The sequence below is a fragment of the Phragmites australis genome, chromosome 18 (assembly GCF_958298935.1).
Source record: "Phragmites australis chromosome 18, lpPhrAust1.1, whole genome shotgun sequence".
NCBI classification, from domain to species: domain Eukaryota; kingdom Viridiplantae; phylum Streptophyta; class Magnoliopsida; order Poales; family Poaceae; genus Phragmites; species Phragmites australis.
In genome coordinates, this window is record NC_084938.1 from 3,744,641 (window position 1) to 3,814,877 (window position 70,237).

A 70,237-nucleotide genomic window follows, 5' to 3' on the forward strand; every position below is an offset into this window, starting at 1 on the left:
CGACACTACTGCTCTTCAGTTGATCTGATTCATCAGGTATCTTAGGTGTGATCGGTTGTTTGTATGGGTCTATATTTAGATCGAGAGAATACAAGTTTGAATGAAATCATATTTATTAAAAAGAATAAGTATTTGGTTGATTGTATTTATCTAGACAAGTTAAGTTGAATTTTTGTTTTGTTTGATCGAATCTGAGATCGTATAAGTAGATACAAGAGTTGAGATTGTGATTGATTGTTTGTATAAAGATAATTTTATGACACTGATAAGTAGGTTCATATGTGTAGATGGATGCAAGCCGCATGGACCGTATATAAGCTGAGAGGATGCAGATTGAGCGGAGTCTTATTTGTTAAAAAGAAGAGTATTTAGTTGGTTGTATCTGTTTAGACAGAATGATATAAGTTTCTGTTTAGTTGACTGAATATGAGGTTGTATAAGCAGATGCAAGAGTTGAGATCGTGATTAGTTACTTGTATGAAGATGGTTTTATAACACTAACAAGTGAGTCTATATGTATAAGCGTATGCGGCCGCATTGATCGTATATGCAAACCAAGAGGATGCAGACTGAGCAGAGTCATATTTATTAAAAATAGCTTTTAATTGGTTGTGTCTATCTAGACAAGTTGAGTTATATTTTTATTTGGTTGATCAAATCTAAGCTCATATGAGCGGATACAGGAGTTAAGACTGTGATTGGTTGTTTGTATGAAGATGATTGTGTGACACTGATAAGTGGACTAGCCTGCATAAGCGAATACAGTAGCTAGCATCCGTTAGATCAGGCTGCGGGCGTACATTTGCATCCGTCGAGTCAAGCTGTAACAGTACATGCGACTAATTAAACGTGTTTCTCTTTGAGATTATACGTATATATCGAGCCAAATTGCTCTCATGCGGGTAACCAATCATAGTCTTAGGGACTGATTGGTTGCCTGTATGGGAGGATCTGGCTTGACGGATATGTATAATCTTAGAAAGAAACATATTTAATTATCTATATCTATTACTTTAGCCTGACCCAAGAAATGCATATATACACTTTCAGCCTAGATCAGCAGGAAAGCTCGAATAGAACTTTCCTCTCTTGTTTGGTCTAGTGGATACAGGCTCCTGCGATAAACCTACTTATTAATGTTATAAAATCATCTTCATATGAGTAACAAATCATAATTTCAACTCTTATATCCCCTTATATAACCTCAGATTTGATTTACTAAATAGAATTTCAGCTCAGCCCGTCTAAACAGATAGACCAAATCAAATATTTTTAACTTTTATAAATATAATGTCGCTCGACCTATTTCCCCTTAACTTATATATAGAATCTATAAAGATAAGACTATAGGGACAAACAATCACTATCTTAATTTAGACCCGTCAGTAACCATCAGAATGGTTGGTACACCACGGTAATAGGAAGTAATATGACAGTCGCAGTGTCACTCTCTCATAAGACGTGTTCGTCGTGTGGATGCACCTTTCCGTGACTTGTACCGAGCATAGCTGTGTGATGTGTGATGCTTCAGTCTTTGGTATCCGTTTCGGAGAAAGTCCACTTATTGTTCCTCCAACTCTTTCGAGTCTAATTTTAACCCTGAACTTCACAAACGTTTAGGGCCTGTTTGAGATGCAGAAATGCCATATCAAACCGTTCTGTAGGAATCCTGTAAATTTTCCGCGTTTGAAACGGAGCTTTAGAATACCTTGGTAGGGCTAAAAGAGTTGCAAAAAGGTCTGAATATTGGTAGGTCTATATTTATATATGTAATCAACGGCTGATCGCCCAAACAAAAAGGGAAATGGTGAAACATGACCTTGCTGTTTAATTAGGGCTGATTGTTATCTCCGGTCGTATCTCCTTAGCCTAATCCTTTTTTTATACGACCTGCAACATGCTTAGTTTGGTGTGTTACTGCGGTTGTGCTACAAATGTGATGATTGCAGCTGATGGTGGTGCGATTGTTAGAGTGCACCTTTCTTTGTGTTTTTGCATAAACAGCTAGCAAAGACTCGATTTGTCTATTTATATCGTGGTGCGCACGATTACCGAACAAATGCGAAAATCCCAGAGGAAGAAGTAAAACATCAAATGCATTACATTGTCATGCACACTAATAAATACAAAAACAGCGATCATGTAGCCACGTAAAAAGCGAAAACGCCAGATAAGGCACGAACTATTCGCCAGACCATAGACGTCGAAAATTTGTCCGCTTTTGTATCAACTTGATTCGTGCACGGTTGAAAAAAATGCAAATGCCACGCCAGCATAAAGTGTAAGACTAAAGCTAACATTTTACTTTGGGGACAAAATTCTTATTATGAAGTGATTTTTTTTTCCTTTCAGTGCCTTAATGATTTTCTTTTACGGTTTCCGTCAAAAAAGATTCCTAACTCATTCTCTTTAAGAAGGAATTCTCTCAATTTTTTCACGATTCCTCTTGAAGAAAAATTGTTGAAGATAAGAGAAAATAAAAAAATAAAAAATAAAATAAAATAAAATAAAATAAAATAAATATGGTTGGAGACGTCTAAAGCACCAATACAACTCTCTTTTACCTAACTGTAAGCTTCACTTGCATTTGCACGTGTCCGCTTATGCTGATTCGATGACGTGCAAGACATCATTCCATTCACAAACACGACTACGCCGTAAAAAGGTCAACACAGAACCCCAAATCTCAATCTACGCATCCCCATCCGCATCGAACTACAAGATACCCTCTCCGATTTATTTAAAAATACTAGACGGTTTGAATGAGATCTAGTTAAACTTATAAATTCTTTATCATTAATAAAATTTAAATATTTAGTTTTATAATATTAAAATTGCATGTGTAGAATTGTTTTTAAAATAATTTTATAATATAATAAATTTATTGAATTATATAAATACATTTTAGTTAAAAATAATGATTAAATGTACACACTGAAGACTGTGTGAGAAACTAAATTGAAATGTGTATTAATTTATATGTGATGAGTGATTTACAAGTTGTTGTTTTAGTTCGATGATTTGTTGGATTGCATTACATGTTTATACGTACTATGTAGCACCTAGATCTCTAAGTAAGTGGTAAGTGTTTCGCTGATTAATGACAATCATATCATTATGACTAATAAATTTATTTTAAAGGGTATTAAAAATTTAGTTCACAATGATGATTGAGTATTCTCGGTTCCTAAGTTGATTATACAGACGATCAAAGGAGACGTGCATTAAGATTAATGATCTTTTAGTTCTAAGTGTCACAATAGAGATAAAAGATATTTAGAGTAGTATATATCTTCTTCTTAGTATTTTGTCTGTATTATAAAGAGAGACTAATAGTAGTAGTTTGATCTAGTTGAGTCTAGACTTGGTTTGATGCATATTTGTAAATTTCTAGCACTATGTAGCTCATAGAAGCCTATAGTTGAGATGTTGTGAAATTAGAGCTCAATAAAAGATTGAATTGGATGCGCTTAGTGAAATTAGTCCCACTGGATAGTCCAATGATGTGACTCTTGTTCTCATCAGAGCACTTTTCTTGGTTCAGACAGAAATCACATGTTTTGATCGAATGGTCTCGTAGTTAACATGCAGGTACCACTGATATCTTTTCTTGGTGACACGTGTCCTGAATTTTTCAAAGTGTTACACCGGATGGTCCGGTGTTACCTCGGTGAGAGCATTAGAGCTTTTTCAGCAAAAACAATATTTTCCAGGTAAAATGAAGTTGAACTCACCGGATTACTTCGTGATTGAAAGGTGAGATCACTAAACTAATTTTTGCAGAGAGATTGCTTTGGATAGTTTAAAGTCGCTAAGTTCACCAGATGGTTTGGTGATGGACAAAATGAGCACCGAAGCAATTCTTGCAGAGAAAGTTACATTTGTTTGAAAATCAGAAGTCAACTGAACGGATGGTTCGGTGATAAAGGTATGCTCATTGGATGTCTACACTGGACTATTCTCAATAGTAACAGCTAATGACAACTGGCACGATGTGGTTTTAAAATTTGTACCCATCAGATTATCCGGTTTAAGTAAGAAGATGCTCACTGGATCATCCGGTGTTAACAGAAAAATTGGGTTGTTGAGCATCGGTTAAATTTGGATCTTTAGCCTATAAATACCCCTCACTTGGTCTTATATGGATCTCTTGTGACCCCATAAGAGCTTATACATTGTGTGTATCATTAAGTAGTAAGAGAGTGAATTCCAAAGTTCTTAATTGAAGGTTAATGGCATCTTTATTGCTTGGAGAGTAGCAAGTGTGTATATAGCTATAGTATAGACTTGATCTTGGTCAAGTGAAGCTATTGACTTGTTACTTTTGGTGGTTTACAACACCTAGCCTATCTCTGGTGATTAGAGGTGTCTCGGAGCTCTTGGAGTTTTTGTGGGAGCCATGAAAAGAGCTATGTTATTGGTTTGATTCCTGCCAATCTGGAGATAAAGAAGTGACAATAATGAATGAGCACTTGAGACTTCGTGATTCAAGGGGGAGCGATATCCTTTGTGGATACTCCAACGAGGACTAGGGGGAGTGCATCTCCTTATTTTTCTGTATTTATATTTGAGCATTTACTTATTTGCAAGCTTTACTTTTTGCATTTACTTTGTGTTCTGACTTGCTTGTTCTCTTGCTTCTGTTTAGTTTGATCGTGTAGTCGTATTTCAATTCATATAGGCTAAGGTTGCTATTTGTTCTAGAATTTGGTAGGAGCAATTCTTTTAATAGCCCAATTCACCCCCTCCTGAGCCTTTCGATCCTTTCATACTGGAATTATGATCATGACTAACCAAAATTGCAGAGAGAAATAGAGTTGGAGTATTTTTATCTCTGTGCCAGAAAAACTATACACACCGGATAATCCGGCGCTCGAAAAATGGAACACGTCGGATGGTCTGACGTTTAGAAGGATTTCACACCATAGCATTTTAACTCAGAAGAAAAAGTTGAAGTACACGCTAGATGGTCCAACGTTAGGTAGCGGTGCACACTAGAGCATTTGTTCCAAAGAGGTTGCAGATCGGCATTAGTTGACTTGCACTCATGAGATGGTCCAACGATGGGGTGAAATGGATGCTAGACTAATATTTATAGAGAGTTTGTAAGATGTACGGTTTGGTGAGTTGAACACGCTGGATGATTTGGTGCTCAGGAGGAGTGAACATCGGAACATCTATCGCTCACGTTTTCTCTAAGTTGTGCTTTTGACTAAGGATTTTGATCGTGATTAATCTATAATGGAGTTAGAGATATATTTGCTTGTCTCATGCTTTTGTTCATCTCCTTCTAGTCTTTTTCTATTGGCTCCGTTGCTTCGTTATTAGTTTTTTAGTTTTCGTTGCAATTTTTTGTTTTTCTTAAGGGCTGAATTTTTGCCTCTTTCTTGTTGCTAAGACATAAAATTTACATACAAATATATACAAATGAGTCTTGAATTTTCTTACCTCTAAATCATCAATTTAGATAGTTTCTTATCTATTTATATCTAAGTGTTCGTTTTTCAAGTTGCAAGCTTTTGTGCGTGATAATGCATGAATTGAGTTTTAGTGAAATCTAGTGTTCAATTTCAACTATAAGAGCCATATTTTCTTGGTGATTTCTATAGTAATTTGTTTCTCTTCAATTTTGTTTCTACTTTAGTTTTGAGACGCGTTGGCTGACCGTAATAGGAGAAGACTATCAGTTTAAAAAAAAAATTATGAGATATTTATTCACTCCTTCTAGTCGTCATTCTCAATTCTATATTGTGCTATATCCAAAACGTTAAGTATTTATAACCGAATAGAGCAATACAAATATCATACCATGGGCCCACGCCACTTATTTCCAACAAGTAACCCAACCTAAAAAAAGCCCCAAAACAAAACACCCCAAAAAAACAAAAACTAGAAACAAAATCCTACTCATCACATCCAAATCTACATCTCCAAGCACTGGACTAAACAACTATTTAAGGTTCCAAATCACATCACGTCACACTGCAATGCTTCCATTAAACAAACCTGAGCTCCTCAACACGAATCAAACGACCAACCCACCTCGCCGTGGGGTCCACCAGTCAGCCTCAGCTCTCGCCGCCTCTAGGGACAGCAGCAGCTCTAGAGAGAGAAAGAGAGGCGACCAGAGGAGGAGAGGGATGGGGCAGGAGAAGAAGGGAGGGGAGGAGGAGGCGGCGGCGGCGCGAGCGGCGGAGCGAGCGCGAGAGCTGCAGGACGCGGCGTCGGGGCTGCTGTCGCGGACGCGGGCGGAGGAGGAGGTGCTGCGCCGCCGCGCCGCCGCGCTCGTGGAGGAGCTCCGGCGGCTCCGGAGGGCGGTGGCCGCGCACGCCGACAGCGAAAAGGTTCGTTGATCGCCGCTCTGCTTCCTCGCCGCGCTCGCGCTCGCGCTCTTTGAGTGTCCCTCGGCCCCGTGTGTGCGTGCCGGCGTGTCGGTGGGTGGAGAGCTGGAGGAGATCGCTCGCTGCGCTGGTGCCGGGTGCGCCTAGGGTTTCCTGTGCTGCTGGGTCGTTTCCGGTGCCGCGTCGGTGGGAGGTGGGTGGCGCGGCGCGGCGCGGCGGGGCGGCCCCGGATGGCTGGAGAGATCTGCTCGTGTGGAACTGCGATTTGGTCTGCTGTAAAAAATGCCAACTTTCATAGTGCCAATATTCATGTGGAGAGGGAACTTTTAAAGTCCTTGGATTCCTGAATCATTGTGTCATTTTGCGTGCCTGCCGTTGATTGATCGTCACAATGTGCATGCATTCGCTTGTGTTGATGTGGCTGTGATCTTGGGTGTGCTTGCGCAGGTTGAGGAGGACTTGGATCGAGCAATGTGCCTCTTAAGCGACGGCGACATTGCGTCACTGATCCCAAGCAAGGGACATGGTAATTAGTATGCTTTTGAACTTGATCTTGTTATTGGGTTTCAGCTTCTTTTTTGGGGGGTTGAATCCTTTATTTTATCTACAATATCCTGTACTTCTGTTGGGTTTCCAGGTTCCTTTCTCAAGATGTTCTTGGGCCCAGTGAATCTGCGGGCAACAAGGAAGGAGGTGCAGCTCAAGGTGAAGGAGGAGTACAATAGCTACAGGGTATGTGTGAAAGTGTACTATTGATGGTATTCTAGGTATCAAGTTGCATTTTGAAATGAGGTCTTTGGGTGAAGCATATAAGTGTGCTTGGGACAAGTTGCTTTTTGATCCAAGTATCTTAGGAACAATGGTATATTCCACTGGCTCAAAGCTTCAACTAAATGAGAGCGTGCATTCTTGCAATGTACAAGTTACTTTGATCATGAGTCTGAAATGATACCGGAGTCAATTTGAGTGGCACATGCAGTTGTTAGAGTGCAGGTCTATGCAGCTCACTGACTCAATAGCTACTTAACTATTCCATTTGTATCTGACACCATTCAGTTAACATAGTAGTCTAACTTATGGAAGTTTTGATTGATAATTAAATTTCAATTTTTCCAAGTAATTAGAGTCACATTAATCTACTCTGATTTGCCTATGAAACTATAGCATTGTAACTTGACTTTTCCAAATTTACAGAAATGACTAACATAAGAACCCTCTTGACCCTCACTCTTCCTAGTGGAACGAAATACCTGGCGAGTTTAGCGATGCAACTTTAGCTTGTCGTAGGGCTCTTGTACCTCCCTATGTTTTGATTTATCTTGTTAACATTCCAATCTATTTAGTGAAAAAACTCCTTTCCTAAGCTGTATATTTCAAAGAAAAAGTTGCGATGACGGTGATACTGAAATTAACATCCTTTATGTGCAAATGGAAAGGTCAACATTTTGGAGAATTTCAACTGATAATATTTTCCATCAATATTATGTGGATCATTCGATGTTTGATCATCTTTGAGTACACAAATCGGGAACTAAATGCGTGCTTCTCATCTGCATGTTCGAAGAAATTTTACTTCAGTTATCACTGCTACATCCATGGAGAACTGTGTAAAGATATAGATCCTGAGTAGCTAGAAATCTTATTCTGTTCATAATCACTTTTTTCCCCTATTTTCAGGATAGAACTGCGTTACTGTTTCTTGGTTTTCCAGTGATCCTATTGTGTCTTCGATCATGGTTATGGAATGGATGCTTTCCAACATTGCCAGTTCAGCTATACCAGGTACAGTCTAATGCTTGCTCATTGCAGTGCAGCAACATTTGAACTAATACTATGTTTCGTGCCATGCCAAAAGACACTGACGTCTGAACTTATGTTTTACAGGCTTGGTTGTTATTCCTGTATACAACTTTAGCTTTGCGTGAGAACATATTGCGAGTTAACGGAAGTGATATCCGTCCTTGGTAAGGAACACTGAAGCTCTGGCATTTAATCATATTTGAGAAAACTATGGGTGTTCATGCCTCTGGATTAAAGTTCGTCAGTTTTTGCATGTATTTCCTCTCGTTTGGAGGGGACACAGTGATGATCTGAAGTATTAAGTCCTGTTACACAGACAATAGATGAAAAAAAATTCTGTTTTTCCAAACTTAAGTGTCCACTATTCCACTTATAACTTGCTGTTTGCTTTTTTTTTTCTTATTGTAATTTCCCCTCACTTATATTCATGTAAGCACAACACCACTGCTTTCTTTGGTGGAACTTACAGAAGTTACTTTTGTTCTTAAGGTGGATACTCCATCACTATTGTGCCATGCTGATGGCTCTTATAAGTCTCACATGGGAGATAAAGGGACAGCCTGATTGTGCATGTAAACAGGTAGGCATTTTAGATCTTTTTCCATTATGTACTGTATAGAAATGCATGTGCTTAACCTGTTTCTTCTTTTCACAGAGAGGTGTAGAACTTTTTCTGTGCTGGGCCATAATGCAAGGATTTGTCATGATGTTGCAGAATAGATATCAGCGTCAAAGATTATATACTAGGATTGCTTTGGGAAAGGTAACATATTCTGACAAAAAAGGAGAGGAAAAGAGCTATTTCTTTAGATTGTAACTCTGATGATTCCAACTCTTATTGTCTTGATGAAATTTACACGATTGACATTACCTCTGCATCGTCTTTCTCGTTGCATGGCATTTGCCTGTGCAATCATATGCTGAAACTTCAGTCAGAGTAATCTTTTGTAACTGAAATGTTGCTTTTCCATCAGGCTAGAAGAATGGATGTCGTATGGGGAGAGACTGCTGGTGTTGAAGGTCAATTGTTGCTGTTGTGTCCTCTCCTTTTTCTCTTGCAGGTATACTTTATGCTCACGGTTCCATGGTGTTGAACATGGCAACATGCAATTATCTAGTTAAGCTCATCAAGGATTATAAGTTGCTGGTTTTTTTTAATTTGGTTTCTCTTATTTTACTCATGATACCTTTTCATATTTTTTTTAGTAGATAGACGATGTTTTTCCGAGAATTCTTTGATGATAGTGCCAGATCTTTTGTATCGGATATTATTATTCATACTATTGATTGGTTTATGATTGCATCATGTAACAGAAAGTTATAATTTCTCGTAAATGCATGGCCGCTTGAGTAACCATCTGTTATTCTTTCCTATTTGTCTAGGGATTTGAGGGTTATGTCGGGTTTCTACTTCTTCGTACAGCTCATACTGGTGTCATCCCTGAGTGGCAGGTCAGAGACTTTTTAGCTGTTGATGCAACCAGGATTCTGTCATATTTGATCCGTGTTGTAACCTTTGTGTTCTGTCACAGGTTGTGGTCTGTGGGATCCTGCTGATTGCAATGGCGATTGGAAACTTTGCAAACACAGTGGACACCTTGATGGCTAAGTCCAGGTTCAAAGCAAAGATGAAGAAATCAAAGAGCAAACGGGATCTTGACACATGCACCTCATCGACGGGTTCAGCGCCAACAGATTCAACAGCCAGAGCTTGAAAAGGACAAGGGGGAAAGTTCCTCATCCTATGAACATTATCCAGGGGTTATTGCCGTTGTAAAGAATTAGTTTTTTGGCCACCAGCTTCTCATCCTGACCTTCTCTGTCCAAGCTCACTCTTGTAACCATCAAACAACTAGGTTGCTGATGGTCTTAGGTTGAGGGTTATCAAGAATAAACTGTTGGTATTTGTTTATACTTTTATCTCGAACATCGAGTGGGCTAGATGAACTTAGGACTGTAAGATTTAGCGAAATTTTCCCGGTATAGCTCTTGTGAGACGTAAATTATTAGAAAAACATGTGAATTTGTATACAAGCTGTGATTTTGATCAGTCTTTCGTTGTAAGGTGCTTCCATTGCTGTGAAATATTCCTGATATAGGATTACCTTTTTCAGTGACACAAAATCTTTGCATGTTTTCGATGAAGATAGTAGTTTGATTATACACAATACAAGAGATTGACCATCTACCCTTACATAGTCGCAATTTAAGGCACACCCTAAATTGTAAACCTGAAGATAAAATACATGTTGAAAACAAACACCCAAAGAAACGCATGCCGTCAGAACCGGCTAGCAGCTGTTACTATCTGCTGCAGCTACAGTGCTGCAAAATACCTTTCACGAGTTGTGGAAGGAAAAATAAAAATGTAAATTAAAAGTCAAAAAAGGGACGAGAATCATAAAGTTAGAATTCACAACAAACTACTCACTTTCGTTTTTCCTGGTATAATGACAAGGAAAAAAATCTCGAATATTTTTTTATTGAATTTTGTATATTCATTTTTTTTGTCAAACCAAAATGGTTGATCTACAGAAATTGCATCAGGAGAATGAACCAAACTGAATGCACAATGATAAGCAAAATAATCTCCTAAAATAGTTTTTTTTTCAAAATATGTATATAGAAATATACTCATTTTACGTTAAAAGCAAAATGGTTGATTTGCGCAAATTGCATCAAGAGAACGAATCCAAATTGAGCCGGCTCATTTTCAATTGCTGCCTCTGCTCACATCATGCAAAAGAACTGAGCTGAAACCAGCCTAGTTCACTTGACTCAGCTCGTTCCCGTATCCCAACCCTACCAGGCTACAGCCAAGTCGAAATCTATGCATATCCGAAAGGAAAATTGAAAAATACAAGTGGCATTCAGACTGTACTCAGACTCACAACCCAAGTAATGGGAAAACTATAGATAAATTTTCATTCCCATTTTCATTTGCATTACAATGTAAGTCAAAAATAGACATTTAGTCAAAATATACACGTGGTCAACAAGAGGGAGACTACCAAGCCTGGAAGCTATCGACTGGTTTACAAGCTCACAATAAATAGGTGAAAACAAGCAGAAGATACATTTACTGTGTATCATTCTTTCGCTTTCCATTCAGTCAACAATGGCAGTATTGCTCGGAACAAGCATGACTGCTGGCTGGTTAGATGGCTACTTCTTAAGTTTTGGAATGCCGGCCGAGCAACCGCCCTTGGGCTGGAAGCAACGAGCACTGCCATTCAGCTTGGCCCTCTGCACGAAGAAGCTCCCCATCGACACCACACCCATTGTGGGTATTACCAATCGGCCTAATCTTTACTTGTTTTACCTGCAAACAATGGTTGCAAAACCGCAGACCGCGTATCAGTGAATGGTGATTTACAAGCGAGGCAACTGACTGAAGTTATGAGATGTCCGATGCTTTAGAAAACACAAGCCATGAAGTTCATGTTCAAGGATGTCTGGAACTAGGATTGTAAGCAAATGATAAGAGTTACCGCAAGGAGTAATGTAAAGAAATACTACCTCCACTCACAAATGAGTGTCGTTTTGGATATCGATATAGTCACCAAAATACATCTTTGACTACTACTTTTTGGTGTAATATGTTTATAGAATATAGTAAAGTAATACTATTATGAAACTATTTTTCGAGACAAATCTACCCGTGCCATTTTTGAATATACAAACTCAATACACAGAGTAATTTGTAGCCAAAGTTTAAAAATCTTGACTACACGCAATCGAAAATGATACTTATTTGTGACTGGAGGGAGTACGAGGAAGTCACAATACCTTGACATATTCCACAAAAGGGAGTAAAAGATGCCAGCAAAACTGATAGGCAACAAAGAAGCAAAATAGTCTGAGTCTACCCCTTCCATGGACAAGAATCAAGTCCAGGCTGCCATCATCATGCTGGGCTTTTGGTGCAATAACTGGAGAAAGTAACCCCTGAGCAGGCTTACAATAGTGATTGCAGACCAAAATGCCAAGAAACTCTCCTTTCTTGGTAATCCAATTATCTTCAATCCTATCATCAATTTGCATACCTCGCCTAACCTCGCCACCATCAGAAAGCTGCCCATGACATTTTTCAGCCAGTGGTTTCAATTCAGGATTTCTCTCTGGTGATAAAGGGATATAGTCCACCTCAAATCTGTATTGAGGTAATGACAGAAATTTCAGAAGGCCAGCGACGACATAACGGAAGGGGCCAAGCTGCAGGCGGAAGCTTTCAGACAGTTGTACAACTGGAAAGAAAAAGAACACATTTTAAGCTATATAAGTTGACTAAAAACATAGCATCTAGGAATGTGGGTATATAGAAGACAAGATGCGTCAGGATCAGAACATCTGGAATTGTGGCTTTGCAGGTAGTGTTATCAATCAATAAGAAGTAATTAAACGAGAACTACAAATAGCAATGGTAGCATGCTTGATATCTGTGTTGCAAATTTTTAAGTCATTTAGTCATATTCCTACTTCTCAAGAGTACGAACAGAAGTCATTGGAGAAGCATCTATATAACCCCAGATATGAACCAGCATATCCCTTTCTCTAATCCTAATTAGTTGCCAAGATCATGAGTGGAAGTTCTGTTATTTCTTCTTGTTCTTACCTTTAAGTTTTGCTATATTATAATGTTTCATATGTCTCATGTATAACCCCTTTTATTCTTACTAACAACTAAGCCACATAAGACCAAGATATCACTTTCTTGCTATAGGCCATACCTTACATATGGCTCTCTAGCTAGGCTATAATTCTAATTTCTAACCTAGATTGACAACATTGGAATCACTTCAATGATAAGAGTTAAGATATCAAACGCATCACATCAAAATCAGATGTGCAGAAAAATGAGAACTTACCATCAGCCACAAAACCGTAGTATGAAGCTGTCAGACCGAAATGAGTGATTCCAGCTTGGATCCATTTTACGGCAAATACATCTATTGGTGTGAAACCACCCTGCAGAAGAATGACCTTACAAATTAACATGTACATTCAAATTTGAAGATATGTCAAACCAGAGAGAGATTATTTCATGGTTGGACGAGGATCCCCGATTACCTTAGCTAAAGCAATTGCAGCAGAAACAGGATCCCTGATGCCAAGAACAGTCCACACCAATGAATTATCAGAACCAGCAGGTACTATCCCAATGGGAAGTCGCATCGCCACTTTAAAATCATCTCTACCAAGTAAACCATTCAAAACCTGTATTGACATACAGAAATATGTCATTACCATGATGGATAAATTTTAGACAAGAAAAAAAAAATCCAAAATGCCTCCATACGTGCCCGGGTTGCACTGGTTGTGGACACCACTCGAAGGTTCAGACAAGTGTCAGTGCTACTTACTAGTCGAAACTATAAACAGTAATTGCTAGAGATCAGCAGTAATTATAAGCCTAAAATAGTAGCTTTTATGAGAGCAGCGAGAAGAAGCCCATCCAACACATATATGCTTTATATGTACCAAATGCAAAGAACAAGTCCACTCAGGTGCAATAAAGCAAAATGGTATCCCAGTTCAGTTTCTATAAAGAAAGAAACATAGGAACAGAGTTGACCTCATTTACGATTCCATCGCCACCAACACATATAATACCTGTAAATAAGAAAAAATACAGTGCATTGAATAGTGAAATAGAAGGGAACATGATTGCAATTTGCAAACACAGACACATAATTGATATTACCATCAGGGCATTTGTTGATGTCAACAGTAGAAGCAAGAACCTTTGCATGACCAGCATACGCTGTTTCAACAACTTCCATCACGAAGCCTGAAAGCTGCACCAAATCAAAATTCAAACGCAAAAATATATAAATTACAGGCAAAGGTTCTAAAGAAGTGCATTTGTTATCTTTTTCTAAAACATATGATTTTTTTTCCATGGTCATGTGCATATTATGTATTTTACTTTACAAAACTAAATTGGTGATGATATGAATCTCATTGTAGTGACAGGAACTTATATGAATACACAATAAATAAGTGTAGTTGATAAATGGAAAGATTTTGACTGAAAAATTAGAAACATCTTACCTTCAAATTCGTTTGAACTTTCTTGTAGAAAACATCCCGAGAGCTTCGGAATCCAGAATTAGGATTCAAGATGACAAAAACTTTACGAATAGCTCCCTGTCTTGTATTTGATTGGTCTTGCAGAACATTGACTGCTAAATTGTTGGGCACTTCCGCTCTGCAGGAGGTACTAAGGTCTGATGAACATTGTGACACAATCTTCCTCTCGGTGAAAAAGGTTGTCTTCCACCGAGTAGATTTCCTTAATTTGCGAGTTAAAAGCGTCTGGCCTACTTGCAAACTTTGCAAATTAGTGGTACGAGAACACTGATAGTAGTTCCTTGTACGACAGGGAATGTCGGTAAAGCATCCATTTATAGCACTACAGGACACCTGCCACGATGATTACATAATATATGAGCAAAAGAGCAGAGATAATCCACATACTTTCCCTAGACTAATTAAGGTCAGAACTCAGAAGAATGTAAAGCAGATGCACAAAACAGAAATTTTGAAGGCAGTATATTTACACATTTGTTAATGATGAAGGCAAACAACAAGCATCATGGGCACAAGCCTATAAGGTATTACACTATGCTTTAGTAAGATGTTTGATGACTCACATTATAATATATATTGCAGAAATTTGTCATAATAATCCCAAAACTATTTAAGAAGCAAATATACATGTCACAAATATTCACAGTTAACCGTGACAAATTCACTTGCTGTATAAATATAACACTTGCAAAGCATTACTCCCTCACCATTCATAATTCATCCCAAAGTAAAATATTAGGCAACGTGCAAATTGAGAAAGAGAAAAGCTCTGTCGTCACTGGAAATCCCCATTTTTTTCACACCGCGAGGAAACTAGTAATTGCACAAGGATGCACAAGCGACGTATCTCAAAGCTAGCAGCTTCATCATCCTCTGCTATTCAAAGAGTAAAACTGAGCTGTTCCCCCCATCCCTCGCTCGAGCTCCAGACGGCAAGAACTTACCCTCCGGTGACTCGCGTTCTACTCGGCAGCAGCCGACAGCTACAGGATAAAGCAAAACGGGCAAAAAAAAAGGTCGGGGACGAGAACGGCAAGAAATAGACTCACCGGGGTTCGCGCCAGGCTTCTCGAGCTCATGATCAATCACGGGTTGGCGCGCGGCGACTCCACCAGATCCAGTGACAGCCCGTTCCTGCCCTTGCGCCTCCTCCTCTTCCTCCGGTCCTCGCCGCACAGCAGCGGAGTAGGCGAGCGCAGCGGCGAGCGGCGGTGACGGAGATTGATTGGGAGGGGAGGAGAAGCGTGGGGTTGGGGCGGCCTCTCAATCAATCAAGCCCTTGGTTTTTCTATGTGGGGGGAAAATTGCATTTTTCTCCGTTTATTGAAAGCTCAAAAAACCTGTCGTGGTTATGCTTAGGCGATTTCAATGAGATTCTCTTTAATTGTGAAAAAGTAGGTGGCCACCTTGAGTGGAGAAGTATATGGAATATTTCATGAGAGTATTAGAATATGCGAGTTAAGTGATTTTGGATTTTAGAAGATGTGTTTATATGGTGAAATAGTCATCACTTGGTAACAAGTTTTGTGAAGGAACGACTTAATCATACAGTGGTCTCGAATATACAGAGAATCTGTTTTCTTTTGATCAAGTCATTAATAGTGACCTAAGACATTCGGACCATAGGCTTGTTATTGTTGATTTTGGGGAGTAGGATATAACAGAAGGTTGGGACTGGTGGCTATATGTCCAAATTTTGAAGCCTCGTGGTTGGAGAAGGAGTGTTATCACTATGTAGAACATGCTTGGTGTCAAGCAATGGAGATGGGAGAGGCCACGGTAATGGAGTTGTAGAATAAGGTTTTGGGCGACTTGTTGGAGTGGGATGAGAATGTGTTGGGTGATCTGAAGAAACGTATTTGTAGAGTCAAGAGAGAGCTAGAGAAGTGTAGGTGAAAAAATATTTCTCAAGAGGATGTGTGTCTCAAGAACATGTTTTGCGGTATAAGTGGGAGTATTTACAGGACCAACTACATGTCTATTGGAAGCAACGAGTTCATACCACCTGGTTAACAAAGGGTGATTGAAACACTAATTTTTTTTTTTCACGCTTATACATTTAGTTACTTGATCTTCACAAGTAACTTAGTATTACTACTTATTTTTAATTTTATTGAGACCATCTTCAACCTCCGAGATCTCTTCCATTCTAGCTTCTCATCCATCATATGAGCATCACCTAGAACTCATTGATCTCGATGCAGCTCTCTTGATCTTCATAGCATTCCTTAATACTCAATCCTCCATGCATCACCTATGAAGCAATATACTAACAATTCAATTGCTAGTCTATAGGTATTATCATTAATTATCAAAACCGCACTTAGGGGCTAGATAAACCTTCAACGAGCGGAGATGCTCCGACGGAGCTAGGTTAGTGCGGTGGAAAATTTAGCGGCGAGAGCGCCGCCAACGACAAAGAGCGGAGCCGACGTCAGGAGGTTGAAGATGGCTGCGGTGTTGGATACCCATCTAACGGCTCGCAGCCATATCCGAAAAAATAAAAAAACCAGATGGTCAAAATATAGCTAAAACCACATTTTTCATAAAAATTGAAAAAAACAGTATCATGCCAATCATACCGCTAGGCCTCATCATGTTACTGTCGTCACATCATCGGTGCCTGCCTGCATTCGTTTGTTTATCCCATGTAGCTACGACTGAATCCGTCGTCGATCATAAATACACGTCGTTTTAGATATGATAGAATCTCCAATGTGTATTTTTTTACTACTATTTTCTATTAGAATATACTTATAAAATTCATTGAATATGCAATTTTATGAAATATTTTTTTAAAAAAACTTAAAATATGATTTTAATATTTTCAAACTATATATTTTAAAAGCTATTATTAACCAAAATTTTAAAAATTTAACTGAATTTTTTCTAAAATGATATGTATTTATGACTGAAAATAGTGGCATTCTCTTAGTGCACATCACAAAAGTATAAGATAATTCAACTTTTTATGTCCATTATTCACCGTTGTATCATTCGGTAGATTGAGGAAGAAGAATATCAGTCAGGTGTCTAAGAGCAACTCCAGCAGCTTCCCTGAATCTCATTCTCCATATCCCCTATAGAGAATGTCCTAAAAAGATTCCAGCCCTATATCTCTTCAGTCTCCAGCAACTTCCCTAAAACTAATCCCCTATATCTCATAATCCTCTATTTTTGTTGTATCCAATAGTTATAATTCAAACGACAAAAAATCAAACAGTAAAATTCAAACGGCAAAAATTCAAACAGCTATAATTCAAACGACTATTTGTCCAACGGCTACATTGCAAACGATACCTTTTCAAATGGCTTCTTTTTCAACGGCTATATTTTGAACTTCTATATATTGCCTATTCTTGGTGTCTCTCCTCCACCACACCATAATGAGTCGTCGTAGCTTCCTCATGTAATAGGCCTTGGAGTCGTTGTCATCTGATGATGACGATGAACTCATTATTGCTGCTGCACGCACAACACACAATCAATATAAGCTTTTAAATGCCCCACGTCATGGCGGTTCTGTGTCTAGCCATCAAGAAGTTAATCGCAACAGGAAAGCAGGGCATTCGAGACTACACAATAACTACTTTTCAAATGCTCCTACCGACAGTCCAACTATCTTCGGCTGAAGGTTTACAATTAGCTCGTACATTTTCTTCACCTTTATTGATGATCTTTATAAATCATTCTTGTTTTTCGCGCAGGTTTAGGATGTCGCGTTCTTTATTTTTGCGCATAGTGAATGCTTTAGAAGCCCATGATGGCTATTTTGTTCAGAAACAAAATGCTGCTAGACATCTTGGACTGTCTTCTATTCAGAAGATTACCGCAACATTTAGAATGATAGCTTATGGGGTACCAGCGGATGCTATTGATGATTATATTCGCATTGGAGAAAGCATTACCATAGAGAGTCTTAGAAGGTCAGTGAAAGTTGTTGTTGAAGTTTTTAGAGATGAATATTTGAGACAACCAAATAAGAATGATACTACTAGGTTACTTGCAATTGGGGAGGCAAAAGGGTTTTCAGGAATGCTAGGGTCCATAGATTGCATGCATTGGAAGTGAAAAAATTGTCCTGCGGCATGACAAGGTCAGTACAGTGGCCATGTGTATGAGCCCACAATCATTCTGGAAGCCGTTGCTTCACACGATCTTTGGATTTGGCATGCCTTCTTTGGTTTACCAGGGTCTCATAATGATATAAATGTTCTTCAACATTCCCAAGGCTTTACCAGACTTGCTGAAGGGCAAGCTCCACAAGTAAATTATACCATCACTGACCACAAATATACAATGAGTTATTACCTTACAGATGGCATATATCCATAATGTGCCACATTAGTGAAGACAATACAATCTCCACGAGGGAACAAGCAAAAATTGTTTGCACAGGCTCAAGAGGCAGCTAGAAAGGATGTTGAACGAGCTTTTGGTGTTCTCCAATCTCGTTTCTCCATTGTTCGTGGACCAACTAGATTTTGAGATAAGGACACACTGTGGAAAATCATGAATGCTTGTGTCATCGTGCACAACATGATAATTGAAGATGAGTGAGATGACGCTGAAGACTTCCAGTATGAAGCTGTGGGAGACACTGTCGGGCCCTCCCATGCTCCTACTCCTGAACTGGAAGAATTTATTCAAATTCATCATAGTATTGGAAACAAGCAGTCTCACTGTCAGCTACAAGATGATTTAGTCGAGCACTTATGGCAACATCATGATGGGATGTAGTTTATTGCCATATATGTAATAACGGAAACTATCCCTAATATGATTGTTTCTGTTGGTTTCACAAAAGCTAATATATGAGTGCCACACATAATAAACATTACAAGTTCGCAAAATATAATAAACATTACAACAACTACTCAACTAGAGGTATGGAGTCGTCAAGTCAGGATCTCATTCTGTAGGCTCATGTAGTATTATTTTTGTGCCTCAGTTATGCCACTAAGATCCATAAACATAATTCTCTCTTCCTCCTTAATTCCCTTGAGTTCTATCGCTTGACTTTTTACCTCAAGCTTTCTTGCCTCAATTGCAATCTTCTCTTTATCAAGTTCATAGGCTCTCCCCTTAATTGCCAATCTCTCTTGTTCTAGCGCATATGCTCGTTCATAGCGCTCTTCTTTTTTCTTCTCTTTCACGGCCTCTGCCTTTTTCTTATTTGCCCACAAATTATCTAGAGCTTCCTTGTACAAGTTATCACCATCTCGCCATAATTTTTCTTTCTCTGCTTTCCTGCCAGTTGGTCTTCTCATAGTCACAGACTCATTCTCAAGATCTAATGCATCATGATGGCTTTCACAGCTATTTGAGTTGGTACTAGGAGACGATGTACCAAGAGATGACTTGGCAGTTGTCTTTTATTTCTTTGCATTCATCTCAGATGCCCTACTAATCCACTTTTCATTGTGCTTCAACAAATTCCAACAATGCAGCATCTGGAAGGACCTATGTTGCTTGTCTTTTACCTTGTACGAAGCACATGCCTGCATAATCTGTACAATTGAATAAATTTTGTTAAACATATTTTCAGCATATAAAAATTTACAAGAAAATACAGAGGTATGGACTAACCTTATCTTGCAATGTCACCCCGCTTTATCTCCTATGGTCAATTTGCTCATAGCATCCAACGAACTTGTTAACACATTCTTGAATGGTAGACCAACGATGGATGAGAGAACTTACATTATGGTCAGACTCACACTCCTTGTGCTCATGGAAGTAAGCATGAATTCTCTTCCAATAAGTTACATGAGATTGCTCGTTGCCATGGACGGCATCTAGACTAATATTTTGCCATGCCAACACCAACGCTTTATCTTCCTTCACACTGTAATTGGCTGATCTTTTTTTGACTCTTTCTAACAAGGGGAAATGCATCTTCAATCGGGAACTCTTGCTCCCCAATTGGACTACACAATTCAAGGTCATCAACATTATTGCTCTCATTCATCAAGTTCACAAAATAGTTCTCCCTATTTTCCATTCTTCACAAACTACAATTAACTGCATTCAATAATTGAAGAATTCTGGTGTCAAATTAGGGACGAACTGCACGGGCTCAATCATAGCCTTATAGAGCACAAAGTCGCTGCTACCTTGGTTTGAAAATATAAAGGTAATCAACCATTGCATTGACTCTATTGCATCAAAGGCGTCAATTGATCTGTCAAAGGTTGAATGGTCATACACCTACAATAGGAAAAAAAACTCCCATCTGAGAATGGTATTGATTTGTGAGCTCGATGTGGATATGTACAAGCAGGTGATCATGATCATCAACGCCAAGGGAAGAACACCTGCCTGCTTGCCGAGCCGCTGACTGCCTTGCCTGCTAGCCCGCTGAGCCACTGCCCGCACACCGAGCTTCCTGTCCGCCCGTCGAGCCGCCCCGCCTATCGAGCTGCTCCGCCTCCAAGCCACTCGCCATGTCCTGCCACTGTGCATCGCTGATGGGGGAGGTAGGGGAGGCAGTGCGATACGCGGGAGCTCGAGGACGCATGATATGGAACTAGAAGGACTACCTTTGGGGAACGGGAGGAGGAGGATAGGGAAGGGGATATGATAGGGAAGGGGATGGGGGAAGCTGCTGGAGGGTTTTTTTTTCTATATTCTTTACTTTTAGCTATTGGGAAGGGATGAGAAAACTGTTGAAGTTGCTCTAAGTGCATCCTAATTCTTGTCCCTCAAACAAATTTCATTTAGGACCCCTTCAGTCATAACAAATTTCAAACGAGTTAAATATCATTCGAAGGGGAAAGATTCAAAAAGGAAAGGCCATAAATAATTTGAAAAGTAGTGGTACATGGTGTATTATATAGCTATTTATTTTTTTCACATCTCTTAAATTTTAGATGAGGCACCATCAGAGAATAGGGTTAGCGATGATGACTTCTCAGTGGGTGACAGGATAACCCAGCGGAGAAGGTGGGTGCAAAAGCGGAGATCGGTGCCGAGATAGGGTGAGTGAAGACGACCGGACAAAACTAGCTATTGGGAGCGGAGCCAATATTAAAAGGTTAAAGATGGCTGCAAGCCCGCCGTCTTCTGAAACAAACCAGGCGGTTGCAGCTATATTTTTGATAAAAATTGGAAAAAAATAATATCATGCCAATCATACCGCTAGGCGTCGTCGTCGCATCATCGGTGCCTGCCTGCATCCGTTTGTTTATCCCTCGCAGCTACGGCTACGCGAAGCTTTCCTTCCTTCGGACCAAGAAACCTTTCGAAGACGGCACAAATCCAAGCATAAGCCCCACGCAATCCAGGCATCATCAGATCCTCGCCTCCATTTCTCGCGGCGCTCGCTCGGCTCCGTAGTCGCAGAACCTCGTCCGGCTGGCTGTTGCCTGGGAGCAAGCGGCCGGGATCCATCCCCAACCCCAAGGTGAGCTTGCCGCCCCTCCGGTTCCTCTTCGGTTTGGTACTCCTTGTTGCTTCTTTGGGATCGCTTTTTTCGTTTGTCAAGCTGCTGCTTGTTCGTCGTAGTTGGGTGTGCAAGAACCGTAGTCTGCAGGCGTCTGCCCCTTTCAACTCTAGAACATGGTCCGAAGTTGAGTCCATCGGATTCAAGGAGCTAATTCGATTCTTCGGGAGCTCTTCGTGTGTGATCCCTCCTGCTTTGAGTTTGCCCTGGGCGAATTCTTGCGGATGCAGTAGTTTGGGCGGGCCGGGATTCTCTAGCACAGTGCAAAGGGGAAAGAAAGAATTTTGCGAGGTTATTTTTCTATCTGTCGAATTATTTCAGGTGCTGAGCTGATTTTCGATTGTGCCCTGCCCATCGGCATGTCTCTTTGCTTCAGCTCAAGAACACTACTCCTCCGGGTTTCCGCTTCTTTAGTTCGGTCGAAGAATTATAGGTTCGTGGTAATGGAAGAGTTAAATGAGGGAGATGTCTCTCGGACTTATGGGTGGGAAGTGTAACGGGTGTTGCAGGCAGCCTATTTGATCCTAGCGTTCCATTTGATTCCCTTGTTTTGCTTGCTGGGACATTATAATGCTTCAGTGTTCGATTGCATCCTATCCAATGGTGTTTATAGATGTACAGCTTAAAAATTTAGAGTGCTATACATACACCTAATTGTTGGAATGCTGATAGGACAAGGGGCTGCAGCACTGTAGGCCGGTTTTAGCACGGTACAATAACTATCGGAGATGTTGCATCTTCTTCCATTTCTTGTACGTATTTGCACTTGGTCATCATAAGTTTCGTGCACCAACTAGGTGACCCAAAAGGTTACGATTCTGAGGAAATGTGGGGAATTTACTTCAATATGCCCATAGTAAAAAGGCCACCACAATGGCTTGTGTTTCTCTGCATGTTCTTGCAAAATGCCACAAGCTATAACTGGGCTTCTTGCAAAATGCCACCTAGATTAAGAAGTGTGTGACGGAATGATTATTTGTCAATCTTAATATTGTGTTGAGGTGGTAGATCCTTGCACTCGAAGTTAAGACACAATTTTCGTCCTTCTTTTTTTTAAGAAAATCTACTAAAGTAACCAAGTTGGTGTTTATGTTGTTGCAGTGTAAATGGTCAACATTAACGTTGCTCTGCTTACATGTCAATTACCCTTTTGACCTATTTATCACATTCTGTTCTATTTGTGTAAGAACTCACTAAACTTGGCATTTTCTTGTAGATGACTTGTTCCGATGCTGTGGCTGAGCACCAATGGATAGAGTACGTAAAGTCAGGAGGAACAGTTCCTTGTCTAGCACCTGAAAACTGCCCTAATGGCTGGGCTACTCCTCCTAGTGACTCATTTATGGTCAGAGGCCCAGAATATCTTACAAATAAGGTAAAAATACCAGGTGGGGAATATCTTCTAAAGCCTCTTGGATTCGATTGGATCAGAGGCCCAGCAAAAATCTGTGAGATCATGAAAGACAAGAACCATCGTATTAGGAAAGCCATCGATGAGGAAGTATCACATGGTAATCAGCCTTTTGTCTGGGCCTTCAACTTGCAACTGCCCAAGGATAACTACAGCGCACTATTCTATTTTGTATCACTAGAACCTTCACCTGAAGGCTCGCTTATGGATCAATTCTTGAAAGGGGATGATGCTTTCCGGAACTCTAGGCTTAAGTTAATTGCTAACATAGTTAAGGGGCCGTGGATTGTCCGAACAGCTGTGGGTGAACAAGCCATCTGTATACTGGGGAGAGCTCTCTCATGCAAGTATATTCAAGGATCAAACTTCATTGAAGTTGATGTGGATATCGGATCTTCTATAGTTGCAAATGCAATTGTTCATTTGGCATTTGGCTATGTCACGACGCTAACTGTAGACTTGGCTTTCCTTATCGAGAGTCAAACTGAATCAGAGCTCCCTGAGAGACTTCTTGGAGCTGTAAGGTTCTCTGAGTTAAATCCGGGTTCAGCTGGTTTGTACGAAAGGCCATCTGAAGAGCGTCAAGAAAGCGTGCAGTTTCTGCCTGCAAGAATGTGGCAGGGTTTCTCTCAGCTGTTACGCAATCCAGGCAACCCGAGGGAGCCATCCCTTAGTTCACAAAGTACTAATGGAAATGTGCACATCGAATATGCAAATGAGAACGCTAAATGGTAAGTACTTATCTAGTGTCCTGTAAATGGCTTTTCATTTGAATGTTGTCTTGAGCCTTCAACAGATAAACGAAATATCTCTAGTGCACATATTAAAGAAAAAACTTGTCATATGACTTTGGAGCAGTATCAACAGATTGAGATCCATTGATAAGTTATTACTTGCCTCATGAGTCCTGAACAATCAACCACCTTTTACTTTCTTTCCAATTTTCTATATTATCTTGTTGTGGCTACTATATCAATTATTGTCTGCACCACTGTGCTGGTATCATTCTGTCATATTGTTGAGATCTGTCGACAAATTGTTGCCCATGTTTGATGAGGCTTTATCGTGTGAAATAATGAGATTTTGTGCTGCTCTCTTGCAGATATTCTTCAACTCCCTATTAGAAGAGATTGAAATTATATCTTCATTGATGGGGGATAAATCATTGCATCGTGATTCACTTGTAAAAATTATATATACTGGCCACAGACAAACTACATCAGTGCATCACTATGTACACAAACTGAATGTGTCTTAGATGAATTTATTCTCTTCTGGAAGAACTGTATAAAGTCCAGGAAAATGTTTCGTTCTCAGATCCTTTGTACAGATTATAACTGCACAAATGAAGAGAGAGAGAAATGTATCTGATGATGAAGTGTGATGAAAGCCACACCATTCTGATAGGCACCATGAAAGGATATATATAGTTTGCTTCGATGCAATTGTTTTAGACTTAGGATTCCCTAAATTCTTTTTGCGACTCTTAGGAACTCAGGAGTTTTTCCTTATTTCTAGAGGAATTACTGCTGTTTTGTGGAATTCACGCGCCTCAAACGGATCTTTAGGGATTTTTGGGACCAAGGATTATTCTAAGGTGCCGTTTGGATGTAGGTTGGAATGGTGTGGGTTTTGGATGGGAAATAAAAATCTTTTCCTATTCTCATGTTTGGCTGCATTAGATTGGGTTTGGGAAATGAATGCAAAAATGACTGAAGTACCCTTTCTTACTATGAGGAGTTTATTTTGTATAAGGACAGTTTCATAATTTACAAGTTATAATTCAAATCCTCCACCACAACCCACCCCGCTAGGATATGAACTGTGGGAAATAAGATTTCCATGATAACCCTATCCTAGACCTTATTCTTTTCCCAATCCTATGATCCAATGTTAGAAAAAACTTAACAACAATTTCCCATTCCCACCCCTCAAAATCCTCATGTATCCTTTGCAGAAAGAGGATAGTACCTCAATGTTATGTCAATTTAACGTAGGAAATTTGTAAGAATTTTTACATTCAAAATTTCTATTTTGCGAGCAAAGTTGCAAGTAGGGATGACAATTTTACCCGATTACCCATTTACCCGTGGTTAAATATCCTAATAGGACCAGATATGAGTAGCATTTGTTACCTGTGGGTATGTTCATGGAAGAAAAATACTACCCAACGGGTATATGGGTACGGGTAATAGTAAGATATACCTATATCCGTGACACCAGTCGTATAAATCTACGACAAGTGGACCTATTTCTCTAAACCCTAACATTCCACATCCAGACAGTATGAATCTATGCTCTCTCCCACTACCCAACTCTCTCCCCCTTGGTTCCCGTCGCATTGCACCGCCCCACGTCGCCGCCTCACGCTACCCCATGGGTAAATGGGTATATCCGTAGGTGACGGGTTTGATCCCCACTCTTCGCTCACGGGCCTTCGTGGGTATACCCGTGGACATGGTAAAAATTAGTGGATACAAATATGGATGAGCACTACCTGTATCCGTCATACCGATTGCCACCCCTAATTGTAGGGGAAATTAACCTTTGTTTGCCATTGTTAAGACTAGCACCTCTTCAAATGCCACCCTTTTCATTGTCCTTCATAATTTGCCATGGGAGATATATTACTTCTCATTCACGTGATTGTGAAAATGCCACTAGAGAGAGAGAAAACCTTTATGAAGACTCTTTTGCCCCTATCTTTCTTCTTCCTTGTCCATGCGCCATGGGTAGCTAGCCGCACTGTGTATTCCTCGGTGGTGTAGAGTTGGAGGTTGAGGAGTAGTGGTACATGCGTCTCCTCGACCTTGGTCGCGACCGTGACACATGCGACGGTAGCAAGGTGCGCCATCCACGACCGGTCGCTGAGCCAGAGCGCATCGCCAAGAAAGCACCAATCGAGGTTCGTGGTGGCAAGCGCAGAGAAGCCCAGCCTCGCCACGACCTGAGCCGCCCACCTGATCATCACCTCCCTCCCTGTTGGACCATCGTACCCATCCTCCTTCTCCTCACCCGTCGGTGGTAGCAACATCCCCTCATTTCCCCTGAGCACCTCGAACAGCGCTGACAACTCGTCATCAAGAACCGCTGCGCGTTGCGCCGCTCGAGCCACCACTTGGTTTATTCGTTGATTGAGCTTTTGTCCTGCTTGCTTGCACGGCTTGCTCTAACAAGTTGTAAATTTCAGATCTTGTACCTTTGATGTTCGGTGGATCTGCTCATCACCATACCCGAGGAGTGGGTGCTCACGGTCATATGAGCTATCGGTGATGGAGAAGAGAGTAGGAGAAGAAAAGACCTTGGTGCCCCTAACCTAGTGATGAAAGTGGCATAGGAATAGGAAGTTGTCAGGGTAAATTATGAAGGACCACGAAGAAGGTGGCGTTTGAAGAGCTGCAACTCTTAAGAGGGGTAAAAAGTTAATTTCCCCGTAGCTGCGAGGTTCAGTCGGACTCGTGCTTCGACAGAAGCAACCAAGAGTATCCTCTGTCACCTCCTTTCCTCCTCGGCATCGCATTGGAGGCGGCGATTTCCCAACCACGAGTCGATCTCCTCCTCTCGGAGCGGCAGCGAATCTGACAACTCCTAGCCGAGCGGAGGCGGCGAGTCCATGATGGTCGCCGCCGGCGGAGTCTGACATGCCCAACCGCTCCGCCGCTGCATCGTCGTCGCCCCTCTCCCCCGCCGACGGCTTCCTCCGCGGTAACCATCAGTCCCTCCTCTCGTTCGCGTTCTTGCTCCTCAGGGGAATTCCGTCTAGCACCTTGCTTACCTGCGCGATCTTTGCTTCTTTCTTTGGGGTTGGATTGAGCAGTGAAGGACGGCGTGGACGAGATGATCGAGTACGTCGCCAACGAGCCCTCCGTCGGACTCTACTTCGTCCAGCAGCACGCCCGGGCGTCCATGCCCCTCCTCCTCGACGTCAAGGTCCAGGGCCTCCATCCTTAGCTTGCCCCCTGTTTAGTACTAGCCTAACGACGATGCCTTTGTTCATGTCACATTGTTCGTTAGGGTTAAGATTCATGTCAGTTCATCGTGTGCCGATCTGGCTTGCGGCATCGCATATCGTCCTAAGAGCTGAATGGAAATCAAAGACTTGGCCTTTATTGAGAGAAATGTTGAACAAGATTGGGATTTCGATGTAATATGTGCTGCAGTAATAGCGAAGTAGTTAGGATGTATCTATTTAGCACGTGTTAGTTAGCTACATGTGGAATTGAGTTCATGTATATCCCTGCCCACTACCGTGATGATAACATGGAATTGTTTCTCCACTCTATTGCTTGATCTAATCTAATTCCTTGGTGTTAGATATCAACCTGATTCCTATAGTTTGGGTACACGTCAAGTTAAACTTGTGCTGAATGAGCTAATAGGATTCTAGCTGATGCAGGATATGGTTTGATCTAAGTTACTGCTTTTAATATATTTTTGCTTGGATGGAGCAAAAGCAATTTGATGCATGCTTGAGTAAGAAGTAGAATTATCTGAACTAATATCTAATGTGCCTTTATGAAACAACAAAGTAATACTGGGTACTGCTAATTTTCTGACCTGTATAGTGACTTGATCTTTTCTTGTTAGTGGGTACAACGAAACCAAGCTGAGGTATTTAACGACATTTTTTTTTGGGACAACAACATAGTAACATGAGCTTTGTTTCTACCATCAGGGTAAGGTCGTAGAAAAGACTCATGAGGTAACACTGCATACTGAAGACATGGAAGATTCTATTTGTGCTGTGAGATCCATGGCTGAGTTTGGACTTCCACTTGCTGATGATATGATCAAGGACATAAATAAATCTCTGCAAATAATGTCAAAGGCCCAACCAAAGAGAGGGTACAAATATACCAATCTTGGGAGCTTTCTTTTATTTTTCCTTGCTATGTCTTAAAAAATTGCATATTTTCATTTTGCCTGATACAATGGTGGAGTCCCCTAATATGCTCAATTTATTTCATCCATTTCACTTTTGTGGTTATAAAAGTCCGGCCTTTTTTCCTTATTCATTAAGAACAGTCCAACTTGATATGGCATATGTGTAGGCTGAAGTTGATTAAGGTCACTCTGCTTTTAATTGAGCTCTCCAGTTAGGTTTGAAACTCAAATCTTTGTGGCATCACTAAACCACTATAGAACTACGGCTCGACCAACCCATTAGCTCTCTTACTGTACAATATTATTTCTTTGCTGAACATCATCTTCTCTAGTTGGCTTTAAGAAGAGAATTATTGCATTCAGGTTGATCCAGAACCCCAGTTGGGGGTTCCAATTCGGCAAAAGCCCAGGAACATGGGATGATTTGAGTGCGGCCAATGGAGGAAGTAGCCAGAACTACCTTTCTTCCATGTTCAACACTGCCAAGCGAAAGGCATCTGGTCTCAGATGGCCACAGCCCGATTTTACAACAAAAGATGACAGTAGTGAGAATTCAGCATCATCTGTCGCGCCAGAATCATCACAAGCTGGTGGACAAGGTGCATCTATGCCAGATACAGAAAGGGATGAACTCCCCATTTCAAGCCAGTTGTCAGATGGTAGAACTGCTACAAACCAGAGCTTGCCTGCTACTGATATCTCCAAAATGGTGGAGACTTACAATAAGTTCAAAGAAGAACAAGAACTCAAACTGCAGGAATGGCTTAGAGAGTCTGAAGAAGCTGAAGACAATAAGGAGTGAGGAGGTTATAGCTGCTTCAGCTTTGCGCCAAAAAGAGTGCATCGGAACATACCATATATCCGACTGCATGCATTTCCAACTTAAAAACAGAACACGTTGTCTGTTCATGAAGCAGAGCGTGTAATTATGGAGTGTATAGATGGCGAGAAAACACTGTAATTTGTCATATTCTCTACGATATTGTTTTATTGATTTATGAGGCAGAGAGATCATCAGTGTGTACTGTAAAACAGTCTGAGAAAATAAAGCACGCATCTTCTTCAGCTTGTTTCGTCACAGTTCACACTCATTATCAGTGCTAACGGAGTTGTTACACACATGATCCATGCCTGAATATGAATGCCGTTCTTGGACACTATTTTATCCAGCAATGTTCAGAGCACGTGTCATGCGCAGATCTGCAACAAATCCTTCAGATCAAACACACTTACCACTGCAATTGGGTGATTAACTATTGCAGGTAGGTAACTTGATGCAGATAATAAAATGATGCAACCTGAAGCTACTCAGCTCCTTCCTATCTTCAGACTTCAGTCATGGAAGACTGGCTCTACTACTCCCTCGCCATCACTTTCTGCCTTGCCCTGTCCCTCCTCTCTGGCTCCTCTCTTGCCTCCGGCCGGCCAGCAGAAAGCCGCCACTCTCGCCCGGTCCACCACCGCTGTCGGTAATTGGCCCACTCCTCTTCACCGGCAGGACAAGCTTCGGCCTTGAGCTCATCATCCGTGCCGCCCGCTCCTGGTACGGCCTGGTGTTCACTAACTCTTCCCTCCTCGCCCGGCCATCTTCATCGCGGACCGTGCGGTGGCGCACCGCGTGCTGGTGCAGTGCGGCGCTGCGTTCGCTGACAGGCCGCCGGCCAACCTCCCCAACAGGATTTTCTCCAGCAACCAGCACAACATCTCGTCCGGCGCGTATGGCCCGCTCCGGCGCGTGCTCCGGCGCAACCTCACCGGTAAAGTCCTCCAGCCGTCATGCCTCCGCCGGTACGCGGGTGCTCGCTGGCGCGCCAAGGACATCATCATTGCGGGCATTACACGGCAAATGCGCGGAGACGACGAGGGTGGCGGTGGGCTAGTGCTCATCGAGGGGCTGTTGCGCTGCGCCATGCTCGAAGTGCTCGTCAGCATGTGCTTCGCGAGGGGCTCGATGACGGCGTCGTCGCGTCCGTCGAGGCTCCGCAGAGGGAGTTCTTGACATCGGCGATCAGCTTCCAGGTGTTCGACGTGTGGCCGGCGGTCACCAAGCTCGTGTTCCGGCGCCGGTGGAACAGGATGCTGTCTCTCCGGCGCCGGCAGGAGGATCTGCCCGGGCATGGCGCTGCTGCACCTCGAGTGGTTCGTCAGAGTTGACACGCGTACGGCTATGGATAGCTCGGACCACGGAAACTCCCGCGTGATTCGCGGACCGCCGGACCGGACCAGTATTTGACGGGATTCTCCTGCGTTCAAACAGAGCCCCGTTTGCATGCGATGGTCCATTTCGAACCGAGTGACTTTCTTGTCCGGTGAAAACAAATAGCCAGTGAATTATTTTAGCTAGTAAGTATCAGTACATTATAATTAAAATATAAATATTGAATACGATAATATGAAGAATAAACTTAAAATATAGAGACAGTTGATACGCTATGTGAGCGCCACTGAATAAATACGTCGAGAGCGATATCGTAGTTTGATTTTAGATGAAATCTGAAAAAGAAGAGAAAATTATCTACTAATTTTCTTTTAATTTTTATTTATTTTTATTACTCCATCCATTTTAATTTACTTATCATTATTTTTTACTGTAGCAAAGTTAACTAAACATTTTTTTAAAAAACCAATTTATAGATACATGAAAATATACAATACTAGTAATATTTATTTCATGATAAATCTAATAATATAAATTTTTTAAGTATCTTTAATTTTTTTAGAAAAAAACTCAAAGTCAAATTGCTACAGTAAAAGATAGTGATGAGTAAATTGAAACAGAGGTCGTATTAAATCGTAACGAGGTAGAGAGACTGGAGGACGAGGATAAATGATAAAAATAGATAAATTATTTAATTTTTAAAGATTTTTATTAGATATAAGAAGAGTAGAGAAAAAACTGACACGATAACTAACTCATGTTTTATATAGAGATAATCACCAAATTAATTAATAATCAGGTAATCAGCCCATTCCATCGTGCACCAGATTAATTAATTGCTACTAAGTGCCATTACTAATCGGTAATTATCACCCATACCTTCAATACTCACCACCGGCCGATGGAAAATATCCTCCGGGAACACGGTGCTTTCAATCCCAGCCACCCACTTCCCACCGGCACCCAAACACTCCAAGGAATTTTTCCGACCGTATAAATACCCTCCCCCGAATTATCCCCGGCGAGCACGAGCAGCAGCCCCGGCCTGGCCAGCCATGGAGGACTGGCTCTTCTACTCGCTCACCGCGCTCCTCTGCCTCCTCTGCTCGCTGCTGCTGCGCGCCCGGGCCCATGGGAGCACGTCGCCGCCGCTGCCGCCGGGTCCGACGCCGGTGCCGGTGGTGGGCCCGCTGCTCTTCTTGGCCCGCCGCGACTTCGACCTGGAGCCCCTGCTCCGGCGTCTCGCGCGGGAGTACGGCTCAGTCTTCACGTTCGCGCCGCTGGGGCCCGCGCGGCCCACCATCTTCGTGGCCGCCCGGGGCCCGGCGCACCGAGCCCTCGTGCAGCGCGGCGCCGCCTTCGCCTCCCGCCCGCGCGCCACCGCCTCGGGCGCCGTGCTCACCAGCGGGGGGCGCAACGTCAGCTCCTCCCCCTACGGCGCCACGTGGCGCGCGCTGCGGCGGAACCTGGCCGCCGGCGTGCTCAACCCGGTGCGCCTCCGCGCCTTCTCGCCCGCACGGCGGTGGGTGCTCGACGTCCTCTGTTCTCGTCTCCGCGGCGACGGCGGCGATGGAAAAACCCCGGTCGCCGTGATGGAGCCGTTCCAGTACGCCATGTTCTGCCTCCTCGTGTATATGTGCTTCGGCGACCGCCTCGGCGACGCGCGCGTCAAGGCCATCGAGGCTACACAGCGGGAGCTCCTCGGCAACTTCCTCAGCTTCCAGGTCTTCTCCTTCCTCCCAGCGGTCACCAAGATCGTGTTCCGCCGCCGGTGGGAGAAGCTCGTCTCGCTGCGGCGGCGACAGGAGAAGCTCTTCGTTCCGCTGATACAAGCTAGGATGGAGGCCGGCGCCGGCGGGGACTGCTACGTAGACTCCCTGGTAAAGCTGACCATCCCCGAGGACGGCGGGAGGGGGCTCACCGACGGTGAGATCGTGAGCCTCTGCTCCGAGTTCCTCAGCGCCGGCACCGACACCACGGCCACCGCGCTGCAGTGGATACTTGCGAACCTGGTAAAGAACCCGGCGATGCAGGACAGGCTGCGGGAGGAGGTGGCCGGCGCCGTTGGGGAAGACGGCGAGGTGCGGGAGGATGATCTGCAGGGGATGCCGTACCTGAAGGCCGTGGTGCTGGAGGGGCTCCGGCGCCACCCGCCGGGGCACTACGTGCTCCCGCACGCGGTGCCCGAGGACACGACGCTGGACGGGTACCGCGTCCCGGCCGGCGCTCCGGTGAACTTCGCGGTGGGGGACATCGGGCTGGACGAGGAGGTGTGGGACGCTCCCTCGGAGTTCCGTCCGGAGCGGTTCCTGCCCGGCGGCGAGGGGGAGGACGTGGACCTGACGGGGAGCAAGGAGATCAAGATGATGCCGTTCGGGGCCGGGCGGAGGATCTGCCCCGGCATGGCACTGGCGCTGCTGCACCTCGAGTACTTCGTGGCCAACCTCGTGAGGGAGTTCGAGTGGCGCGAGGCCGACGGCGAGGAGGTGGACCTCACCGAGAAGCTCGAGTTCACCGTCGTCATGAAGCGGCCGCTCAAGGCCAGGGCTGTGCCGCTGCGGTCGCCGCCCGCTCCCGCCGTCGCAGCTGCTTGATCAGGCTGGTTGATTGATGCAGTGTTCTCTTCTCCTTACCATGGCAATGATCTGGCAAGAGTGCTTCTCTTTGTTCATGCCATTCAATTACATATGATCCGCGATCAGGTCAATTGATTTTCTCTTCTTCTTTTGGGTACTTAGGTAAGCTAATGCTGCACTAGTGTGTATTTGTGTACAATAAGGCGCCAATTAGTAAATATTTAGTGAATTGAACTCAAATTAAGACTGAAGTATCAAGAACATTAGTGTCTATGACACTGTGCTTTGTGTGTATGATTTGAGAAGAGGACTTTATCACTATACGATGGGAGAGAGAGTGTATGATTTGAGAGATTTTTTGGGTTCTGATGCGCTGCACAATGGATTTGTACACTCTGCAGCTACAGAATGGGATGTGCTCCTCCTCTTGTTGAGGTTCCTCCTCTCTCAAATGGTGCTGCAATAACATTTGCTATCGTGTTAACTTAGTCCCTGCAGCGTACAAGCGTGTGCCATGAACTTGTTCTTCTTCAAGATAAAATGTTTAGGCCCCGTTTGGAACGCGGGATTTCTATAGTGCCTCAGTTGCTGGCCTCAGCGTACAAGCGTGCATGCCATGCCATGAACTTGTTCTTCTTCTGCAATAACATTTGCTGGCCTCAGTTGCTTGATGTCGATGAGACCTGGAAGACGGTGCCTAGCTCTATATAGTTGATACCCGCCCTCCAGGTTGCATGATCCTACTAGGTTACCGATTACAGTAATCAATCTCTGTTACAATAATTGATCTACTACTATATCTGTGACAGCACAAATTGATCTACTACTATATCTGTAACAAAACATATTGATCTACTACTATATCTGTAACAACACATATTAATCTACTACTATGTCTGTAACAACACAATCTATCCAAACCAACTATATCTCTTGACAATTAAAACTGAACGTTTTGATAAGCCACCAGCCTGGCAAGGATTAATCTTTCATGACCACATTTGTGCTATATATATCAACCATGGAGCAAGCAGCTGATACTCATCAGACACACTTAGACGAATACCACATATTACCTTATCGGTCAGGATGGCGACGTTCGGGAAGCACAGCAGCCAAGGGCTCTTGCTGCTTTCCTTGGTTCTTCTTGCATTCTCCGTCAGTCCTGAACGCGCCACCGGTAACTAACGAACCAGTTCTATTTTTTTTAGATAAATGCACTGTTCATTTTTATTTGTATGTCGTTTCATTGTTTCTTGACTTTCATTCTTTGGAAGAAAAGGAAAAATATCGCCTGCATATACATACATTATACATCTTTTTCTTTTTCTTTTGATCCTGAGAGGATATATGTATCTCGTGTGATGTTTAGGTCAAAACATAGACATCGGGAAGAGCAAGATGACTATAGGGGCGAAGAACGCAATCATCCATGCTGACAAGTTCAATGGATGTTATCAGAACCCGGCACCTCCTAATGAATCGATGATTTTCTGCTGTAGGAAGGACAACTTGTGTTGGCCATCGTTGCCGGAGTGCGTCCCGAACTGCCCCTGCACGGTGAATTGCGGCGGAAAGGACTGAGAGGCGAGGCATTATTCTCGGATCCGTTGTTGATCAGAGCCAATGTGCTTCCATGCAGATCATAAAGATGTTTTGATTGCAACGAGCACGGAGCTCGGCAGAATGTGGCCGAGTCCATTCGAATTCGATTCTCAGGTGTCGCACATTTCTGATTTGAGTTTTAAGATAGGCCTCAGGTAAGGGCCCGGTATAAAAAAAAAAGACTATATAACAAAAGAAGGATGGAACTATATGTCTTTAACTACATCACAAAAGTATGACCTCTGAGGGTCTGTTTGTTTGAGCTTCTGCTTTGGGATTTTCTGAAAAACTGTGCTTTTAGCTTTTCTGAAAAGCTGTTTTTGAAAGTAGGCTGTTGGCTTCTACAATAAATTTTTAGCTTCTCAGCATATAACTTCTCAGAAAAGCTACTCTCAGCGAGCTTCTCAGCTTCTAGTTCATTTTCCTCAGAAGCAGCTTCTGGCTTCTCCAGAAACCACTTCTCAGCAAACCCGTTTGTTCTAGTTTCTGGCTTCTGGGCTTCTGACAGAAGCAGAAGCCAGAAGCAGCTGGAAACAAACAAGCCCTGAGTAGTTATCTACTCCTGCCCACTACCACCCGGCAGACGTGAAGTAGTCAAAGACTAACTCTTACTTCTTGGTAGCAACTGAAATAACAGCGTGAGTACCAAGGTACTCGCAAGATTTAATCTATAATTGATACTTATAAATAGCCTGACTCCAAGTATTATACATTTAGATGTTAGCAAGGATACGACTACATGGTTAAGTAAATTTCATATGCGAAAGCAAATTTGATAAACACATATGTGAGCATCTGTACTTGATCAAAGTGACATACTAGCCTATAAACATCAAGTGAACATAATGTAAAAGAAACCATATGACTAATTTGTAAATCACATCTCAACCCATCAACAACATCAATCTACACTCGTAACTCTACGACTGCTGTAAATGGATAAAAGCATGCTCATGACCGAGAGTGCGATATTTCAAAATATTTTTACACCCTTTAGGGGTACTCTTTTACCTACACGACTTAAGGACCATACGACTGCATGACCACACATATCCATATAAGAGGTACTCATGTCAACCTTTTCAATAAGCATCGACTGTTTGATCATGCACCGATAGGTGCGGGGGTCATCCAGAATTTCTCCCGGAGCAAAATAGATACCCAATCGACCTCATGCCCGACACCATCGACCCGCACGCCAAAAAGCCACAACTACAAAGGTAATCATCTTGTCATTCCCATATACGACATGTAGTAAGTACAGAAAGTGTTAAAACCAACTGCAACAACAATTGGTGCTTAAACGATACAAACGGTCTATGGTGTCCGGGTCCCTCTCCCGACCTACTTAGGAGAAATCCAAATCTGGACAGGACAAACACCCCTAACACCGCTCACATCTCGTCTCATCCTCACCACTCATCCAACCAACATCATCAACCCATCATTATAATCACGAATGATGAAACATTTCACCGCTCGACTTCTACCGATGACCTAAGCACTTGCTAAGCATAATGAATGGAATTTTAAGTTAGATAACACCATATTAAACCCATGCTATAAAGATACAGATCAACAATTATTGGGGAAAGGTGGAAAAGCTTGGGAAGAGGAAGAACCCTGGTGCTCCTTTTGCTTCACCAAGAATACCAAAACGAGTCAAGAATAGCTCAAATTTTTCAGGAAAAATGAAGATGAATTGGATGGATGAGAAGCTTGTGAGCTAGGGAACGCGTGAGTACCACATGCATACCTCGATTCATTCTCTTGAGGTGGGATTTTGGGGAGAAGGAGAGAGTGCTTGAGAGAGGGAGAGGGGTTGCTGCCTTCCCTGGTTGGAGGGGGAGGAGAACGGGTGAGGGAGGGAGAGAGGGAGTGTACTGCTGCCCAAGTGGAGAGAAGGAGAGAGTGGTTGGCCCACTCCAGTGGGGCCCATGTGCTAGAGAAAGAAGTCTGTTTTAACTGCGAATTCTATTCATTTCTCTCTCGATTTTCTTTCTCTCATCCATTTGACTCAAAACGAAGTGCTCCAGCATTCCAAATGAAATTACACAAAATTAAGCATAATGCTTAAAAGCATGATTATGCTTAATTACATGATTACAGATTCAGGACGTGACAAACCTCCCCCTTAAAAGAATCTCGTTCTGAGATTCGGTACTAGTCAGGGAGAGTATGGAAAAGAATCTCGTTCTGAGATTCGGTACTAGTCAGGGAGAGTATGGTGACTCTAGGAACCTCATGACTTGCGCGGTAATGAAAAGATTCAGGGAATATCAACAAGCCACACTGTAAGGAACAATACCAAAGTAGCACTCACAGGTGGAAGAAGAACTCAGGACAATTGATATGAAGCCGATCTTCACGTTCCTACGTCGCTTCATCTTCAGAGTGGTTACTCCATTGAACCTTTATGAACTTAATAGCTTAACGTCGCATCTTCCATTCGGCTTCATCAAGAATACAAATTGGATACTCGCAATAAGAAAGATATAATTGCAATTCTTGATTTGCCACATCAATGACTTCGGTCGGGATGTTTCTCCCTCTCCTCCCTCTCTCAGCGCTCTTTCTCCCTCCCTTGGCTAGGCACGGAGCAAATGGCTATGCCGACATCAGTCAGGTTTGCATGACGCTATATATACCGAAAAGGTCTTGACCGTTCAACGAGCGACACCTTTTCGATGGGCCCACGGGGCGCGCTACGAGAAAGGTCTCGTCCGTTCAATGGGCGAGAGAAAAATCTTACCTGATGAACGGGCGACACCTTGACATGGTTGCCAGGTCACCGCCCTTATTAAATTCGGGCCGGTTTGACCATGGGACCTGCAAGGTGTTTCTCCCGCCGGTTGAATAGACGACGATAGCCTAATCTTGTAAATATTTGAAATGGGCATGTAATTTTAAAAATATTAAATAAAAAATATAAAATGACGGTAGCCTAATCTTGTAAATATTTTAAAATGACTGTTTAAAATTACTAAGAGTTTATTTTGTAAAGCTTCAGATTCTTTCATAAACATATCGGTTTCAGATTCTTTGAAAACGTTTTTATGATGAATCCTCTTAATTTTTCTTGAAAATGTTTGACAGGAATTATGAATTCAGATTCGGGAAGAAAAATGACTTTGTAAGTGAATCGAAACGGGTTAAACACTATTTTTGGTGATTCTCCTCGTAGTGATTCAAGGTGAAATATTTCACGTTTTGACGTGTTTGACAGGAATTCTGGAGAATCACTAAAAAAAAAAAATCTAAAACGTTCAAATAAACTTAAATTTTGAAAAAATACAAAATAAAAGATAAAAAATTTCTCCTGCCACCCTCGTGCCGCGCGGGATTTGCGCCGGCCTGCGAGCTGGCTGACGGCTTGTTGGCCGGCGGCGTGGATGAGCAGGATCAAATCGCGGCAGCGCCGCGGCTTCAAGCCACGGTGGTGCGGCGGCGGCCAACGTCCGTAACTGATCTCCATGCTGCTGGCTCCTAGCTTTATTTTTTGTCGATCGATGCATGCGTGTGATGTCAAGATCGGTCTTCAAGTTTGATCCATCTAACTATGCAAGCTTCGGTTGCTTTCGGTTTCCCTTCTCTTTCTTAATTTGCTTCCCGCGCGTTTGTGCGCGCGTGATGAACCACGGCGGGTGTGGCTACAGGCTCTAGCTAGTGACTCCTCCGCAGGGAGACTGGGCGGCCGTCGGGACCGCCGATACTCAGGAGCGACCGGCGGCGTCATCTGCTTGCGCAGCCGGCCGGCCGGGCTGGCCGAGTTCGGCGTTCTGCATGCAGGACTTATGCGATGGCTTCCAGCGACCAGCGACGGGTGTGGTGCGCACCTGCGTTGCCGAGACGCCGTTGATTTCATGCCCCCGCCACCTTAGCCTGCCCACCGGCCTTCCTCCACCACCCCGTCCGCCGCCCCGCCTAGCACCCGTCGCCTCTGCCTGTTTGGCCATCATCTCGACCATCCCTCTAAGTTTAGCCCTGATCCAAATCCCAGAGCCCTAACCATGCCGGTGCCTGAGACTATTTTCAAGGTTTTCCTTCGGGGTTCAAATTCTCTTCACAACGGGATTTTCGTTCCCTTTAACGCTCCAACGGTTTCCCTTCACAATTCTTGTCACGAAGGGATTCTCAAGATCATTTCCTCCAGGACGGGATTCTCTCTCTTTTCCCTTCGCGATTTCACTCGAAGGGAAGTTGTTGTAGATAAGAGAAAATAAAAGGAATAGGAATAGGAAAATGAATCAGGAAGGGAATGAAATGAAGGGAATATGATTGAAGATGATCTTATGCTGGCGCCGCAGCCCACTCACATGAACAGTGCCACAAACTCACCGTCCGTTCATTTAGGTCTGTTCGTAGAATTCAATACTTTAATATTTAAACAAAAAACTGAATTTGAAACAAAAGAAAGTTGAGAGATTGCTTCGTGACACTTGGTTGAAAAAAATTAAACCTGGCCTATATCCATATGTACGTGTTAGATATTTTGAGCCACTTCAAAACATTCAAAATTGCATGACTTCTAAAATTTTATTATATCAAGAGAAAAAAAATAATACCAAATGATAATATATTAAAATAATAAATAGACTATGCCCTCATGCACTGTATCATATTGCTACTTTTAAAACTGCCACATGATTGATTAATAAATAGATTTATAGAAATATCCTTTCTATTGCATAGTTTCTTGTTGTTTCTTAGGTACCTATGGCAATTCATTGCTCTATGGTTTGATAAAATATTTCATTCTATGATACAAACCAGCAGACCTAGCGAAATGGGCCGCCCGGCACGGCACGGCCAAGGCTTGTTTAGGCACTACCTTGTTGGCTCAGGTAACTAACCGGACCGTGATGTGCTGACCCGTGTGCCGGAGACATGACCCATAGCACGATCCGTGAAACATAGTGTCGTGCTAAGCAGACCCAGGTATGGTTGCGGTACGATGGACCGTGCCGGACGGGGTGGCCGGGCGGTTGCGCGACTGGGGCGAGGCGGGGTAGCTGAGCGGGGGAGGATGGGAGGAGGCGGGGCGACCGGGCGGGCCGAACCGTGCCGTACCGGCACGACGTGCTACACACTCGGCCCAGGCATGACCCGACGCGTCGTGCCATGCCAGCTCAGCCCGGCTAAGCTCAAGCCGTGTTGTGCCTTAGATCGTGCCTACAGTGATGTGCTTCGGACCGACTCAATAGACACGATTTACAAACCAATGCAACCTACCTGATTTCCTAGCCTTGGATTAGGTACCCAAGCCATATCTACTACCGATGCATAGTATCGTAGTTAACTTGTTACTATATCCAAGATCGTCACACTATATGGAGAGCAATAATGCATAGTATCATATTGTAATTTCTGTTCACAAGGGCAATTAATTGTTGCATATTTTTTAGCAATTATATCATATTATACAATCCAATATATTTTTACATGATTTTCTATTCTTGAATTCATGCCTGAGTATTTTAAGATACATCTTAATTTCTTCGTTCTTCTCATTAACTCCTTACAATGTCAGCAGAAAATCATATATGGCAGATAAATTAATGTGCATGATACAACCAATTGGATACAACCCATTAGGTGTAGTCTAAGGGCGTCTCCAACAATCCAGCTAGCTACAGATGTGTCCATGCTAGATTTTTTTTTATGTGGAGGAGAGAATAAATGAAGAAAGAGAAAATGCTAGCTAATCCCTCTATTTTTTTATAGAAAGAGAAAAATTCAAACTTTGTAAGTTTTGACGAATAATTAGTCAAATTATAGACATATTTAGTATATAAATGTTATATCAATCTATTCTTATTTCATAGATCTTTTAATACAATTTAAAATGTATAGCAATTGATAATATATTATAAGAGAAATTAATAGTCAAAGTATACTTTTAAAGGCTTTTTCAAATTCTAATACGCCATATAAAAATTAAAGGAGGGAGTACTAATTAGTGGATAGTCTACTCATTCAATACAATAAAGTATATTGCTTGTGGGCATATATTGATTTTGTAGACAATGATATAATTAAACTATTAGAGATGTTATCTGTAGTGTAATCTATTGATGACATATACAACTCTTATAAATAAGAGCTACTGTATTGTTAGAGATGCTCTTATACAGTTTTCTTCGATCTCCTATTTAATTCTCTGCCAGGGTAAGCCTCCACCCTGGCAAGCAATAATATTTCATGCTCATATTTGTGCTATATATATCAACCATGGAGCAAGCAGTTGATACCCACACACTCACCAGTCATACTTAGACGAATAGCACAGATTAAGTTATTAACTCATCGATCAGGATGGCGACGTTTGTGAAGCGCAGCAGACAAGGACTCTTGCTACTTTCACTGGTTCTTCTGGCATGTTCTGTCGTTCCTGCACGTATACGCGGTAATAACGAACCGATTTTACTTTTTTGGGAGTAATACAGTGTCCATTTTGATTTGTATGTCGTTTCATTCATGCTTGAAACGGAGAAGAAGAATCTTGCCTGCATAAACACATATGCATCATGCATGTACGATATTTTTCTTTCGATGTTGAGAGGATATATGTGTGCGTGTGCGTCTCCTGTGATGTTTAGGGCAAATCGTAGACAGCAGGAAGAGCAAGATGATGACGATGGGGGCAAGGAACATGATCATCAGTAATGGAGATTCTAACGGATGCTATGAAAACCCGTCCGGTCCTAGCAGAGCCTGGCAGTTCTGCTGCAGAAAGGATGAGCTGTGCTATCCATCGTGGCCGGAGTGCCGGTCCAATTGCGTGTGAAGACGAAGACGAGTCGCCAATAAACGGATTGGACTAATAAGCTTTCCCCAATCTGTGGTTGATTCCTCATCCATCGTGCGTAGATGCAGATCATAAAAAGATGTTTTTTAGTAGAGATCATGTACCGAGAATAAACTATACAAATTAAGGAATAGAAATTTGGGGCTCGCCTAGCCTTCACAAGATCGATGAATTCAGCAAGAAGAGGTAGAATCTGATGCGGGTAGCGAGAAAGAGAGAGAAATCTAGAGAGAGAGACCTGGCTGTCCAGGGAGTCATCGAGCTCATGTGGATGCCGCTAGGGATCGAAAATACGATAGTAACTGCTCAGTTATTGTGGTTACCGGTTAATTCGGTCCGCATCATATTTAGAAACCGAGCGATTACCGATCAAACTCAAATTTAAAATTAAAAAAAATAAAAAATTGACAAAATTTGATCGGTTTCTATCGAATTCTACCGAATTAATATGCGGATACCGACCCGTATGTTTTTCAAGAGTCTATCAAATTTGTCAACCCTGGATGCCACCGCCCTTGCGCAAGTTAGTTTTTTCTTTTCTTGGAGAGAGAGAATTGTGCACATAGTTTGGATGTTCGGTTAGGTTTAGGTCTATACTGCAAACTATACTGCTCTCTATGGGTCACAAAGACACGACTGTCCAAGGTGAAAGAGGCAACCTAAGAGAAGAGGAGACCGAGGACAGGGAGGATGGGAAAAATGCAAAACAGCAACCAAGAATAATTAAACAATTAATATATTTACCCTTGAATTTGCACTTTGTTGAAACATGTTAAGCACACATGCATGTTTTGCTATTCGGAAAATCATTAGCGTGGTGCTCATGCTCTAATTAGCAGATAGTAGAGGAGCTACACCTACACTAAAATCTGATCCTGTGACTAAATGGACACTCCGCTGTGAGCCGTTGAATTGTAAATAAATGGGCAAGAACTAGTGCCGTAGCATCATATACGGCAAAAATATGATTTTGTACGATATACGTGAGCGTATTTATTAAAATGGACAACTATTTTCTATATTTACGAATTTAGCATATGTCTTCAACGCACGGTGTTCCGAAAACGAATTTTCGGAGTATGGTGTACCGAAAAAGTCATGTTTGGCACACCGTGTGCCGAAATACGCTTTTGCGTCACGTCGCGTCGCGTTGCGCTTTATTTTTCCCTTTTCTTTTCACTTTTCCTTTTTCCTTTTCCTTTTCGTTTTTTCAGTTGTCTTTCCGCATGGCATGTCTGGTGGCCGGCTTCGTTTGCATGCGGGCAGTGCTGCTATAAATGGCAGCATGCGCTGCATTCTCTCCAAACGCAGCAGCTGCGAGCGCGACGGCGAGCAGAGCAGCAGGTTAGCGCGAGCGCGAGTAGTCGAACACGAAGAGCTACGGTGCAGCAAGACAACCTTCCTTAGTAGTAAGTACGTAGATGATATGATCAAGGACATAAATAAATCTCTGCAAATAATGTCAAAGGCCCAACCAAAGAGAGGGTACAAATATACCAATCTTGGGAGCTTTCTTTTATTTTTCCTTGCTATGTCTTAAAAAATTGCATATTTTCATTTTGCTTGATACAATGGTGGAGTCCCCTAATATGCTCAATTTATTTCATCCATTTCACTTTTGTGGTTATAAAAGTCCGGCCTTTTTTCCTTATTCATTAAGAACAGTCCAACTTGATATGGCATATGTGTAGCCTGAAGTTGATTAAGGTCACTCTGCTTTTAATTGAGCTCTCCAGTTAGGTTTGAAACTCAAATCTTTGTGGCATCACTAAACCACTATAGAACTACGGCTCGACCAACCCATTAGCTCTCTTACTGTACAATATTATTTCTTTGCTGAACATCATCTTCTCTAGTTGGCTTTAAGAAGAGAATTATTGCATTCAGGTTGATCCAGAACCCCAGTTGGGGGTTCCAATTGGGCAAAAGCCCAGGAACATGGGATGATTTGAGTGCGGCCAATGGAGGAAGTAGCCAGAACTACCTTTCTTCCATGTTCAACACTGCCAAGCGAAAGGCATCTGGTCTCAGATGGCCACAGCCCGATTTTACAACAAAAGATGACAGTAGTGAGAATTCAGCATCATCTGCCGCGCCAGAATCATCACAAGCTGGTGGACAAGGTGCATCTATGCCAGATACAGAAAGGGATGAACTCCCCATTTCAAGCCAGTTGTCAGATGGTAGAACTGCTACAAACCAGAGGTTGCCTGCTACTGATATCTCCAAAATGGTGGAGACTTACAATAAGTTCAAAGAAGAACAAGAACTCAAACTTCAGGAATGGCTTAGAGAGTCTGAAGAAGCTGAAGACAATAAGGAGTGAGGAGGTTATAGCTGCTTCAGCTTTGCGCCAAAAAGAGTGCATCGGAACATACCATATATCCGACTGCATGCATTTCCAACTTAAAAACAGAACACGTTGTCTGTTCATGAAGCAGAGCGTGTAATTATGGAGTGTATAGATGGCGAGAAAACACTGTAATTTGTCATATTCTCTACGATATTGTTTTATTGATTTATGAGGCAGAGAGATCATCAGTGTGTACTGTAAAACAGTCTGAGAAAATAAAGCACGCATCTTCTTCAGCTTGTTTCGTCACAGTTCACACTCATTATCAGTGCTAACGGAGTTGTTACACACATGATCCATGCCTGAATATGAATGCCGTTCTTGGACACTATTTTATCCAGCAATGTTCAGAGCACGTGTCATGCGCAGATCTGCAACAAATCCTTCAGATCAAACACACTTACCACTGCAATTGGGTGATTAACTATTGCAGGTAGGTAACTTGATGCAGATAATAAAATGATGCAACCTGAAGCTACTCAGCTCCTTCCTATCTTCAGACTTCAGTCATGGAAGACTGGCTCTACTACTCCCTCGCCATCACTTTCTGCCTTGCCCTGTCCCTCCTCTCTGGCTCCTCTCTTGCCTCCGGCCGGCCAGCAGAAAGCCGCCACTCTCGCCCGGTCCACCACCGCTGTCGGTAATTGGCCCACTCCTCTTCACCGGCAGGACAAGCTTCGGCCTTGAGCTCATCATCCGTGCCGCCCGCTCCTGGTACGGCCTGGTGTTCACTAACTCTTCCCTCCTCGCCCGGCCATCTTCATCGCGGACCGTGCGGTGGCGCACCGCGTGCTGGTGCAGTGCGGCGCTGCGTTCGCTGACAGGCCGCCGGCCAACCTCCCCAACAGGATTTTCTCCAGCAACCAGCACAACATCTCGTCCGGCGCGTATGGCCCGCTCCGGCGCGTGCTCCGGCGCAACCTCACCGGTAAAGTCCTCCAGCCGTCATGCCTCCGCCGGTACGCGGGTGCTCGCTGGCGCGCCAAGGACATCATCATTGCGGGCATTACACGGCAAATGCGCGGAGACGACGAGGGTGGCGGTGGGCTAGTGCTCATCGAGGGGCTGTTGCGCTGCGCCATGCTCGAAGTGCTCGTCAGCATGTGCTTCGCGAGGGGCTCGATGACGGCGTCGTCGCGTCCGTCGAGGCTCCGCAGAGGGAGTTCTTGACATCGGCGATCAGCTTCCAGGTGTTCGACGTGTGGCCGGCGGTCACCAAGCTCGTGTTCCGGCGCCGGTGGAACAGGATGCTGTCTCTCCGGCGCCGGCAGGAGGATCTGCCCGGGCATGGCGCTGCTGCACCTCGAGTGGTTCGTCAGAGTTGACACGCGTACGGCTATGGATAGCTCGGACCACGGAAACTCCCGCGTGATTCGCGGACCGCCGGACCGGACCAGTATTTGACGGGATTCTCCTGCGTTCAAACAGAGCCCCGTTTGCATGCGATGGTCCATTTCGAACCGAGTGACTTTCTTGTCCGGTGAAAACAAATAGCCAGTGAATTATTTTAGCTAGTAAGTATCAGTACATTATAATTAAAATATAAATATTGAATACGATAATATGAAGAATAAACTTAAAATATAGAGACAGTTGATACGCTATGTGAGCGCCACTGAATAAATACGTCGAGAGCGATATCGTAGTTTGATTTTAGATGAAATCTGAAAAAGAAGAGAAAATTATCTACTAATTTTCTTTTAATTTTTATTTATTTTTATTACTCCATCCATTTTAATTTACTTATCATTATTTTTTACTGTAGCAAAGTTAACTAAACATTTTTTTAAAAAACCAATTTATAGATACATGAAAATATACAATACTAGTAATATTTATTTCATGATAAATCTAATAATATAAATTTTTTAAGTATCTTTAATTTTTTTAGAAAAAAACTCAAAGTCAAATTGCTACAGTAAAAGATAGTGATGAGTAAATTGAAACAGAGGTCGTATTAAATCGTAACGAGGTAGAGAGACTGGAGGACGAGGATAAATGATAAAAATAGATAAATTATTTAATTTTTAAAGATTTTTATTAGATATAAGAAGAGTAGAGAAAAAACTGACACGATAACTAACTCATGTTTTATATAGAGATAATCACCAAATTAATTAATAATCAGGTAATCAGCCCATTCCATCGTGCACCAGATTAATTAATTGCTACTAAGTGCCATTACTAATCGGTAATTATCACCCATACCTTCAATACTCACCACCGGCCGATGGAAAATATCCTCCGGGAACACGGTGCTTTCAATCCCAGCCACCCACTTCCCACCGGCACCCAAACACTCCAAGGAATTTTTCCGACCGTATAAATACCCTCCCCCGAATTATCCCCGGCGAGCACGAGCAGCAGCCCCGGCCTGGCCAGCCATGGAGGACTGGCTCTTCTACTCGCTCACCGCGCTCCTCTGCCTCCTCTGCTCGCTGCTGCTGCGCGCCCGGGCCCATGGGAGCACGTCGCCGCCGCTGCCGCCGGGTCCGACGCCGGTGCCGGTGGTGGGCCCGCTGCTCTTCTTGGCCCGCCGCGACTTCGACCTGGAGCCCCTGCTCCGGCGTCTCGCGCGGGAGTACGGCTCAGTCTTCACGTTCGCGCCGCTGGGGCCCGCGCGGCCCACCATCTTCGTGGCCGCCCGGGGCCCGGCGCACCGAGCCCTCGTGCAGCGCGGCGCCGCCTTCGCCTCCCGCCCGCGCGCCACCGCCTCGGGCGCCGTGCTCACCAGCGGGGGGCGCAACGTCAGCTCCTCCCCCTACGGCGCCACGTGGCGCGCGCTGCGGCGGAACCTGGCCGCCGGCGTGCTCAACCCGGTGCGCCTCCGCGCCTTCTCGCCCGCACGGCGGTGGGTGCTCGACGTCCTCTGTTCTCGTCTCCGCGGCGACGGCGGCGATGGAAAAACCCCGGTCGCCGTGATGGAGCCGTTCCAGTACGCCATGTTCTGCCTCCTCGTGTATATGTGCTTCGGCGACCGCCTCGGCGACGCGCGCGTCAAGGCCATCGAGGCTACACAGCGGGAGCTCCTCGGCAACTTCCTCAGCTTCCAGGTCTTCTCCTTCCTCCCAGCGGTCACCAAGATCGTGTTCCACCGCCGGTGGGAGAAGCTCGTCTCGCTGCGGCGGCGACAGGAGAAGCTCTTCGTTCCGCTGATACAAGCTAGGATGGAGGCCGGCGCCGGCGGGGACTGCTACGTAGACTCCCTGGTAAAGCTGACCATCCCCGAGGACGGCGGGAGGGGGCTCACCGACGGTGAGATCGTGAGCCTCTGCTCCGAGTTCCTCAGCGCCGGCACCGACACCACGGCCACCGCGCTGCAGTGGATACTTGCGAACCTGGTAAAGAACCCGGCGATGCAGGACAGGCTGCGGGAGGAGGTGGCCGGCGCCGTTGGGGAAGACGGCGAGGTGCGGGAGGATGATCTGCAGGGGATGCCGTACCTGAAGGCCGTGGTGCTGGAGGGGCTCCGGCGCCACCCGCCGGGGCACTACGTGCTCCCGCACGCGGTGCCCGAGGACACGACGCTGGACGGGTACCGCGTCCCGGCCGGCGCTCCGGTGAACTTCGCGGTGGGGGACATCGGGCTGGACGAGGAGGTGTGGGACGCTCCCTCGGAGTTCCGTCCGGAGCGGTTCCTGCCCGGCGGCGAGGGGGAGGACGTGGACCTGACGGGGAGCAAGGAGATCAAGATGATGCCGTTCGGGGCCGGGCGGAGGATCTGCCCCGGCATGGCACTGGCGCTGCTGCACCTCGAGTACTTCGTGGCCAACCTCGTGAGGGAGTTCGAGTGGCGCGAGGCCGACGGCGAGGAGGTGGACCTCACCGAGAAGCTCGAGTTCACCGTCGTCATGAAGCGGCCGCTCAAGGCCAGGGCTGTGCCGCTGCGGTCGCCGCCCGCTCCCGCCGTCGCAGCTGCTTGATCAGGCTGGTTGATTGATGCAGTGTTCTCTTCTCCTTACCATGGCAATGATCTGGCAAGAGTGCTTCTCTTTGTTCATGCCATTCAATTACATATGATCCGCGATCAGGTCAATTGATTTTCTCTTCTTCTTTTGGGTACTTAGGTAAGCTAATGCTGCACTAGTGTGTATTTGTGTACAATAAGGCGCCAATTAGTAAATATTTAGTGAATTGAACTCAAATTAAGACTGAAGTATCAAGAACATTAGTGTCTATGACACTGTGCTTTGTGTGTATGATTTGAGAAGAGGACTTTATCACTATACGATGGGAGAGAGAGTGTATGATTTGAGAGATTTTTTGGGTTCTGATGCGCTGCACAATGGATTTGTACACTCTGCAGCTACAGAATGGGATGTGCTCCTCCTCTTGTTGAGGTTCCTCCTCTCTCAAATGGTGCTGCAATAACATTTGCTATCGTGTTAACTTAGTCCCTGCAGCGTACAAGCGTGTGCCATGAACTTGTTCTTCTTCAAGATAAAATGTTTAGGCCCCGTTTGGAACGCGGGATTTCTATAGTGCCTCAGTTGCTGGCCTCAGCGTACAAGCGTGCATGCCATGCCATGAACTTGTTCTTCTTCTGCAATAACATTTGCTGGCCTCAGTTGCTTGATGTCGATGAGACCTGGAAGACGGTGCCTAGCTCTATATAGTTGATACCCGCCCTCCAGGTTGCATGATCCTACTAGGTTACCGATTACAGTAATCAATCTCTGTTACAATAATTGATCTACTACTATATCTGTGACAGCACAAATTGATCTACTACTATATCTGTAACAAAACATATTGATCTACTACTATATCTGTAACAACACATATTAATCTACTACTATGTCTGTAACAACACAATCTATCCAAACCAACTATATCTCTTGACAATTAAAACTGAACGTTTTGATAAGCCACCAGCCTGGCAAGGATTAATCTTTCATGACCACATTTGTGCTATATATATCAACCATGGAGCAAGCAGCTGATACTCATCAGACACACTTAGACGAATACCACATATTACCTTATCGGTCAGGATGGCGACGTTCGGGAAGCACAGCAGCCAAGGGCTCTTGCTGCTTTCCTTGGTTCTTCTTGCATTCTCCGTCAGTCCTGAACGCGCCACCGGTAACTAACGAACCAGTTCTATTTTTTTTAGATAAATGCACTGTTCATTTTTATTTGTATGTCGTTTCATTGTTTCTTGACTTTCATTCTTTGGAAGAAAAGGAAAAATATCGCCTGCATATACATACATTATACATCTTTTTCTTTTTCTTTTGATCCTGAGAGGATATATGTATCTCGTGTGATGTTTAGGTCAAAACATAGACATCGGGAAGAGCAAGATGACTATAGGGGCGAAGAACGCAATCATCCATGCTGACAAGTTCAATGGATGTTATCAGAACCCGGCACCTCCTAATGAATCGATGATTTTCTGCTGTAGGAAGGACAACTTGTGTTGGCCATCGTTGCCGGAGTGCGTCCCGAACTGCCCCTGCACGGTGAATTGCGGCGGAAAGGACTGAGAGGCGAGGCATTATTCTCGGATCCGTTGTTGATCAGAGCCAATGTGCTTCCATGCAGATCATAAAGATGTTTTGATTGCAACGAGCACGGAGCTCGGCAGAATGTGGCCGAGTCCATTCGAATTCGATTCTCAGGTGTCGCACATTTCTGATTTGAGTTTTAAGATAGGCCTCAGGTAAGGGCCCGGTATAAAAAAAAAAGACTATATAACAAAAGAAGGATGGAACTATATGTCTTTAACTACATCACAAAAGTATGACCTCTGAGGGTCTGTTTGTTTGAGCTTCTGCTTTGGGATTTTCTGAAAAACTGTGCTTTTAGCTTTTCTGAAAAGCTGTTTTTGAAAGTAGGCTGTTGGCTTCTACAATAAATTTTTAGCTTCTCAGCATATAACTTCTCAGAAAAGCTACTCTCAGCGAGCTTCTCAGCTTCTAGTTCATTTTCCTCAGAAGCAGCTTCTGGCTTCTCCAGAAACCACTTCTCAGCAAACCCGTTTGTTCTAGTTTCTGGCTTCTGGGCTTCTGACAGAAGCAGAAGCCAGAAGCAGCTGGAAACAAACAAGCCCTGAGTAGTTATCTACTCCTGCCCACTACCACCCGGCAGACGTGAAGTAGTCAAAGACTAACTCTTACTTCTTGGTAGCAACTGAAATAACAGCGTGAGTACCAAGGTACTCGCAAGATTTAATCTATAATTGATACTTATAAATAGCCTGACTCCAAGTATTATACATTTAGATGTTAGCAAGGATACGACTACATGGTTAAGTAAATTTCATATGCGAAAGCAAATTTGATAAACACATATGTGAGCATCTGTACTTGATCAAAGTGACATACTAGCCTATAAACATCAAGTGAACATAATGTAAAAGAAACCATATGACTAATTTGTAAATCACATCTCAACCCATCAACAACATCAATCTACACTCGTAACTCTACGACTGCTGTAAATGGATAAAAGCATGCTCATGACCGAGAGTGCGATATTTCAAAATATTTTTACACCCTTTAGGGGTACTCTTTTACCTACACGACTTAAGGACCATACGACTGCATGACCACACATATCCATATAAGAGGTACTCATGTCAACCTTTTCAATAAGCATCGACTGTTTGATCATGCACCGATAGGTGCGGGGGTCATCCAGAATTTCTCCCGGAGCAAAATAGATACCCAATCGACCTCATGCCCGACACCATCGACCCGCACGCCAAAAAGCCACAACTACAAAGGTAATCATCTTGTCATTCCCATATACGACATGTAGTAAGTACAGAAAGTGTTAAAACCAACTGCAACAACAATTGGTGCTTAAACGATACAAACGGTCTATGGTGTCCGGGTCCCTCTCCCGACCTACTTAGGAGAAATCCAAATCTGGACAGGACAAACACCCCTAACACCGCTCACATCTCGTCTCATCCTCACCACTCATCCAACCAACATCATCAACCCATCATTATAATCACGAATGATGAAACATTTCACCGCTCGACTTCTACCGATGACCTAAGCACTTGCTAAGCATAATGAATGGAATTTTAAGTTAGATAACACCATATTAAACCCATGCTATAAAGATACAGATCAACAATTATTGGGGAAAGGTGGAAAAGCTTGGGAAGAGGAAGAACCCTGGTGCTCCTTTTGCTTCACCAAGAATACCAAAACGAGTCAAGAATAGCTCAAATTTTTCAGGAAAAATGAAGATGAATTGGATGGATGAGAAGCTTGTGAGCTAGGGAACGCGTGAGTACCACATGCATACCTCGATTCATTCTCTTGAGGTGGGATTTTGGGGAGAAGGAGAGAGTGCTTGAGAGAGGGAGAGGGGTTGCTGCCTTCCCTGGTTGGAGGGGGAGGAGAACGGGTGAGGGAGGGAGAGAGGGAGTGTACTGCTGCCCAAGTGGAGAGAAGGAGAGAGTGGTTGGCCCACTCCAGTGGGGCCCATGTGCTAGAGAAAGAAGTCTGTTTTAACTGCGAATTCTATTCATTTCTCTCTCGATTTTCTTTCTCTCATCCATTTGACTCAAAACGAAGTGCTCCAGCATTCCAAATGAAATTACACAAAATTAAGCATAATGCTTAAAAGCATGATTATGCTTAATTACATGATTACAGATTCAGGACGTGACAAACCTCCCCCTTAAAAGAATCTCGTTCTGAGATTCGGTACTAGTCAGGGAGAGTATGGAAAAGAATCTCGTTCTGAGATTCGGTACTAGTCAGGGAGAGTATGGTGACTCTAGGAACCTCATGACTTGCGCGGTAATGAAAAGATTCAGGGAATATCAACAAGCCACACTGTAAGGAACAATACCAAAGTAGCACTCACAGGTGGAAGAAGAACTCAGGACAATTGATATGAAGCCGATCTTCACGTTCCTACGTCGCTTCATCTTCAGAGTGGTTACTCCATTGAACCTTTATGAACTTAATAGCTTAACGTCGCATCTTCCATTCGGCTTCATCAAGAATACAAATTGGATACTCGCAATAAGAAAGATATAATTGCAATTCTTGATTTGCCACATCAATGACTTCGGTCGGGATGTTTCTCCCTCTCCTCCCTCTCTCAGCGCTCTTTCTCCCTCCCTTGGCTAGGCACGGAGCAAATGGCTATGCCGACATCAGTCAGGTTTGCATGACGCTATATATACCGAAAAGGTCTTGACCGTTCAACGAGCGACACCTTTTCGATGGGCCCACGGGGCGCGCTACGAGAAAGGTCTCGTCCGTTCAATGGGCGAGAGAAAAATCTTACCTGATGAACGGGCGACACCTTGACATGGTTGCCAGGTCACCGCCCTTATTAAATTCGGGCCGGTTTGACCATGGGACCTGCAAGGTGTTTCTCCCGCCGGTTGAATAGACGACGATAGCCTAATCTTGTAAATATTTGAAATGGGCATGTAATTTTAAAAATATTAAATAAAAAATATAAAATGACGGTAGCCTAATCTTGTAAATATTTTAAAATGACTGTTTAAAATTACTAAGAGTTTATTTTGTAAAGCTTCAGATTCTTTCATAAACATATCGGTTTCAGATTCTTTGAAAACGTTTTTATGATGAATCCTCTTAATTTTTCTTGAAAATGTTTGACAGGAATTATGAATTCAGATTCGGGAAGAAAAATGACTTTGTAAGTGAATCGAAACGGGTTAAACACTATTTTTGGTGATTCTCCTCGTAGTAATTCAAGGTGAAATATTTCACGTTTTGACGTGTTTGACAGGAATTCTGGAGAATCACTAAAAAAAAAAAATCTAAAACGTTCAAATAAACTTAAATTTTGAAAAAATACAAAATAAAAGATAAAAAATTTCTCCTGCCACCCTCGTGCCGCGCGGGATTTGCGCCGGCCTGCGAGCTGGCTGACGGCTTGTTGGCCGGCGGCGTGGATGAGCAGGATCAAATCGCGGCAGCGCCGCGGCTTCAAGCCACGGTGGTGCGGCGGCGGCCAACGTCCGTAACTGATCTCCATGCTGCTGGCTCCTAGCTTTATTTTTTGTCGATCGATGCATGCGTGTGATGTCAAGATCGGTCTTCAAGTTTGATCCATCTAACTATGCAAGCTTCGGTTGCTTTCGGTTTCCCTTCTCTTTCTTAATTTGCTTCCCGCGCGTTTGTGCGCGCGTGATGAACCACGGCGGGTGTGGCTACAGGCTCTAGCTAGTGACTCCTCCGCAGGGAGACTGGGCGGCCGTCGGGACCGCCGATACTCAGGAGCGACCGGCGGCGTCATCTGCTTGCGCAGCCGGCCGGCCGGGCTGGCCGAGTTCGGCGTTCTGCATGCAGGACTTATGCGATGGCTTCCAGCGACCAGCGACGGGTGTGGTGCGCACCTGCGTTGCCGAGACGCCGTTGATTTCATGCCCCCGCCACCTTAGCCTGCCCACCGGCCTTCCTCCACCACCCCGTCCGCCGCCCCGCCTAGCACCCGTCGCCTCTGCCTGTTTGGCCATCATCTCGACCATCCCTCTAAGTTTAGCCCTGATCCAAATCCCAGAGCCCTAACCATGCCGGTGCCTGAGACTATTTTCAAGGTTTTCCTTCGGGGTTCAAATTCTCTTCACAACGGGATTTTCGTTCCCTTTAACGCTCCAACGGTTTCCCTTCACAATTCTTGTCACGAAGGGATTCTCAAGATCATTTCCTCCAGGACGGGATTCTCTCTCTTTTCCCTTCGCGATTTCACTCGAAGGGAAGTTGTTGTAGATAAGAGAAAATAAAAGGAATAGGAATAGGAAAATGAATCAGGAAGGGAATGAAATGAAGGGAATATGATTGAAGATGATCTTATGCTGGCGCCGCAGCCCACTCACATGAACAGTGCCACAAACTCACCGTCCGTTCATTTAGGTCTGTTCGTAGAATTCAATACTTTAATATTTAAACAAAAAACTGAATTTGAAACAAAAGAAAGTTGAGAGATTGCTTCGTGACACTTGGTTGAAAAAAATTAAACCTGGCCTATATCCATATGTACGTGTTAGATATTTTGAGCCACTTCAAAACATTCAAAATTGCATGACTTCTAAAATTTTATTATATCAAGAGAAAAAAAATAATACCAAATGATAATATATTAAAATAATAAATAGACTATGCCCTCATGCACTGTATCATATTGCTACTTTTAAAACTGCCACATGATTGATTAATAAATAGATTTATAGAAATATCCTTTCTATTGCATAGTTTCTTGTTGTTTCTTAGGTACCTATGGCAATTCATTGCTCTATGGTTTGATAAAATATTTCATTCTATGATACAAACCAGCAGACCTAGCGAAATGGGCCGCCCGGCACGGCACGGCCAAGGCTTGTTTAGGCACTACCTTGTTGGCTCAGGTAACTAACCGGACCGTGATGTGCTGACCCGTGTGCCGGAGACATGACCCATAGCACGATCCGTGAAACATAGTGTCGTGCTAAGCAGACCCAGGTATGGTTGCGGTACGATGGACCGTGCCGGACGGGGTGGCCGGGCGGTTGCGCGACTGGGGCGAGGCGGGGTAGCTGAGCGGGGGAGGATGGGAGGAGGCGGGGCGACCGGGCGGGCCGAACCGTGCCGTACCGGCACGACGTGCTACACACTCGGCCCAGGCATGACCCGACGCGTCGTGCCATGCCAGCTCAGCCCGGCTAAGCTCAAGCCGTGTTGTGCCTTAGATCGTGCCTACAGTGATGTGCTTCGGACCGACTCAATAGACACGATTTACAAACCAATGCAACCTACCTGATTTCCTAGCCTTGGATTAGGTACCCAAGCCATATCTACTACCGATGCATAGTATCGTAGTTAACTTGTTACTATATCCAAGATCGTCACACTATATGGAGAGCAATAATGCATAGTATCATATTGTAATTTCTGTTCACAAGGGCAATTAATTGTTGCATATTTTTTAGCAATTATATCATATTATACAATCCAATATATTTTTACATGATTTTCTATTCTTGAATTCATGCCTGAGTATTTTAAGATACATCTTAATTTCTTCGTTCTTCTCATTAACTCCTTACAATGTCAGCAGAAAATCATATATGGCAGATAAATTAATGTGCATGATACAACCAATTGGATACAACCCATTAGGTGTAGTCTAAGGGCGTCTCCAACAATCCAGCTAGCTACAGATGTGTCCATGCTAGATTTTTTTTTATGTGGAGGAGAGAATAAATGAAGAAAGAGAAAATGCTAGCTAATCCCTCTATTTTTTTATAGAAAGAGAAAAATTCAAACTTTGTAAGTTTTGACGAATAATTAGTCAAATTATAGACATATTTAGTATATAAATGTTATATCAATCTATTCTTATTTCATAGATCTTTTAATACAATTTAAAATGTATAGCAATTGATAATATATTATAAGAGAAATTAATAGTCAAAGTATACTTTTAAAGGCTTTTTCAAATTCTAATACGCCATATAAAAATTAAAGGAGGGAGTACTAATTAGTGGATAGTCTACTCATTCAATACAATAAAGTATATTGCTTGTGGGCATATATTGATTTTGTAGACAATGATATAATTAAACTATTAGAGATGTTATCTGTAGTGTAATCTATTGATGACATATACAACTCTTATAAATAAGAGCTACTGTATTGTTAGAGATGCTCTTATACAGTTTTCTTCGATCTCCTATTTAATTCTCTGCCAGGGTAAGCCTCCACCCTGGCAAGCAATAATATTTCATGCTCATATTTGTGCTATATATATCAACCATGGAGCAAGCAGTTGATACCCACACACTCACCAGTCATACTTAGACGAATAGCACAGATTAAGTTATTAACTCATCGATCAGGATGGCGACGTTTGTGAAGCGCAGCAGACAAGGACTCTTGCTACTTTCACTGGTTCTTCTGGCATGTTCTGTCGTTCCTGCACGTATACGCGGTAATAACGAACCGATTTTACTTTTTTGGGAGTAATACAGTGTCCATTTTGATTTGTATGTCGTTTCATTCATGCTTGAAACGGAGAAGAAGAATCTTGCCTGCATAAACACATATGCATCATGCATGTACGATATTTTTCTTTCGATGTTGAGAGGATATATGTGTGCGTGTGCGTCTCCTGTGATGTTTAGGGCAAATCGTAGACAGCAGGAAGAGCAAGATGATGACGATGGGGGCAAGGAACATGATCATCAGTAATGGAGATTCTAACGGATGCTATGAAAACCCGTCCGGTCCTAGCAGAGCCTGGCAGTTCTGCTGCAGAAAGGATGAGCTGTGCTATCCATCGTGGCCGGAGTGCCGGTCCAATTGCGTGTGAAGACGAAGACGAGTCGCCAATAAACGGATTGGACTAATAAGCTTTCCCCAATCTGTGGTTGATTCCTCATCCATCGTGCGTAGATGCAGATCATAAAAAGATGTTTTTTAGTAGAGATCATGTACCGAGAATAAACTATACAAATTAAGGAATAGAAATTTGGGGCTCGCCTAGCCTTCACAAGATCGATGAATTCAGCAAGAAGAGGTAGAATCTGATGCGGGTAGCGAGAAAGAGAGAGAAATCTAGAGAGAGAGACCTGGCTGTCCAGGGAGTCATCGAGCTCATGTGGATGCCGCTAGGGATCGAAAATACGATAGTAACTGCTCAGTTATTGTGGTTACCGGTTAATTCGGTCCGCATCATATTTAGAAACCGAGCGATTACCGATCAAACTCAAATTTAAAATTAAAAAAAATAAAAAATTGACAAAATTTGATCGGTTTCTATCGAATTCTACCGAATTAATATGCGGATACCGACCCGTATGTTTTTCAAGAGTCTATCAAATTTGTCAACCCTGGATGCCACCGCCCTTGCGCAAGTTAGTTTTTTCTTTTCTTGGAGAGAGAGAATTGTGCACATAGTTTGGATGTTCGGTTAGGTTTAGGTCTATACTGCAAACTATACTGCTCTCTATGGGTCACAAAGACACGACTGTCCAAGGTGAAAGAGGCAACCTAAGAGAAGAGGAGACCGAGGACAGGGAGGATGGGAAAAATGCAAAACAGCAACCAAGAATAATTAAACAATTAATATATTTACCCTTGAATTTGCACTTTGTTGAAACATGTTAAGCACACATGCATGTTTTGCTATTCGGAAAATCATTAGCGTGGTGCTCATGCTCTAATTAGCAGATAGTAGAGGAGCTACACCTACACTAAAATCTGATCCTGTGACTAAATGGACACTCCGCTGTGAGCCGTTGAATTGTAAATAAATGGGCAAGAACTAGTGCCGTAGCATCATATACGGCAAAAATATGATTTTGTACGATATACGTGAGCGTATTTATTAAAATGGACAACTATTTTCTATATTTACGAATTTAGCATATGTCTTCAACGCACGGTGTTCCGAAAACGAATTTTCGGAGTATGGTGTACCGAAAAAGTCATGTTTGGCACACCGTGTGCCGAAATACGCTTTTGCGTCACGTCGCGTCGCGTTGCGCTTTATTTTTCCCTTTTCTTTTCACTTTTCCTTTTTCCTTTTCCTTTTCGTTTTTTCAGTTGTCTTTCCGCATGGCATGTCTGGTGGCCGGCTTCGTTTGCATGCGGGCAGTGCTGCTATAAATGGCAGCATGCGCTGCATTCTCTCCAAACGCAGCAGCTGCGAGCGCGACGGCGAGCAGAGCAGCAGGTTAGCGCGAGCGCGAGTAGTCGAACACGAAGAGCTACGGTGCAGCAGGACAACCTTCCTTAGTAGTAAGTACGTAGATTATGTATGTATGTAATATTTAGTTGTGTAGATGTAATTAGAGGATTAGAGGATTAGAGTATTTATTAAGTTGATAAAATATAGTAGGTATAATATTTACATATTTTATGATGTCGTAACAGAATCAGCTTAGTTATTTGGATCCTAGATTATGTATGTACTTATATTTAGGTTAGAAAATATAATTATAGCATGTAGATATTAAGTTGCTAAAATAGAGTAGGTGTAATATTTGTATATTGTATGATCTCGTAATAGATGGTACTATAGTGTAATACTAATCGTAATATTTAGATTAGAAAATATAATTAGAGCAAGTAGAGTATTTATTCCGTTCGAATACATTGGATAAATGATATTAAGTTGGTAAAATAGAGTAGGTATAATATTTGCATATTGTATAATCTCATAACAGAAGCAACTATAGTGTAACATTAATCGTAATATTAAGATTAGAAAATGTAATTAGAGCAAGTATAGTATTTATTCTGTTCGAATACATTGGATAAATGATATTAAGTTGGTAAAATAGAGTAGGTACAATATTTGCATATTGTATAATCTTGCAACAGAAGCAACTATAGTGTAATATTAATCATAATATTTAGATTAGAAAATATAATTAGAGCAAGTATAGTATTTATTCCGTGCTAATATATTGGCTAAAATAGAGTAGGTATGTAACATACATCTAATTAGTTATTTGGTCATTTACGTTTGTTTAGCAAAGACGCTATGACTATCCATATTTATTATGGAGAACGTCCTGCTGTTTTGCATAGGAGACTCATGTTAATTCAGAACTGCCAGCACGTAGAGAGTACGGTTGAGCTACCAATTGATTAGAAGGCTTACAAACACATGTTATGAGTCTTTTGCGTCTAAACCAGCAGTCCTACAATGTTGTCCTAGAGGGTGTCAGGCCACAGCCTGTACCAAACAGCTCGCTCATTGTCCATACGTTGTTCGATTTGAGAAGGAACAACGCATGGGCCTTATACTCACGCAAGGCATTAGAGGAGAATTTTGAAATGGGAGTGTACGTAAACATAGTATCACGATCGATGCATGGTGAAGTGGTGCCTACCGTGGAAGGATCAGACCATAATGTGATGCATGATGAGGCGGGAGGGAATGTCGGGGAGGGCACTTCCGGTACGGATGGACCCGAAGTGGACCATGGTGATGTTGTACTTATAACGATTTTCATTAGTTTCTTGTCCGTATTACTGACATAACCCTTAACAACAACAGAGCGAAGCGGTGTACAAAATGCATAGGCATGCAGAGCATGCATGTGGGGAAGCGAGTGGGTCAGCCACGTGAAGGGATCGACACCCTCTCTGGGACTACATGAGGACGAGAGGGTCTCGCCTTTTGTCCGCGATATGTGGACTAGGTGGTTGCGCCCCGCGTTCTAGGGGCTACGATGTACCCGCCATGGACCCATCCCGTGCCTCCCACAGTACGCGCTCATCCAGTGCGCATGAGGTACATTCACAGGAGGCCCCTTCGTCTGTGGCCCATCATGGGACACGTTCTTGTGCTGGAGCCGAGGAGGTGACCGAGGCTCCTGCTCCTGAGAAGTGCACACTGGGTTTCCAGCCCCCTCTGTTCACACAACCAACTCAGACTACGCAGACAACTCCACTAAGATTATCAACTCACCACGAGGACGTCATTGATTGCACACAGCACACGCCCACCTGGAGTGACACTCAAGATTTTGACTGGGCTGCTGCATTGCAAGCGAGCAGCTTCACCGAGCTACTGAGCGGCCAATACCCCCAATATCCCGATGCACCAGAGGGTTCACACTGGTACCAGGAAGCTGAGACTTCATCATTTCAGACTCCAACCGAGCACGTACTACCAGCAGGCACACTCCCGCATGACGATCCTACATCGTGGTATATGCAGGGACGAGTTAGCGGTTCTGGATATACATTCGGTGGAGTTGGAACACAGCATGACGACGAAGATGAGGACCAAGGGCACACATGGCAGGGGCCAGCTCAGGCCGCTGGGATGAGGGTCACACACCCGCTTGACGCTTACACTCCTAGGGATTGCTTGCGACGTCGGTGTCGTTAATGAGCTAGTGCAATATATTGTGTACTCATCTATTTTGTATACTCATCTGTACTAAGTGTTATTCACTATATTATGTACTCATTTGTACTATGCCATACACTTCAGTGTTCAAGTAATTACATTTAATTTACATAATCCTTTTCAATTAATCAGGACACATAACTTATTTATCAGTAACTTATTAAGCATTTGTATATATCATTTACGATATTTCATACATGTTTAATGTTTATTAAATAACCAGCGATTCGTGCTTTGGTGCAGAGCAAAAAAGTTACAGAAAAATCTCAATACCTATATGGCGAGAAATTCTAGTACTGGTTTTCCATGGACACATACAACGATCGATATAGCATTAACTGCCTGCTTGCAGGTTGTGCGTGGAGGGAAGGATGATCCCTTCAAAGAGAGTAACCTAATCCAAGCTGTGTCTAAATTGAATACAAGACCACCATGTTCTGCGTTCACCGTTCCACTTCTACATGTAACAACCGACGACCTTAGGGCTCTCTTACACGAGCGCTGCTGACTATACCTCAGGGTTTGCGAACTAGCCGACCATCCTTCTTTACTGGGTTTCTGTATGAGGCAAAGAAGGATGGCGATGTTACCCGACCAGTATGCATCCCACATACAGGTTCGTCATTTTCTATTTGATCACCATAGTTATCTTATTGCTATTGATTCGAATACCCCTCTTCTGCTTTAGGTGTTCCCAGAAGACGCAGAGTTAATCAACAAAGAAATCCCACACCTCTTGACAATGCAAATGCTCTTCGGCGGGGGTGTGCTGTCTGGTTTGTGTCGAAGACGACGAAGATCAGCGAACCCAAGGGGTACAAGAGCTGATGACAATTTCATGCCACTAATGCCTCGGCGTTCCACCAGCCACACAGGAGAAGGTTCAACGAACACTACAAGAGCACGTGCTAGTACCGTGATACCTCAAGACGACGACGACGACAATTTCATGCCACCAATGCCTCGGCTTTCCACCAGCCACATAGGAGAAGGTTCAACGAACAATACAAGAGCACGTGCTCGAACCGTGATACCTCAAGACAACGACGACGACGATTTCATGCCACCAATGCCTCAGCGTTCCACCAGCCACACAGGAAAAGGTTCAACGAACAATACAAGAGCACGTGCTCGAACCGTGATACCTCCAGACGATGACGACGACGATTTCATGCCACCAATGCCTTGACGATTTCGCTAATCTACATCATCACTTTCCGCCGCTATTTTAAGATGATCACTGATACAAGGGTTAATGTTGCGCATGTTCGAATATACCTAAGTGTTAAGACTGTCTGTCGCCTTAAAGACTGCTTTCTTACTCATGCATTTTGAAATGTACAGTTACATTAGCAACTAATTTTTAATTTGGTTACATAAAATACACAGTCAAATCACATGAAATAGCTTACATAAAATAAAGAGCCAAATCGGCACGAAGAAAACATGTATTTGGCACACAGTGTGCCAAATACACTTATTTTCGGCACACTGTGTGCCGAAATACGGTTATAGTATCAAAGTCGCCTCCCCGTCGGATGTCAGGACCTCGATATTGGCCTCGGGCATGTCTTTCTTGATGACCTTCACCGCCTCCTCTACGAGCAGGCTCACCACCTCCGGCCACGGGGTCTTCTTCTTGCCGGTGCTGCCGCCACTCGCGTCGCCAGCGGAGCTCGTCTTCGATTATTCCGTAAACCTGGAGAGAGAGGATTAAACAGGTGGATCCATTAGTGACTGAAGCTGGTGAGATCAAACAGACGGATCGGCGCGCTACGCTGCGCCAACTCATGATTTGCATGAAAAATATTTTTTAAGCTGAGCTAGAAATGCACATTGGAAGATAATATTTGTGAAATTGTGCTACCTAGGTTTTAGATAAAGTTCATGTAGTAAGTTTGAGATTACACATAGGTAAATTAAATTACTAGTTTGATAACACACAGCGAGTACTGATTTAGATAGAGTTAAGGGAGTAGCAAGCTTGAGATTACACATAGCTAAAATATAAGTTTGATAACACACAGCGGGTAGTATTTTGATTAAAAAAGGACTATGGCTATGTTGTAGATGGTTAAGTTTTTCTCTGATAATTGGTAGTATTAAGTCTCTCAGAGCCATTGTTGCTAAACATCCAGGTGAAGGCAAAGGTGTTTTAGCATTGTTTTCTTGCTCTGTAGTCTCCTGTAGTACAATGATTGTATTAATAATTTTGGCTTTTATGTTACTTGAAGTTTGGTATTTTTTGAGATGAAGATATGATGTTAAAGAATAAGTTACGGAACAGTACTTATGTAAATATGTTTGCTGGTAATTTAGATGTAAATATTTTGTTTAAAAAAGTTGAAACATAGTGATAAAGGAGTTAGTTTTTGGTAAGAAGATAAAAAAACCTATGCAGTTAGTTTTGTGTTTAGATGGTAATGCATAGTAAAAGAGTAATAAGTTTACTTGTCCTTGTGTCTAAGTTGTTACATCCGAAGATGAGCATGGTAAATTCGTTGTGATATATTGGATATGAGTGTTTTAATCATGTGGCTCTGTACAGTTGAATATTTCATTGGTGATTTTTTTAGCTCATGTGGCTCTGTACAGTTGTACAGTATAGGGTAGATAGTAATAACCTTAGTGTGTCAAAGCTTTGTAATGATTAATACGTCTTCTTTTAGCATAATTTTTGGAAGCAATGTATGGAGGCACTATAGGGCAGAAATGATCTCCTATATCAAGCAAAATTTCATAATTACTTTTCTGTCTTTTTTCTAATATACAATCTTAATCTTTAAATAAGAATTAGATGAGATATAGTTCTAACTTCCGTCAAGTCGATGTCTCTTCTGATGTCGTATATATGTCCATGATGGATTTTCTAGGAAAAAAAACAAAAGGGTGAATTGTTTTGTAATGAGGTTTTTAGGTAATTATACTATTACCATATGAATTACTGTTAATGAAGAGGGTGAAAAACATGACGTACCCTGTCGTGCCATAGATGGTTCTGTATTTTTGGCCGCAACATTATCTTGATTGTTGCCTAATGTATTTTGTAAACAGTAGATAGAAATGTTAGGATGCCATCATATAAGTATAATAATTTATACAATTCTAGAGATAGGGAACATCTCAAAGAAGATCAAGTGTTATTGTCATACCTAAAGGGAAAATGGAAGGCATGCCCGAGTTTGGTGACAAAGAACGTCTATGTGGACGACGTCGTGTTCGAGGGCGACCAACGTATGGCATGTTTGTAACTAATAGATGTAACAAACACAAATATGTATTTCATGTACATTTTAGTTTAATGAAGTGTGACTGCAACCTAGAATTTGGACAGGAATTGCCTGTACACGTCATCTAAGAGCAGCAGGAGAAGACAGGAGTGGGGGAAAAACAACAGTAGGAAAGGATTTAGTATATATACTTACAGTTTCTTCAACTGATGTGAATATCTGGTGTTTTCAGAGAAGTTTCTTGTTCATTTGTTGCTAGCAATGGTGCTGAAAATTGTAAAATAACAAGGAATTGTAATGTGCATTATGTACGTAATTGTAAACGTAATACGTTTTAGACATAGGTAATATGGTTTAAAATGAGTAAACTGTATCATTTATAAGAGATAAACATTAGGAGGGAAATTTGGAAAATGATAAAAATAGATTAAAGAACTCAGGAGACAACAATGAATGGTTCAAGTACAGTAGATGGAGTACTTGATATGTAAGGCCAAAGCAACGCAGTAGTGTTGGGTAGATCCCGGATCCTACGTCCGAAGAACATATGACTATTCTCGTGAGCTTAATCTTGCTGAGCATCAGATCAACACCGCCAATGTGGAGTAAATATTTTAATTGTAGACACCTTCCCTGATACGATGCTATGATATAAATTAAGTGAAAACTGTTGACTACAAATTCATACAGCTTAATAGAAAATCACTTCAGTGGAAACCAAGCAGGTTCTCTACAGATGTGGTGCTAAAAATAAATGTTCATATACATGGGGAATATTGCCATATCTAAATAATATGAATATACACGAAAGCAGCATTTTTTTAGGTTGTAATGTTTCTGAAGAGTGTCATATAAATGTAATGAGGAAAATTTTTAGGCAAAGGTAATATGGTTTAAAAAAGAGTAAACTTTATCATTTATGAGAGATACGTATTAGGAGGGAAAATTTGGAAAATGATAAGAATAGATTAAAGAACTCGGAAAACAACAATGAATGGTTCGAGTACAATAGATGGAGTACTTGATATGTAAGGGCCAAAGCAATGTAGTAGCTTTGGGTAGATCTCGGATCCTACGTCCGAAGAACATATGACTATTCCCGTGAGCTTAATCTACTGAGTTTCAGATCACCACTGTCAATATGGAGTGAATATTTTAATTGTAGAAACCTTCCTCGATATGGTGCTATGATATAAGTTAAGGAAAAACTGTTCACTACAAATTCATACAGTTTCATAGAAAATCACTTCAGTGGAAACCAAGCAGGTTCTCTACTGATGTGGTGCTAAAGATACATGTTCATATACATTGGGAATGTTGTCATATATAAATAATATGAGTATATAGGAAAGCAACAATTTTATTTTATTTTTTAGGTTGTAATGTTGAGTGTCATATAAACCTAATGAGGATTAGGAATGTACTATTTTTTTTAGGTTGTAATGTTTTGAAGAGTGTCATATAAACGTAATGAGGATCAGGAGTGTACTATTAAAAATTAGGAAGCTTAAGCATTCATCAGTGTTAGTTAACATTAACCCAAGAGCGTTTTTTAAATAAAATGATTCAACATAACATTATCATTGTTGACAGGGATACTCGAGGAGGAATTACGTGAATGATAAAACATAATAAAAATAGGAGCAGCGATTAATGTTTCAAGTAGATCAAATGAAGTACTTGATATCTGAGGGATGAAGCAACACAATAGCTTGTTTCTTTTTGGTTCATCCGGTTGGAAGCACAGAGGGGAAGCTCTACCTTAAATCGGTCGATGGAGAAGATCAGCTTGGAGAGGCGGCTTTTGTGGGGCGGATTGGCAGGGTTCGTTGGTAGAGGAGGAGCTTGGTGAGGACAGCGTCGCGATATGAGGCGTCCGAGGGGTCCGGTGGATGGTTGGCGAGGCTCGCTGGGAGAGGCGGAGGTTGGTGAGGGTCAACGCTGCAGGAGGAGGTGTCTGAGGGGTCCGGCGGCTCACAGGTGGCGGCGAAAAGGAGGGGGGGGGGAGGGTTCGTCAGTGGCGATGGAGAGGGGAGAGAATGGGAAATGGGAGTGCACGGAGGCAAGGATGTGGGAGTCGGGGAGTGCATGTGACCGGAGTTTCATCGGTTTCATTGGTCGGGAAGGTTCGGCCTCGAGGACACGCAGCACACATCAATGCCAGTGTTCGGATCCAACGGGAAGGAATGCGTGAACAGTAGCTACAGTTTGGGGACCTGGGAGGCCGGCGATTCTTGGCTCGATAATATATGTTATAGATTTAGTTGTGTCAAGTTTGGCCATGGTCCAGGTGCAGTTTAGTAGTTTTTAGTAATTTTTTAGTAATTATTTAATAATTATGTTAGTAGTTGTTCAGTAGTTTTAAGTTATAAAAAAAATTATTAAGTAGTTGTCAGTAGTTTTGTTTGGTAGTTATGTCAATAACTATTCAATAGTTTTAAGTTATAGAAAAATTATTCAGTAATGTTAGTAGTCGTCACTATTTAGCAGTGTCTCTATATCCAAGTCATAGTAATATTGTTCATTAGTTTGTGTTGATAGTGTTAGTAGGCGTTATTATTCAGTAGTTACCGGTAATATCAATAATTATTCAGTGACGTCAGTAGTATCAATTTGAGAGCAATGTTATTCTAGTTGTGAAGCAAGAGCACGTTCTTATTCTAACTTATGACGTTGAGTTGGCCAGTGTGTTCACATCCATGTATGATTTGTAATAAAGACTCACGAGCACCGGTAGGGGTTAAGCATCTGTTGCACATGCTTGCATGTGTGCAACATTTGTTTACACCCTCGCCAATGCAACAATTGGATGAAAGATTAAGCAATAGATAGATTAGAATAAATGGATTCGTATAGCAGCATATGCATGAACTGATCGAAGAGGGCTACCTCGGGAGCCAACGGCCATGCACGCACTCCCGGCGTGATCCGGACCAAGCTTAGCTAGTAGCTAGTCGTGTGACGAGCCGAAAGGCATGGATGATGACACGACGTGCGCATGCAGCAAGCGAATCAGACCTTTGGGTGCGGTGCGAGCGGGCGCGTGGAGTGTGAGTTGGGCTGCGTGGGGGCGAGTTGGGTATATATATATATAACACGCGTCGTTAATGTTTTATTAGGGACAGATCTTATAAAAATATGTAACTAATGTTCTTTCTAATCAGGACCAGATATAAACCCGTTACTAATGAGTGGTTATTAGTGACGGGTCGTAAAATGATCCGTCGCTGATGATAATAGTAACGGATCAAGTTATGATCCGTCATTAATGATTAGGTCATCAGTGACGGGTCGTTCTAGACCCGTCATTAATGACGGATCAAATTATGACCCGTCATTAATGATAAAGTCATCAGTGACAGGTCATTCTAGACCAATCATTAGTGATGGATCACAACTTGACCCGTCACTAACGATCCACTTATTAGTGATAGGTTATCCTATGCCAGTTATTAGTGACAGATTAATTTGTAATCAATCACTAATGACCAACTCCAATCACTAATGATGTCATTCGTAAATATTTTTTATTTTTATTTTATTTTTTGTTATTTTTCTTACTCGGTAGCACTAAAATAGGAAATATTGTATATTTCTGCTCAAGTTTGATATAAGGTGTGGCGGATATGGACACAAACGCGCGTTTCGAAAACAGTGTAGAAACTTTCAGGGATGAGAACTCAATCTTTCAAGTCATTTCTTCGAACTCGACGAAGTTAGGGAGAAACGGATGTAACTTTTTTTGATATCCATAGAGTCAAAAAACGTCAAAATCGGAGTCTGTATACAAAAATTATGCCCGTTTTATTGAATGCACTTCGGGTCACCTATCAAATTATAAACCTTGATGAAATTTAACAAAATTAGTTATTAGTGATGGATCATGGTTATAATGCGTCACTAATGGCCTTAAGCAAAGAAAGTTAAAAGGATAAAATATTCGATTTTTACCACAACTACGTGATAGCAGAGGTGGTAAGGTGGCTACACACACGAGGAGGAGGGCGCGGGTTCGATTCCCATGAAACGTAAACTTGAAAACAATGTGGAAAAAGCGTGGCTTGTAAGGCATATAGGATAAGCCTGTGTTGGGATAGCTCGGGTAAAAAAATATTTTTCATGATATTTTCGTGTCTAAAAAATACAAAAAATATTAATTAGTCATTAATGACAGGTCAATATTACAACCTGTAACACCCTGAGTTTTAGCATATAAAAATATAGCAAAATTCACTCTTAATTGGATTAGTGCCAAATCTAAATTCAGATATAAAATTCAAATACTCATATTTGAATTTAATTCCAAATATCTCAAATCTAGATTCGATCAAATCATTATCGAATTTGTACTTGAATGCAATTCAAATTATTCGAGTTATAATTCAATTCTTTTTCAGTTCAATTGCTTTGCAAAATCAATTCATTCTTTTCAAAATCAATTCGAATCAAGTTCCAAGCTCGAATCTAGTATTCAAATCATTGTTCCAGCACAATGTCCAATTCAAATTCAAATACAAATTGAATCACCAAATTCAATTCAAATACATTCATTAGAATCTTTCCAAATACAATTACCAATTCAAATTGTTCAATTTGAATTATTAACAAACCCATCTCAAATTAAATTACATTCGAGTTGAATCATACAAACCAGTTCAAATTCGGTAAGTTTGAATTTTGTTGTGCTTGTCATATTATCAATCTTATAGTAAAATCCGGTAAGTTTGTTATGGGTGTGTATCCACGTAAGTTTGCTGTGGATATACCGGTAAGATGGAACTCTACTTTCTTTATGCTCAAAAATATTATACCATATAAAAGCACATTTGGTGTATTTATTCATACGCATTATCATCAGCATGGGGTCAAACATTACTCACAGAAGCACATTGGTATGTTGCCAAAAAGATACTAAAGTTTCTTTAATTTTTTTATGATTCAACTGTGAGTTTATCAGGAGTTTACTATCCAACATCTTGTTTAGTATTGTATAATATTATTGAAATTGCTACTTATTTAAATAGATAAAAATTATAATATTCTAAGAGATTGTGTAGTTCCTATGAAATCTAAATTCTTAAAGTATTGGAAAGAAGTTCCTTTGTTGTCTGCCTTTGTCTTCATTTTAGATCCTAGAGCTAAAATTACATCTTTCTGTAGAGTTCTCGCAATTCTAGGCGATGCTCTTGGCCACGATTATTCTAATTATTATACTAATATTCGTTCTAAGTTATTCGAAGTTTATAGTAAATATGAAATAAAGTATGGCGGAGTTCACCTGCAATGACCTTCACTAGCATCCACAACAAGAAAGAAGATGACAACGTGGGAGAAAATATTTGGTGCAGGTTCTACATCAAGAAGTTCAGGCTCTTCGTCACGATCGTCTACGAGTGCCGAAATTCCAACATCCGGAGGGGAGCTAACTAACATCATCGACAACGATGTTATCAGCTACGAACAAGAAAACTTCAACATACTGCAATAGTGGCATGAGCACAAAATGAATTATCCAGTGCTTTCACTATTATCACGAGATTTATTAACGGTTCCTGTATGTACAATTTTTTTTAGGCTGCCTTAAGTCTTACTGGAAGGATAATCGAAGAGAGAAGAATAAATCTGTCAGGAGAGATAGTTGAAATACTCACCTTAGTAAAAGATTGAGAATAAGCTGAAGCACGAATGCAACACACTGCAGAGAACACTGAACTTGAAGATTAATTCCAAAATTTGTATCTAGATGTTGATGAGAACGTGTAATTTTTAATTTTCTGAGCTATGTTATACTCTTTTTTCCTTTGCTAGAAAGGTTTTTTATGAGACAGCATATCAATAAAGCTCATTTTTAGAATTAATTATGTGTCCTTATTATTTCTAAGTTTTTTTATTTTATTAATGATTTTTTTTATTTTTTCGAAAACGACCCGCCACCAACTCTCATCTTGACCTATAAATTCCATCTCAAACTCTCTATGATTCCATCGACCACTCACATCTCTTTTTCTACTTGCTAGCCAGTAGTTACTTGCGCACTTCAAGAAATCAATTCCATATTTCCATTCATAGATCAAGACGTCAAGAACTCGCGTGCATGGTCATGAGTGTGGCAACATTTTGAAAAGGTCTTTAGAGAAATTAACGGGGAACATATAAAATTTGCTAAGTGTAATATATGCAGCCATGAATTAGGTGTCAAATCTCCAAATAGAACAGGACACTTGAGGAAGTATATTAAATATTGCAAGCAAATCTTACATAGCCAGTTTCCAAAATTCTAGAGTTTCTAATAAAACCATATAATTTTCAAAGTATAGCCATAGGTTATACTTTTTTTTCGTTTTAGTAGAAAGTTTTTTTAATAAAACTCTTATTTATTTATTTTTTCAAAATTTATAGCTATTATTTTTTGTCGTCGTGCTACCGCACCCGACCTAGGTCATACCAGACGGAGAAAAATTTTATGAGACCCGATGGGAATAGACCTCTGTGAGACCCTCTCTTCCTCCGCTAGCTGCGCGACACGTCAGGTACTTCAACTCCTGTATATACTGTAGATGACACATGTCGAACACAGAGAAAGGGTCTCACGTGAGACCCGGTCTTACAAAATTTTTCTCCATACCAGACCAACCTGTAACGGGCCGAGCCGACCTAGGCTATACCAGACCGACCTGAATGGTCCATTTGTCATCTTCTACATGCATCCATGAAATTTGCTCCCCGGCATGTGTACAAGAGCACAATTTGAGGTAATGATGCGGTACAAAAGGCCACATAGAGCCTGGGCTCGATGCATGAAACATCGATCCTAATAAGCGGTACAAACAGCTCTTATTCAATGAACCGACTCGACTTACGTACATACATATAGCTGTGCATATATGTATATTTACTTGTGCATGCACGGGACGACCTTGGCACGGAGCGGCCGCCGCATTACGACGGACATCTCCTGCCTCTCGGCGAACTGCACCGGCTCGCCGGGCACCTCCGTCCACTCGAACTCCCTCACCAGATTGGCCACGAAGTACTCGAGGTGCAGCAGCCCCAGTGCCATGCCGGGGCAGATCCTCCGCCCGGCTCCGAACGGCATCATCTTGATCTCCTTGCTGCCGGTCAGGTCCACGTCCTCCGCCTCGCCGCCTGGAAGGAACCGCTCGGGCCGGAACCGCCTCGCGTCCGGCCACACCGCCTCGTCCATTGCAATGCTGGCAACCGTGAAGGTCACCGGCGCGTGCCTCGGAACACAGAAGCCGTCAAGCGTCGCGCCGCCCTCGGTCGCCGCGTGCGGCACCATGAGGTGGCCCGGTGGGTGCCGCCGGAGCCCCTCCAGCACCACGGCCCTGAGGTACGGCATCCGCGGCAGGTGCTCCTCCTGAATGCCAGCTCCCGCGCCAGCAACGTGGTGTATGTCGGCCCTGAGCTTCGCTTGGATCTCTGGCTGCGCCACGAGGTTCGCCATCGTCCACTGCATCGCCGCGACCGTCGAGTCCGTGCCGCCGGACAAGAACTCGGAGCACAAGCTCACCATCTCGCTCTCCATGAGGTCTCTGCCGCCATCTTCGGGGATTCGGAGGCCAAGGAGTGAGTCCACGTAGGAGTCCACTGCAAAGTTGTCGCCGGCGGCCTCGCGTCGCGCCTTGCGTGCTCGAATCAGAGGAGTGAATAGCTCCTCC

The 70,237-nt window shown here is 42.7% G+C and overlaps 8 protein-coding genes across 9 annotated transcripts in view; 6 read left to right on the top strand and 2 right to left on the bottom strand.

Annotated features, from left to right (window-relative positions):
* Window positions 1-6,039: 6,039 nt before the first annotated feature.
* On the top strand, window positions 6,040-10,191 carry LOC133899568 (uncharacterized). The gene is made up of 10 exons (XM_062340564.1): window positions 6,040-6,344; window positions 6,789-6,867; window positions 6,979-7,073; window positions 8,019-8,123; window positions 8,226-8,305; window positions 8,631-8,721; window positions 8,797-8,904; window positions 9,116-9,202; window positions 9,525-9,593; window positions 9,674-10,191. Exons 1-10 carry the CDS (start codon window positions 6,141-6,143, stop codon window positions 9,854-9,856), a joined length of 1,101 nt encoding a protein of 366 aa, XP_062196548.1. The 5' UTR covers window positions 6,040-6,140; the 3' UTR covers window positions 9,857-10,191.
* Window positions 10,192-11,040: 849 nt separating this feature from the next.
* On the bottom strand, window positions 11,041-15,599 carry LOC133899107 (sphingoid long-chain bases kinase 1-like). The gene is made up of 8 exons (XM_062340048.1): window positions 15,284-15,599; window positions 14,196-14,567; window positions 13,846-13,939; window positions 13,717-13,754; window positions 13,212-13,358; window positions 13,010-13,109; window positions 11,931-12,388; window positions 11,041-11,463 (listed from the first exon to the last, which is right to left on the bottom strand). Exons 1-8 carry the CDS (start codon window positions 15,311-15,313, stop codon window positions 11,314-11,316), a joined length of 1,389 nt encoding a protein of 462 aa, XP_062196032.1. The 5' UTR covers window positions 15,314-15,599; the 3' UTR covers window positions 11,041-11,313.
* A 5,751-nt stretch (window positions 15,600-21,350) lies between these two features.
* Window positions 21,351-24,527, top strand: LOC133899513 (protein ENHANCED DISEASE RESISTANCE 2-like). 2 transcript variants are annotated; one of them, XM_062340501.1, is made up of 4 exons: window positions 21,351-21,639; window positions 21,741-21,969; window positions 22,895-23,820; window positions 24,192-24,527. In XM_062340501.1, coding segments are annotated over exons 3-4 (927 nt in total). In that variant the 5' UTR covers window positions 21,351-21,639; window positions 21,741-21,969; the 3' UTR covers window positions 24,193-24,527. The 2 variants fall into 2 exon arrangements, with proteins under 2 accessions (XP_062196485.1, XP_062196484.1); XM_062340500.1 differs by lacking the exon at window positions 21,741-21,969 and having other exon boundaries at window positions 21,354-21,639.
* Window positions 24,528-26,516: 1,989 nt separating this feature from the next.
* Window positions 26,517-29,038, top strand: LOC133899687 (uncharacterized). The gene is made up of 4 exons (XM_062340727.1): window positions 26,517-26,794; window positions 26,907-27,019; window positions 27,765-27,934; window positions 28,337-29,038. The coding sequence occupies exons 1-4, from the start codon at window positions 26,731-26,733 to the stop codon at window positions 28,773-28,775; spliced, it is 786 nt and encodes a 261-aa protein (XP_062196711.1). The 5' UTR covers window positions 26,517-26,730; the 3' UTR covers window positions 28,776-29,038.
* Window positions 29,039-31,134: 2,096 nt separating this feature from the next.
* Window positions 31,135-33,378, top strand: LOC133899460 (cytochrome P450 89A2-like). Its single transcript, XM_062340445.1, has one exon. The coding sequence runs from the start codon at window positions 31,187-31,189 to the stop codon at window positions 32,723-32,725; it is 1,539 nt and encodes a 512-aa protein (XP_062196429.1). The 5' UTR covers window positions 31,135-31,186; the 3' UTR covers window positions 32,726-33,378.
* Window positions 33,379-33,796: 418 nt separating this feature from the next.
* Window positions 33,797-43,709, top strand: LOC133899448 (uncharacterized). The gene is made up of 3 exons (XM_062340437.1): window positions 33,797-33,887; window positions 42,335-42,605; window positions 43,008-43,709. Exons 1-3 carry the CDS (start codon window positions 33,797-33,799, stop codon window positions 43,444-43,446), a joined length of 801 nt encoding a protein of 266 aa, XP_062196421.1. The 3' UTR covers window positions 43,447-43,709.
* A 2,096-nt stretch (window positions 43,710-45,805) lies between these two features.
* On the top strand, window positions 45,806-48,049 carry LOC133899552 (cytochrome P450 89A2-like). Its single transcript, XM_062340549.1, has one exon. It carries the CDS (start codon window positions 45,858-45,860, stop codon window positions 47,394-47,396), a length of 1,539 nt encoding a protein of 512 aa, XP_062196533.1. The 5' UTR covers window positions 45,806-45,857; the 3' UTR covers window positions 47,397-48,049.
* A 21,134-nt stretch (window positions 48,050-69,183) lies between these two features.
* Window positions 69,184-70,237, bottom strand: part of LOC133899314 (cytochrome P450 89A2-like) — a 1,791-nt gene continuing 737 nt past the window's right edge. The window contains exon 1 of the mRNA XM_062340302.1: window positions 69,184-70,237. This exon is cut by the window's right edge and continues 737 nt beyond it. Within this exon, the coding sequence (XP_062196286.1) occupies window positions 69,451-70,237 (787 nt within the window). The 3' untranslated portion in view covers window positions 69,184-69,450.

What these genes read in the sequence shown, in the direction of transcription:
- LOC133899568 (XM_062340564.1), top strand. Translation starts at nt 6,141, where the DNA reads ATGGGGCAGGAGAAGAAGGGAGGGGAGGAGGAGGCGGCGGCGGCGCGA. An exon ending in TGCCAGTTCAGCTATACCAG is followed by an intron (nt 8,124 to 8,225) that starts GTACAGTCTAAT and finishes TATGTTTTACAG; the next exon opens with GCTTGGTTGTTATTCCTGTA. An exon ending in CTAGGATTGCTTTGGGAAAG is followed by an intron (nt 8,905 to 9,115) that starts GTAACATATTCT and finishes CTTTTCCATCAG; the next exon opens with GCTAGAAGAATGGATGTCGT.
- LOC133899107 (XM_062340048.1), bottom strand. Translation starts at nt 15,313, where the DNA reads ATGAGCTCGAGAAGCCTGGCGCGAACCCCG. An exon ending in GAAGCCTGGCGCGAACCCCG is followed by an intron (nt 14,568 to 15,283) that starts GTGAGTCTATTT and finishes TCATCGTGGCAG; the next exon opens with GTGTCCTGTAGTGCTATAAA. An exon ending in CTGCAATTGCTTTAGCTAAG is followed by an intron (nt 13,110 to 13,211) that starts GTAATCGGGGAT and finishes ATTCTTCTGCAG; the next exon opens with GGTGGTTTCACACCAATAGA.
- LOC133899513 (XM_062340501.1), top strand. Translation starts at nt 22,895, where the DNA reads ATGACTTGTTCCGATGCTGTGGCTGAGCACCAATGGATAGAGTACGTA.
- LOC133899687 (XM_062340727.1), top strand. Translation starts at nt 26,731, where the DNA reads ATGCCCAACCGCTCCGCCGCTGCATCGTCGTCGCCCCTCTCCCCCGCC. An exon ending in CGCCGACGGCTTCCTCCGCG is followed by an intron (nt 26,795 to 26,906) that starts GTAACCATCAGT and finishes TGGATTGAGCAG; the next exon opens with TGAAGGACGGCGTGGACGAG. An exon ending in CCCTCCTCCTCGACGTCAAG is followed by an intron (nt 27,020 to 27,764) that starts GTCCAGGGCCTC and finishes TTCTACCATCAG; the next exon opens with GGTAAGGTCGTAGAAAAGAC.
- LOC133899460 (XM_062340445.1), top strand. Translation starts at nt 31,187, where the DNA reads ATGGAGGACTGGCTCTTCTACTCGCTCACCGCGCTCCTCTGCCTCCTC.
- LOC133899448 (XM_062340437.1), top strand. Translation starts at nt 33,797, where the DNA reads ATGGCGACGTTCGGGAAGCACAGCAGCCAAGGGCTCTTGCTGCTTTCC. An exon ending in CAGTCCTGAACGCGCCACCG is followed by an intron (nt 33,888 to 42,334) that starts GTAACTAACGAA and finishes TCGTTTTTTCAG; the next exon opens with TTGTCTTTCCGCATGGCATG. An exon ending in AAGGCCCAACCAAAGAGAGG is followed by an intron (nt 42,606 to 43,007) that starts GTACAAATATAC and finishes TATTGCATTCAG; the next exon opens with GTTGATCCAGAACCCCAGTT.
- LOC133899552 (XM_062340549.1), top strand. Translation starts at nt 45,858, where the DNA reads ATGGAGGACTGGCTCTTCTACTCGCTCACCGCGCTCCTCTGCCTCCTC.